Source organism: Megachile rotundata, chromosome 2 (assembly GCF_050947335.1).
Source record: "Megachile rotundata isolate GNS110a chromosome 2, iyMegRotu1, whole genome shotgun sequence".
Taxonomy (NCBI): Eukaryota; Metazoa; Arthropoda; class Insecta; order Hymenoptera; family Megachilidae; genus Megachile; species Megachile rotundata.
This window is the reverse complement of record NC_134984.1, coordinates 20,835,277-20,907,365: the sequence shown is the minus strand read 5'-3', so window position 1 is coordinate 20,907,365 and position 72,089 is coordinate 20,835,277. Positions and strand designations below refer to the sequence as shown.

At 42.6% G+C, this 72,089-nt stretch overlaps 1 protein-coding gene across 4 annotated transcripts; it reads right to left on the bottom strand.

Moving 5' to 3' along the window:
• Positions 1-18,500: 18,500 nt before the first annotated feature.
• Positions 18,501-68,369, bottom strand: LOC100881440 (netrin receptor UNC5C). Of its 4 annotated transcripts, none has more exons than XM_076529135.1 (12): positions 67,944-68,369; positions 51,173-51,379; positions 35,025-35,438; positions 33,086-33,367; positions 32,536-32,703; positions 31,566-31,598; positions 31,048-31,212; positions 29,863-29,904; positions 23,949-24,086; positions 22,541-23,038; positions 21,115-22,072; positions 18,501-20,200 (listed from the first exon to the last, which is right to left on the bottom strand). In XM_076529135.1, exons 2-12 carry the CDS (start codon positions 51,252-51,254, stop codon positions 20,029-20,031), a joined length of 2,952 nt encoding a protein of 983 aa, XP_076385250.1. In that variant the 5' UTR covers positions 51,255-51,379; positions 67,944-68,369; the 3' UTR covers positions 18,501-20,028. The 4 variants fall into 4 exon arrangements, with proteins under 4 accessions (XP_076385250.1, XP_076385252.1, XP_076385251.1 ...); XM_076529137.1 differs by having other exon boundaries at positions 35,025-35,435; XM_076529136.1 differs by lacking the exon at positions 67,944-68,369 and adding an exon at positions 67,773-67,791.
• Positions 68,370-72,089: the final 3,720 nt, after the last annotated feature.

The following is a 72,089-nucleotide window of genomic DNA, read 5'->3' as shown; positions in this document are numbered from 1 at the left end:
TGTAACGGCGTAATCAGCGATCGAGACGAAAGGGAAAAAGGGTGCTAGACTATTAATATCCATTTGGAAGTCAGCTTTCCTCTCTCACAGAGACACACCGCGTCTCTGTCCCCATCTCGTTAGACACCCTGTTCGCGTCTCTGTTACGCTCTGGCACGCGGTTAAATTGAACGAGGGAGGGCGACTCGCGGACAAGCGAGAAGGGCAGAAACAGAGGAAAAGGGTAGCCAACGCGAATCGATCCGAAAATATCAACCGGAAATTGCCGAGCCGACTACTTCCACCGATTTCACTATCGCGAATGCTTTTTTCTGTATTTTCGAGACCGGCGGTCTACACTGTTCCTTTAGAATAGAACCATTAGATCTACGCTTGCTTTATTTGCTCAATGTACCACAATGTTTGAAGAATTAAAATTAACACATTATGATACTTAAGTATGTTAACTTTGTACGTGAAGTACGAGGCGTGTTGCGATGTGAAGCAAGTCTCAATGGTATGAAGTCGCGGAAGTCTGAACATGCTCGAGTGGTCGACTTCCGGTCGAGAATAACTACGTTCGTAACAACACGCGAGCTTGAGAAGACGCATTTAAAATGTACAGATTGTTCTCAAATACTCAGAGTTGATAAATAAATTTTATGCTGTCTCCTAATTTAACTCCTAAATGTTCGAATGATTACGATCTATCATATAATCATCATGAAACGAAGTGTGACCATGTTACAGAGCCACTCGTGTGTAACTGGTGTTGAAAAGCGAATTGATAGTCGAATGAAACTCGTTCGAATCGAAGCTCTAATGAGACACAAGTGCATAGATTGCATCCGGTAAGAGTTTGAGTGGAATTTCGTAAGCGCCTGCCAAGTGGCGGGCTATTGACCCAGACGCAGAGGAGAAATAGTCGGACAGAGTCAAAATTAGAGGATTCCGGTGACGTAACCTGCGTGACACGTCTTATATTTAGAAAATCGTTCAACAGATCAGATCGTTGTTGGACGAACCTGTTCACGTTTGCTCGTCGTTATGTAAAACGACAACCGTGAAGCGTTGACACTCGCTGCACCTTTCTGACAAGAATTATTACCTCGTGCCTCGATCGTCACCTCGTGAATCCGTCAACGCTCCAAAGAATCGTCCTCGAAGCATTTAACCGTGTAACAATCTTTTTTTACGACGATCGCTTGTTTCTGCCTGTTTAATCGCCGCCATTGGTCACAAAAGCTTTTCGGTGTTTTGTTCACGGCCTTCGATGAAGAATGTTCTCGGTTTTCACGCGTTGGAATCCGAGGAATGTCGGGGAAGATGCAAGGGGTGTATTATTATGTCAAGCCATAAACTGCATTCGGTCGTATCATTTCTCAGCTTAATAACCTTTCGGATAAGATTAATTCATTAACAGGTACCCGCTAATAACGTCGCCTTGTAACCACAATTCAAACGATCGAGCAGAGGAGGACGCGAAGCGTAGGCATCTGGTGGATACATCGACACGAATGCTTTATGACGTCGTTCTGGGAACTATAAGAAGCGTTCAATCCACGATTATTCTTGCGTCCACTGGGGTTCGCCAACACTTTGCGAACTGGTCGTATTAGGTCTACCGGAAAGTTCTGCTCGATATCACTGCTCGAGATGAGTCACTCTACAGAAATGGAAGCAACAAATTGTCATCACTTTGCGACAAAGAATATCGTTTTGAAAATGTATTATTTCCTTTTAGTTCAAAAACGGGTGATATGTTAGCCATTACTCATATCTTCATAAAGGAACCATGTTTGAAACAGTAATATAATAATTTCAAGCCTTCTAACTATGATATATACTAACAGATTAAAAGATGAAATCAAAATTTCCTTTTAGTTCAAAAGCAGATATGTTAGCCATTACTCATATCTTCATAAAGGAACCATGTTTGAAATAGTAAATATAATAATTTCAAGCCTTCTAACTATGATATGTTAGATTGAAACAGATGAAATCAAAATTGATATACACTAACAATTTCTTAATACTCCGTGTTATAATCTGATCACAAAAAGTCTCTCACTGCAGGTCAAGTGTTAATGAAATAAAGAGTCGTAATGCATTACTACGGTGTCAGATTAACGACCGCCTATAAACGTGGTTCGAATAGGAGCGTCTAATAGACACCTCGCGAAAAACATGCGAAGTAGAAAAGAGAAAAAGAGCGGCAGAAAAACCGGTTAAATCAGCGCGACAGTATCGAGCTTAACGAGAGGAGATTTCCGCGGGAAGATAGGTAAATTTAGGCGGGGCGAGGGTCCGTCCACCTGAAATTGGCAACTCGGCCCAGCGAGGGTGCTAATTTTCGAGGGTCGGCTCCGCGGTCCTGTAATTAATGGGGTTTGTCATCCGAGTAAAAAAGCCCCGTGGGTGTAGTCCGGAGCGGTAGTAGGTAGCTCGATCGTTGATTGGTATCGGTAATTGGCCTGATTGTCTGCTGGCCCAATTAATTTAATTACCTGTAATTGCGTATCGAGCCGCTGCCGTTTCTCCGCCGTTCGTTTGCTTCTTTTTCTCCGCTGTTGTCTCTTATTCGGAGTGGAACGACGACAATCTAGAAGAGAATCGTAGACAGCCCGCGAGCACGGTTTCCCATTCAATTTCGCCGATCGGTCAATAAAATTCGGCCGAGCGAAAAATACGAGTCTCTGGTTGGTTTGTTTCACGTGGGCAGCCGGGAACGATGAGACCCGACGGTTTTACGGCGTTTGCAGCGGGAAACGAAGACAAAAGCTGATAGGGGAGCGGGAATGGAAGCCACGCAACGGAATCGCGAGTTTATATCGTTGCGGTTAGTTTTGTCGTTCTCGAGGCGAGCCGTTTATGTAAATCGCGAGGACGTAGGCACACGGGAAAACGCCCGTTAAAACGCCACCGTTGCTGCTGAGATACCACACTCCGGTGTCGTGTAATGCCATGCAAATCTCGGCTAGTTTCTGAAACTTCGTTGCCACGAACCGTTCCGAACTTTCCCCGAAAAATTATGCGACTTGTCTGCCACCTTCTGTCGAGAGTGATCGTCTCGCTATATGGCCCTGAAACTCGAGAAAAATAATCGGAGACTTTAACGCCGGGCGATTCGCAACGCGTGAAACACGTGCTTTGACAGACAATCATTTAGGGATATTTTTTATGGCGAATTTAAGCGTGGAATAATGACAGCAAGCTATTATTGACAAGTGAAATTTCTGACTGCTCCGGCAGATATTTCCTGACGCGGAAACAGCCGATCGTTATAATAACACAGAAATCGTTACCCGCCAATTGAGATATCAATCTCGATAATCGTTTAATCGCGAGATATCGATATTACCCGGCAATCACCAGGCCCGATCGTGGAGCACGCAGCCGGCTCGCTGTCGGTCTTGCGAAACAGCCGCGTTACCATATAACGTGCAATTATGAATTTTCACGGATTAACATTAAAGCCTCCGTTCCGTGCTTCTCTCCGCGATTGCTTCGCGAAATGGATTACGCGTAATCGATGCGCGTTTTTCGACGCGTTCACCGGCAGCCATATCGATTAAACTGATCTGAGGTCGATCGAGTGACTTATGGTATCGTTTGCAACGAAGTATGAAATTAAATACTTATTACAAACCATTGCTTACAAGCTTGCACTACCGAACTATATTAATAACAAGATATTTCTTATTTAAAATTATTAACCAAACTGAAAGGCTTTTCGTTTAAATTTGTAGCTCAATTTCTATCGAAGTACCATTCAATTTGACACGAAGCACCTTTCAAATACATTATGTAACATTATCTCCAGTGTCTCTGAATATGATACATAAAACGGATAGAAGAAACGTCAGTGAAACTTGAGATATTCGATTGGAAAGCATCGAGGAGATATCGTGAAGTTAGTAAACACGGAAGGCACTAAAGATCGAAATTGATGAAGTCCGGAGATCGATAAACAGATATCCTGCCGGGACGTAGACGTCTGTCAGGGTGCCGAGTAACCATCCGTACACGAGCCGAGTGGAAATTCAGTGAACTCGCGAAAATTCAAATTACATCGAGATTCCACGGGCTCGAGTGGTCTGATACAGTGTAGTCACTCGGCGAGTCCTCAGACCACTAATGAAACTGGTTGCAATGGTGAAGGGTCGGAAACGTTCTCCAAAAGAACACGATATTAACTACAAGAATCTGGGTCGAGAAATGCTCGAGTACCTCAATCAAATTATCGTTTCGTACGAATTTGATCATGGCATCCAGCTTGAAATTGCTCTGGAGTACCTGGCCGATACATAATGAAATATGCAATTAGGTTAGGACTATACTTCTGACAATAGGTATTTGTTTCAAGAAAAGAAGGGAGAAAATGACCCTGTATTTAGATAACAAAGACCTCCTAAAATTTGGGAATATAAAAATTGTAATTTAAGACGGTACAAAGAGAACAGGGGTGAACCATGGGTCAAAAACATCAAAAGCAGCTTCTTCGTCCTCGAAACCGCAAAAACGTGATCCGTCCACCCTCAACCCAGACCCGAACCGCAAGCAGCTTCTTCTAACCAGCAAATTCCTATCGAATCGATGCGTTTAGAGACATCAAACGATATCGAGGGTCCGAACACGATTTTAAATTCCCGGTAATCTCGTTGGGCGATCGAGGTGCAGCCCGTTATTAGGAGCAACCGTCTCTCATGAAAATCCGCACCCTCGCGAGCGGCTAACAGAAAATTATCGCGACCGCGTATCGTTCCCGGAGGGCCCGAACGTTGCCCCCCCGTTTTCGAAACTCACCCCTGGTCGACGTTGCGGCATTATGTATACGAGAGAGAAGAGCCGGCCAAAGCACACGAGGGGATTCCTCGCGGTATTCGTTACTAATGGGCGTTCTATTTAGCGGCGCCCTCGGCCCTCCAGGGACGTGTCACGCGTCACTGGGTTCCCGTGGCACAATGCTCGACGTTCGCAACGCCGCTGGATGTCAAAGGGCCGACAAAAGTCAGCCTCGCTAGATTTCGACGCTTCATGTATACATACACCGAGATCTAGCGTTTTTCTGCGGGTTCTGTTTCGATACGCTTGTATCTTGACGGTTTGGACAGTTTTGATACTAACATGGGTTGAAGGGGTGCTCGAATGCTTTACGCCTCGATGAATATTTGCGTTTTTTATTGTGAGTTTCAGCTGGTTGTAGACAAAGGAAACAAGGACCTTTGTGGCTCAAAGGAAAACTCTTCTGTAAGCCAGATATTTCGGATTTTTATGTTGTCATACAGATTTTTATAATGTCTGTGTGGATATTTCTCAGTGGCGAAATTACTTTGTTCAGTTTACATTTTTAGGTAAAATTTATTCTTTCAAACGTAATAATAATCTGTGACCTGATTTAAATAAATATCCAAGAGACATTCATTTTTACAATGTGCTTATTACCAGACTGAACATCCACCCCGATCGGAAAGTCTCAATTATAAAAACCTTCATCGTTTGCTAAAAATGTACATCAGTCTATTCATACTTTATATAAAGTTTCCGAAAAATCTTCAAACTTCGATAAAAAATCAATAACCCTAAACATATAAAAAAAACTACTATTCATCCTCCTTACGAAGAATTCATCTAAACAGTGCACTTATCAGTAGACTGAATATCCTAATTTAATTTGTAGGAATAATTACGGAAAAGTTTCGATAGGAATTCGCTCCGAACATTTCGACCGAACTTTCTCCGTTCGCCTAATATTCATTTCGCCTATATCTATTAACAACAGGGTAGTTCGCGCGAGATTCCATGGGGCGACACTTTCCCGGGATGGGGATGCACGGGTCCGATGTGCCCCTCGATCAACGTCAATCAGCCGTTAAACAATGACGCGCCGCGCAAAGAGGATTTTATTGTATTGCGGAGAGAGCAAAGTTCCAGGCACAATGCGTTCATCCCCCGCCCTCTCGGGGCTGCTAAGCCGTCAAGTCACCCTCGAATATTCTCCGGCGAATGTCACAGTTCTGGCCTCGTTTACTTCTCTTTTTCCCGTTTCTGTATCGCGCGTTGCGCTTTTTATTGCGTTTTCGAGCTTTGTGAATACTCGTTTTAACCTCGAAACGAAGACGTTTTCAAACATTTTTTTAAAAATAAAACGCGTGAGAATTGAAGACAGCGTTCAAGAAATTACTCAAAGATTCTTTTATGTTTTAAAACATTTCTTATATATTTTAATAATAAAATAACGATGTATTAGATTAATGGTTTATGTTTTCTATCCTACATAGTAGACTCCGGTGCAAATTAAGGATAATTCCAGACTCGAGAAGCTCACTTATCGTCGAACAGCCGCTATTTATCCCTTGAAAATATATTTTCTAATAAATCTCTTTTCAACGTTAAGCTTTATTAAATTGAAGGTTGTACAAATGGAATTACGTCCCTTTAGCGAGCGCCTCAATTACATTAGAAAACGTGGAATCTACGGTCGGAATTTTTAAAAACATTAAGTCGAATGTAATGGCAAGGGCGAATGAAATATTAGGGGGAGGAGTAGAGTCGAGGGATGCGCACACGCGCGGAGGGGTTAAACGACGTGGCAGTGTTTAAAGGGGTCGAACGCGTTTGTTAGGACGAAATGGATCTTGATACGGCGATGTGTCGATGCGGCTAACAAAAGAGAACCGTTGTAAGGGTATTAAAACGCGTTCGAGCACGACAGGCCCAGTTGTCCTCCTTTAGGCCCACCGATGAATTACTGTCACAATTGGTACAACCAGAAACGAGGATTAGTTGAAGATATATGTGCGTTTAAAAAAGTGGAGCTTCATCTGTTGTTATTAAGGGAGTTCATAAATTTGGGCAGTAGCAGTCAAATGGATCAAATGTACACCCGGTCTGAGGACCCCGGATCCCCGCTCCGAGGATGCAGGGACACAATATTTTATTAACCGAGTTCAACTTTGAGAAATAAAATAAACGAAGTTCAAACGAAGTCCAAATTCTATGGAACTTGTTGCGTAATTCTTTTGCAAGAAATAAACGGCAAAACTCTTCATAAATGCCTTGAAATCTAAGGTCGAAGAATCGTACCAGCGTCTACCAGTCTCAGCGGTATCAATTCCTTTCCCGATCAAAATCACAATTCGCCGTTGTAATCCACTATCTGCTGCGCTTACAGCGTATCCCCCAGAAACATCATCGTAGAGAATCAAAGAACGTATCCACGGAGCGTGTGCCCACGCGATCGAAGTAGTCGAAGGAGATCGATAATAAGGAACGCGAAAGGCGGAAACGACACCGCGATCGCGTTACCCGGCATGAACTAACTCTGATCAGCGTATCCAGTGATTTCGTTGAAATTTCAGCGAGTTTCGTGATCGAACGATCCGTCTCTCAGCCAGGTACCCGCTTATCCATCTTCGTTGCGTCGAGACACGGCTCGCCGCTCGTCGCTTTGCCCTCCCCCATGGACATACATATGTATCCGGTGTTCCGAGCATTGTCAGCCTGAGACCCTGAAGGCAGTAGATAAAGAGCAAGACGGATACTCGTTCTCGAACTTGCCAGCTGCGAGCCCACGCGAATTTGGTGACTCACTTTAGAGCGTGGCTCTCCGCGTGTATACCTACGCGTTCTCCGCGCCGCGCCGAGCGGAGCCGCGTGTCACTCGTGAATGGTTCGCCTGTAAAAGAGGGAAGTGACCGTATATCTGGGAGGATAGAGAGGCGGGTATCATATTGTATGCTTAAAGCTTGCTAACCTGATAAGATCCTGAAAAGCCTTGATAGACGATTCCGACTCTCTCCCCTACTCTTCCGTCTCTCTCTCTTCCGTGTTCTTCTTTCCTCCGTTTTTCTGGCAGTCCCTCATTGTTTGGCCAAGCGTTATTCATATGTATGAGCCGGGTACAAGAGGTAATGGGATGCTGACTGGCTGGTCGCTCGGATTAATAAAAATGTTTGTCGTGGCTTCTTTCAAGCGTGGCCACATCGAGCGGCAATGATCGAGAGCAAGAAATAAACGAGCCCGTTGCGAGCGTGTAGCCGCCGTGATTATCCTGCGGCCGTGCCTCGGAATTTAACGATCGAGTCGTGAACGTCTGGACCTGGAGTCGGTGGACGCGCGTAATGAGCGAGACCGGACCGGGATAGACATTAAGGATCCCGGGATTTTGTTCAGAAAATTTTAGGGTTTAGTTTGTGATTAATGGTCGTAACCCACGAAACTTGATGACCGGCCTGCGAGCTAACGAGGGGAATTAGTAGCTTTTTGAAAAATTTTCTGTCTGCTGCTTTCACGAGAACCACAAGCTTCAAACGTAGATATTTATTCTGTTGGATTAAAATCAGAAGTATATCGAGCTTGATCCCAAAATTGAGATACCCCAACGGTGTTGAATGTTCAGGAAATTCCCATCTTATTGAAATCCTGCGGTTATAGATGCGCCTCCATTCTCAATATTTCTCCCGAAAGGAAAAGTTCGGTACAGTGGACACGTATTCGCACGATCGAAACTGATGGCGAAAACAACGTTAGAAGATTGGCTCGTTAATCATCCCTGAAAACGATCGTTCCTTTCTTCGCCGCTGCTCGCTTACGCCTGCCCACGAAGGATTCGCTCGGCGCGATTAGGAGATTCTTTCCGGGATAGGGCCGTTTATCAAGAAAATGAGCGGAACAAGAAGGCTGACGTTCTGTTTACCCGGGTGTACGTTGTTGCGGCTACCGTGGTCAGTCTCCTTCTCTCTCTCGCTCTGCTCTTTCTCTTGTAATATACGAACGAACGAGAGAAGGAAATTGAAGAAACGCCGCGGGCTTCTCGTACTTACATGCTCCTCCACGACGAGGGAAGAGGGACGGGGCCCGACAGCAACGTCTTTTGTAGGATGACGGTAGCAAGTAGTCTTGGTGAAATCGATTTCATATACAATGGCTGTTCCGTTCGTGATGTAATAAGTCGGCTCTGTAGCGTGCAGCGATATCGTGCCGTTCGATCCAGACGATTGTAAATATGTACGTGCCGATGCTTCCTCTGTTCGGAGCAGGGGATACTAGGCGTATTAGTTCGCTGGCTCGTCAAGACGGTGTCTCTCTAGCCACGCTCTCGGTAATCTTCTCTGTTCCTCGTATTTACACGTATATACTCTTGGGATTCCGAGGATTTACCGAATACGACGTTTCCCGTGTACACCCGTAAGCTCCGAGATCGCGTGAGACGTTTCCACGCTCGCAGTTGGAGAATCTGCTTCGCGATCAAGCGATCCATCAACCGGCTCGCAGAGTTTCGAGTTAAGATGAACCCGGTACTTGGATTTTAAATTGTCAGGTGTTACCGGAAATTGGCGGACATTAGATACGCTGGATTTCGTGCTCTTTGTTGCACGGTTATCTTGATGTGCTAAATGGAACGTGAATACGAAATCTTTGCTTGTACAAGGTAGTAGTAAAACGAGAAATTACTGCACACGATTCTGTTCGAATTTCGACATTAAATAAGGTTACTTAACCATTGAATAACGGTACATAACAGGGCTAAACTCGAGTCAAGAATAATAGCTGACCATTATCGCCGAAATATTCGCAATACGGAGTCGTGTTCGCACGGGAAATAAAAACGTCCAAGAATTTCATCCGCAGTATCAGCATTCCTTGAGGACTTATTCAACATCGACCGGCAATAGTTCCCTTAACGACCGCTCGAGAATCTCTTTCCTCGTTCCAATATATTATATCACACGTGTAATGCAAATTACCTGCGAATACGTTTATTCGCCAAGGTATCTCGTTCGGCCCGGCACATTCTAATCGATCTCTCGGACGTAACGAGCCGTGAGCTCGGCTCGTTTCTTTCTTCGGCGCCGTTTACACGCGTTTCTCGGCCGCGTGCGCGCACACAGCTCGCGGCGACGACGAGCTCGAGGAGGTGTAAAATCGTGGCGACCGCGATGAAAGTGAACGAACATTCCAGCGACGCAGATTCCGCCCGTTCTGTCGTAACGCATGACAAACAGTGTCGATAACCCGTAATCTTCGGGCCGCGTTAACATCCTCCGCAAGGAAGTTCGGGAAAACGGAGGCTGAACGCTTCGAGAACCCTTTGTATTCCGATTCGCCACGCACGACTTTACCGTATCATTTTCTACGGGTTTGCAACCTGATCTGAATTATGGTGACACGTTGTCTGATACCGTTTCACATTCGTTCGAAGAGTAATCTGTATCCTTTCGAAGGTGAAGATAGTTGAAAAGCCAGTTATCGAAGGGGTCAGCTATCGAAGATAGATAGGTCAGCTATACAGATAGTTGAAATTAGGTTGTGAGGTTCGGAATTTGATACTTGAACTTCTGCAACTTTGGGAACTTTGGCATCTTGAGACTTTATTGATTGGGCTCTTGTTACATATCTATTAGATCTATCTAACCAAACTAATAATAAGCATTCTTATCCAGAGTTTTCTTATCAATCATCAGTCAAATGATCGCCTTATCCGATAAAGTAATTGATAGAAACATCGATGATGAATGAAAACTGTAATAAGTCGAATCGGACAATTCGAAGCAGACAGAAATCGTCCGTCATTCGACCAGGCTTTTTCGCGTTACCATGTCACGCGTGTCTACTCCAAAGCCTAGAGACAAGAAAAACCGCGACAAGAACACGGAACGTGACCGGGCAACAAAAATGCGCGACACCGTCGGCGAAAGAAACGGGTTGGACCAGACGTGCCCTTAATGACGATTCGACATGCCAATAAGTCGCTGGGTGTCGCGTGGATGACGCGAAATATGTCGCCCGGGTCCGACATTCGCCTTCACGCCACGTTACGGTAACTGCTGGAACGGCCTGGTCTTAGGGTCCTGAATAATTAGTTCAACTTAAAAATTTATCGTTGAATTTTGCACGTCAGTGATCCTTAATCCCGTACTGTATTGCAGGGTATTTTAACTTCCTCAGGGATTTTGTTGATATCACTATTTATTCGAGGTTTACATGCTGTTGCTACTCCAAACTTATTTATTTTAAGGAATTTTTATGTGTGACTGTGTATTTTTTAGAGGATGTGGTACTTGTGGGTTCTTGTAATTTTATGACATTTATGTTTAGGTTTAGGTGTATAGTTGTATAGATATATTCAGGTTTATTATTCTATATGTGACTGTTTAATTTTGCTGTTTATACCTCAGACATTCGTGCAATAAATTTAATAATAATCTTATAAACATGAGCTCACTTCATAACTGAAAGTAATCACATTGTGTTACAAAACAAAATTCACACAAAAATATATGAAAATAATCAAATTTGTCCTATGTTTATTCAAGTAACTGACCCAAAATGTAGGTGGTCAATACCTAGCAATAAACCTTGATTTTTTAACCACGGTACTCAAACTTGTCCCAAAGAAACTGCGATCGTTCTTATCGCGAACGATAAATCGACCAAGCTGAACCGAATCAGCGATTCAACGCGAGGACGTCATAATGTCGGTATATTCTTTCAAAATGGTCACATAAACTCTCGACGACTGTTCCGTTCGAAACGATCTCACTTTTCGTCGATTTGAAACCAGTCGGTTGATCCGACAGTACATTTTCGCGAATGAAAAATAGGGACTAGTTTGATGCTCGGTGAACGGTTTGGGTCAGAGGAGTCGGAACGGGGAAACTAACATTTTTGTGCGATTCCAGGAGATAGTAGAAAGCGAGACACGATCCAATGGCACGTAATGACAGGTATTTAGAAAATCCCATCGTCTAATGTTGCTGGCGAGGGAATCTTTAAGGATACCTTCTCGATAGAGGTTCCCAATGTATTTGTGAAAATATATCCTAGTTAATTTGGAGAAAATGGACTAATAAGACCATAATGGAGACCATAATAAGACCATAAAGAGATACTTAATAGATACTCATTTTGGAGAGGATTGTAGAATTCTTTGCTAAATTGTTTATGGGACTTCTATGATGGTACTTCAAATGAACCACCTTCTTTATCTATGATTTAGAAATTATCAGAAATATTGAAGAAGTGCTTACATGGAGGAATGATGATGTTATATAACTTGTCATACTATGTGTGAAGATTGACTTATGTATGAAGATCAAATTTCATCCTATGTATGTTATGAAGATTTTTTAATATCAGACGTACAGCACCAGGTCGAATACGATATATCAGATTTATACTTTCATCACAATTGAAGTATTAGCAAAATTCTAATCATCGTCTACAAACTCTGACTACCATTTCAACCTTCCCTGTTTGTTTCAACATTGCAAAAATATCAGCAACGAATAACGCAACTGTCTATATTGCTATAAGCTAGGGGTGTAAAACACAAACACGTCAAAATTAAAAATTCATATCCATTGACCCAATTCCATATTAAATACCACGTTAAATAAATCATACATTGCTATGAAAGATGTTCATCACATTAACAAGACGTCCATGCAGAACAGAACTGGGAACCCCTGCTCGAAAGGGTTGTAATCAAGACACGATCGCCAGTAGACGCATATCAATGAGTATTCGGCATACCGACGTGTCCGTGTCGCGATCATGCGAATAGTAAAAGCGGCATCGGAAGCTGCCAGTGACGGGAGAAGTAACCGTTTCTTTCGAGCTATTTTTATGACACTTAGACTTTCCTTCGGCCAGGCAACATGCTGGAACACTTGAAAAACACTTGTACGCATTCCGTTACGTTTACGCAACGAGACTGTCGGAGAGTGGCTCTTCATGGTGTTCCCTGAACGAAGATCAAGTGGAGACGGTTTTTAATTTTCTAGAAGGTGCGGCATCCACACTTGGATCTCTGTTCTGTCTTCTTTCAAGACCATGCACTTCCTTGGAATCTCTCGACCTGACCGTCTCGTGAGAAAACGAATCACGTTCGCTCCTTTTTCACACTCGTTTCCCGCCTTTTTTTAGTTTTGTTAGACTTGTATTCGTTATTCTTGAGGACGGGGATAGTTAGGGAATTGGTGGTTTGGGACGTGGGAGTAGAGGAATTTTGGGGATTTGGGTTGATGGAAGTTTGGTACTTTGGGTTTTGGGACTTTGGGAGTTTGATATTTTGGTGTTTGGGGTCTTGGGATTTTGGGAACTTGGGAATTCGATATTTGAGGTATTTGGGATCTTGGGAATTCGGTATTTGGGGTATTTGGGATCTTGGGATTTTGGGAACTTGGGAATTCGGTATTTGGGGTATTTGGGATCTTGGGATTTTGGGAGCTTGGAAATTCGGTATTTGGGGTATTTGGGAACTTGGGAATTCGGTATTTGTAGTATTTGGGATCTTGGGATTTTTGGAACTTGGGAATTCGGTATTTAGGGTATTTGGGATCTTGGGATTTTGGGAGCTTGGAAATTTTGTATTTGGGGTATTTGGGATCTTGGGATTTTGGGAGCTTGGAAATTCGGTATTTGGGGTATTTGGGAACTTGGGAATTCGGTATTTGTAGTATTTGGGATCTTGGGATTTTAGGAACTTGGGAATTTGGTATTTAGGGTATTTGGGATCTTGGGATTTTGGGAGCTTGGAAATTCGGTATTTGGGATATTTGGGATCTTGGGATTTTGGGAGCTTGGAAATTCTGTATTTCGGGTATTTGGGATCTTGGGACTTTGCAATGTTGAGACTTCGATATTTGGGGTGTTTGGGATCTTGGGACTTTGCAAGGTTAGGACTTCAGTATTTTGAAGTATGTGGGATCTTGCCACTTTGCAATATTGAGACTTCGATATTTGGGATGTTTGGGATCCTGAGACATCAGTATTTTGTGTGTGTTTGAGATTCTGAGACTTCAGTATGATTGGGATCTCATGACTTTGGCGCCTTGGAAGTTGGAATCTACTTCTCAGTTTTAAAAAATTGTTCCTCATAGGCTCTGCACACTGGTACTTCAAGACTTCATGACTTTAGAATGAGTTCCTAAACATTGAAACTTAGAAATGTTAAAATTTTTAATATTTGTAATTTCAGAATCATAAAATTGTAGAAGTTTATTATTTCAGTATTTTGTAATTTTGGTGTTCTAAAGTCTCTGCACTTTAAGTCTCTCTACCTTAACCCTTTGTACTCGAAGGTAATTTGACTGTTTGCAAACAGCAACTTTAAAACTTAATTAAAAAGTTGAATGAATTTTCTTGAGGTTATTATTTCTTTGCTAATAATTTCCATTATTGTTTCACTATGTTTATACATCACACGTGCCACGTTATAGAATCAGCTTATTTAAAATTATTGTATTAAATAAAATGGTGACTGAGAGTTATCTCTCAAAGGGTTAATTTGATCTTCTTAATTAAGAACAAAAAAACAAAGTCTCGTGTCTCAAATTTTTGTCCACCCATCTCGTCCAAAATTATCCCAACAACGTTGACAAACAAGAGCACCAGATATACGCGAACATCGACCAGCAAAGTGAGAAACTTCTATCTCTTTGGTAGGTCCTCTGTGGAATTTAAATTAAATATCGCGCGCGCGACCAGATACCTCGCTGGCAGAGCGCTTTATGACGCGTTTCGTTGGTTGCTCGACGTCGTTGAAGGCAAAGGTCTCATTCCCTTTGACCGTTTCATTTTCAGCCAATAAAGAGTTTACAGTCGACGCCCGTTTGCGAATCGACCGAACTCGAGTAGCTTAACCTTTTGTGCGACCAAAGCGCTTGTTTGATGGTCAGTCGACTGAGTTACCGGAGAGATACGTTGTTTCCGGCGTTTCAAGATCATTTTCATGAATTTTATTATCTCTCGAAAATAAGCTAAGGGTTATCGCCGGAGTGTCACGATGTTCGAATTCTTAATGAACGAAAAGGGCCCGAGGAGATACAATCGTTTGGATGTCGTAAAAAACGGATGAGGTTCGTGGCAGAGAAATTAGTCTTTTTCAACGGGAGCAACGCATAAACGTTTGGTAGAGTTGTTTGATAACCGAGGTTATCGGGTTTTGTAGGATGTTTGTCAGTGATGGACGTTTTCGAGACCGAGATCTGACTGGTCAGTTGTACTATTGTTCAGTTATAAAAATATTGTAGATGTTACGAAAGTATCATTTAGATGTACACATGTAATTCAAGTGTTAATTACAGCTTCCACTGTAGTAGCAAAAGGTTAATGTAATATATTAATCTAGACAGACTCAATTCTTTTCACAATTCAAGAAACATGTGAAACTACTCATAAGACAGGTCAATAGTATGAGTTTTGAATTTAAGAAGTTAGTATAGTACATCACTGTCTTAGAATTTGGGGAATTTGGAATTTGGGAAATGTGGAATTAGGAAAGCTTGAAATTTGGGAAATTTGGAATTTGGGAAATTTGGAATTTGGGAAATTTGGAATTTGGGAAATTTGGAATTTGGGAAATTTGGAATTTGGGAAATTTGGAATTTGGGAAATTTGGAATTTGGGAAACTTGGAGTTTGGAAAATTTGGAATTTGGGGAATTTGGAATTTGGGAAATTTGGAATTTGGAAAATTTGGAATTTGGGAAACTTGGAATTTGGGAAATTGGGAATTTGGGAAATTTTGAATTTAGGAAATTTGGAATTTGGGAAATGTGGAATTAGGAAAACTTGAAATTTGGGAAATTTGGAATTTGGGAAATTGGGAATTTGGGAAATTGGGAATTTGGGAAATTGGGAATTTGGGAAATTTGGAATTTGGGAAATTTGGAATTTGGGAAATTTGGAATTTGGGAAATTCCACCCCCAAAATTTAAACCACCTGAATTTCCCAAAAGTGCAGTTCATGACTAAGCTTCATTATACACTTCTAAATTTTATTATATAGATTTGAATTTATAGAGCTATGACTTGACAGAACTTCGTCAAAAATTCAACAGCAAAATTATATTTAATAAAATTACTCAAATACCTAAAACTTCCTATAAGAAGGAATAAATAAATTTCACGAACAACTTCTAGTAGATAAAATGAGTCAACGCGAGGAGTTGAAGATGGTAGTCTCAGCAAAAACATATCATCGAAAATAACAGCGCCATTAAAAGCTTAACGACACGTTTCATCCACTATCGATAGGACGTGAAATGACAAAGCGGAAGCAGAGTAAAGCTTGCAGAAGCGTCTCTCGCAGCTCGCCGTGCAAAAGCCATGGTAAGCTAGCGTACGCGTGACTGGTATCGACATTTTGGAATTGCTACGTTCGACGTCCATTGTTGTACGTTTCTCAACGTAGAGCTGCGACGTGTGATTGTACTTTTCGGTGTAATATAATCCTCTCGTGCCTTAGGACAAACGTTGAGTACAGTGTACTTCCATTTTGGAACATTGGAAAGATGCAAGTCTATTAGTTACTTATATATTTATATTTTAAGTTCGTAGCGTTTCGAAATTCCAAATTTCCCAAATTCCAAACTCCCAAAATTTCAAATTTCCCAAATTCCAAATTTCCCAAATTTCAAATTTCCCAAATTCCAAATTCCCCAAATTCCAAATTTCCCAAATTCCAAATTCCCCAAATTCCAAATTTCCCAAATTCCAAATTTCCCAAATTCCAAATTCCCCAAATTCCAAATTCCCCAAATTCCAAATTTCCCAAATTCCAAATTCCCCAAATTCCAAATTTCCCAAATTCCAAATTCCCCAAATTCTAAATTTCCCAAATTCCAAATTTCCCAAATTCCATATTTCCCAAATTCCAAATTTCCCAAATTCCAAGTTTCCCAAATTCCAAATTCCCAAATTCCCAAATTCCCAAATTCCCAAATTCCCAAATTCCGAATTTTCCAAATTCTCAAATTCCCAAATTCCAAATTTCTCAAATTCCAAAATTTCCAAATTCCAACTTTCCCCAATTCCCAAAATTTCCAAATCCCAACATTTCCCAATTCCCAAAATTTCTAAATCTACTAATTTCCAAAATTCCGAAATCCCAAATTCCACCCCCAAAATTCAAACCACCTAAATTTCCCAAGAGTGCAAAGAATAATTCAGAAATATCGAGAAAATCCGTCGAGGTCGAACAGCAGAAAACGATGGTCCATCGAGAGCCATCGGTTCGTCCATAATCGATGATACGTCGATAGTGCACTCGCTATAAGCCATCCGTATCTTTTACATTTTCCTAGCGATAGATCACGAAGAACGCGTTTCTCTCCAACACACGGTTTTTGATTGAAGCGCCTCGCGTGTTCCATGGCGAACGCTCGCGCCACGGAACTGTATTTATTTAGATTTATGTGGCGTGGCTCGCGCTACGCCGTAACAAATCGTGTTCTATGAAGCTATTACAGACGGAAATGCAATTCTCCTTTCTCGTGGCCCCGGTGAAATATAGGGTTTCGCACCTTTGAATGAACCTCGCTGCCTTGACAGACTGCCGGAGGTATTTGAGAATGTTTTATAAAAGAGTGCCGGCTTCTCGAGTCGTTCGTTTCGGGCTCAGCTCTACCTATATACTGGCTGCTTGTTTCTGAGAGGTCTTTATCGGAACTTTTGACAAATGTATCTCGGGATAGAGACTTTAGAAAAGTATTTCACCGCTGACACTCGGGAATTTGTCGAACGACGCGGAAAATTGTGTGTAGGAAGCCTTCCACTAGCAAAGACACCGATTTTATGCAGTGAAAAGACTTCTATAACCTTTATCGACTTCCACGTGCAAAATTTTTTCCGGAAATAATAAAACGCGCGTAAAGTTTTATAACGAGTAATAATTTCAAATTGAAATTCTATAAAAATCTGTTCGACGAACGGGAAGTTAAATATCGAGACAAATTTCGTATAATTGCGAAACGTTCTCTGGATAAAACGGCAGAAAAATTCTCGTTCGTGTTTCCTCGTTTCCGAGACTTTCAACGAGTCGGTTCGCTGTTCCACGAACGATACCATCGAGCTAAAAGGTTTCAAACTAATTCGGAGACGTATTAAGTGCACGCATCGCGCGGCCGGAACAGTTATCCGATATCACGGAATCGAAACTCGGTAATGGAGGAACGTGATGGTCGCCGTGAAACTTCGCGATGATTACCCGCCAGAAATGCGGCATTTCACGATCGATTCGTTGCAGCGAAAGTTTTAACTTTCTTTATTTTGTATCGTTGTATATTTTCAATGAGACGTTCGAAGAAAAAGCCTCATACATATCGATTAAATCTTTTATAATCACCTGCACAGATCCGATATTCAATTTCGAAGAATATTCCACGTATTAACGTTTTATTTTAATTTCAACAGAGTAGTCAAGAATCGTACGTCTTTATTGCAAACTTTCATTCTCTAGATAACGCGCATATTAATTACTGGATTAGTCTCGTTTACGTACCTTGCGGTTATGTTTGTCGATCCAATTCAAACATAATCCTGTTTTTTTAGGCTCAATCCCGGCTACTTCGTGTGTATTTTGATTTAAGATCAGTTTAATCCACACTCGTGCCAGTTTAAGCCCGGCTTACCTTAATCCTATTCATCGAGATTTTTAAAATCTCAAGTATAACTTTCGATCTGAAGAAGCGAAGACGAAAGGGAAAGGAACCATTGTAATGAGTGGACGCTCTCTCGAGGTATACAAGAATATTTTATTCGTCGAAAGTAACAAATATACAATTCTTCCAAATAAAAATCTTGGATCGATTTAAAAATCAGTAGATTTGTCGCGAAATCGGGTTCGTCCCGCGTGACCGAGCCGTGTCCGATCGATTTCGTAGGTTGGTATCGATCTAAACCAGTGATGGTGCTCATCAGGAAAATTGAAGTTTGTGGACTTAGGAATTTTGGGACTTGAGGATTTGGAGATTTGGGAATTTGGGAATTTATGAACTTAGGAAGGGCATTTGAGGATTTGGAGATTTGAGAATTTGGGAAGTTGTGAACTTCAGAACTTAAAAAGGGTGTTTGAGGATTCGGAGATTTGAGAATTCGGGAGATTGCGAACTTCAGAACTTAGAAAGGGTGTTTGAGGATTCGGAGATTAGAGAATTCGGGAGTTTGTGAACTTCAGAACTTAGAAAGCGTCTTTGAGGATTCGGAGATCTGAGAATTTGGGAGATTGTGAACTTCAGAACTTAGAAAGCGTCTTTGAGGATTCGGAGATCTGAGAATTTGGGAGATTGTGAACTTCAGAACTTACAAAGGGTGTTTGAGGATTTGGAGATTTGAGAATTTCGTAATTACTGAATTTGGGAGATTGGGAACTTGAGAACTTAGGAATTTGGGGATTTGAAGATTCTGAAACTTAGGAACTTTAAAAAGCGAGGAATTTGAACATTTAACAATTTGTAGAGATGGAGTTTCAGACATTTGACAATTTGAGAAATTTTAAGGTTCTAAAGTTTGCACCTCAACCCATCACTGTTCTAGCCGGACGCGGAGTATTGTCCATATACGAAAGAAACCTCAAGGGCTCGTTTCAACAAACATCCGAATAGAAACATCAACGTAAGCGTCGTTCGTCTAGTCGAGAAACCGAGAGTGAGAATTTTGGCACGATCATCCTTCCAGGAAACCATTGGCCACTCGCGTGTGCCTCGTGCGTTCATATAACAAATTGATAAAAAACGCGTTTTACCTTCTGTTTTTTCCTCCACTTACATCGCCTCGGAACTTCCGTTCCTCGCTCTATCTATCTATCTAATTATGTATATATATATATATTTATATTTATATAAACATCCATCTAAATGGATAATAATCCATTTGCTCGCCAGCTCGTTACCACGTATGTACACATATATACCCATCTAAATGCACAGTCTCTAATTTACTTCGTTCACGATTAATTAACGTAGATCCAATTCCCGCGGCTTTAAACCGTGCCACTCGAGCAACGTTCGATTCTTACAAAACGGAAGTGTTCTATGTACAAAAAGAAAGAAAGCGTCGCGAGAGAGTCCCGCACGATTAAGGCAGTGTTTCGATGAGATTCGTACGGGGAACACGCGTTATCCCCGTTCGCCAACCAGTTCCAGTTTCACTTTCGACAAAGTTCCACCCGTTGGACGTCCGGTCACCCACTGATTCACTGATCGTTCTTGAGCTTTCACTCACCGAAGGATACGCGTTCGAAGCCTTCGAGTATTTCGATCGTTCAGAGCCAGGGACCCAGCTGTGCCTCCAAAATGGTGGCCGCGTCGGTTCTGCCCATCACGCGAAGATGGTTCAACAGATCCGTCACGGCTGTCGGCTCGTGGTGCTTCGCCTCCCACAGGTCCAGAATGTGTTCCGTTGGACTGGGCTTGGTCGCGAAGTAGTTGATGTACCTGCGAAACGAAAGCGAACCGTGTGTTCCTGTAATCCTAACCGATGAAAAGTTTCTACCGTTTCTAAATTTTGCGCAGCTCACAAACGAAGTACCGAAGAAATATTAAATGCAAGGTGTAGCGAGCTATAATTAGGTTCTGAAGTATTGTTTGACCCTTCTCGGTTATTTCGTACAAGAATATATGCTATAGGAAGTATAGACAGTGTCAATCAATCTGACAAGAAAATAAGGTAAGTGCTCGCTATGGTTTGGTCGTATCTCGAAACGGTTTGTGGAAATCGATAGATAATAGCGAGTAGACTCTCGTGACGATAATGAGCGTATGCAAAATGGTCGATTCTCGTTCGAACGGGAGATGTTATAAATAGTAGCGAAGCGGTGGCGTAATACGGTAAAAATGTAATAAATTGCGAGGAAAAAAACTGCGATGGCTTAAACGGGTCATTACGGGCGCGTCTACCTTGTCACTTTCGTGTCTACCTAACTTCGGAGCAAAATAAAGCGATATCGAAACTCGTTCTACAAGAACGATCCGCTAGAAGTATCCGATTTTTCCCCGTTTAATCCGGCTCAATTTATAAAAGCGTAAACGGGCTACCGTTTCGATCGAGCGATTCCCGCAAAACATTCTAGCAGAATCACCGCTCATCACCGGTTCCGAGGCACAAAATAACCGGCTGTTACCGGGGAAAACGAGCAAACGAAAATCGATAGCTGTCAAGAAGCTCCTAACATTCCCCGCAGCGAAAAGATTAAGATCCACGTCGTAGCGGAACATACGCGGGAAATCCTTTAATAGACCATCGACGATCGTCCAGCGTTTAAAAGGAACTACTACGATATCCCGCGGGGTTTAAACGCTCGGTAGCCAGTAAACAAGCGGTCAAGTAAAACGCGCGTAAGATTGCTAACCTGTCAACTTGAAGCCTCTGCGCCAGCATTCTCCAGTCGTTGCCCAGGGCGTTCGGCGGATCCAGACACTGGCATAGCTGCTTCCTGAGGGACCTGGTAAACCGAAACGGTCTCAGGGTGGTGGAGTCTGTGGTCGCGTTATTAGCATGCCCGCTGCTGACCACGGTCACCTCTCGCAACGGTCTGGTCACGCTTCCGGACGAGATCAATTGTTTCGCGGCGTCGTACACGATCCTGAACACCTGCCTGGTGTCGGAGTTGCCCTGCGACACCTGCAGTTTGTAGCTACGACTGTTGCTCGGCCCGAACGCGGTGTCCAGGCCGAAGGTCACGTGTTTCGTGTTCTCCAGACAGTTCCACACGTCCCTGAACGGTATCTCCTGTCGCTCCGTCGGCGACTTGCTTTGCCACTCGTTGCCGACCTCTTCCAGGCTGACGCACAACGACTCCCCGTTATCTTGGTACAACAGCGTCCGTGGTTTGTCCAGGAGGTAGCCCCTGCTCTGGGATTCCCTGTCGACGATGGCTTTCATCGCCGCCTTCGTGTCCTCCACGGCGTACACCCTCACGCAGCATTGGCCAGCCTGGCTGGCGAACAACGCCAGCCGCAATCTCTTCGTGGCGATCACGTTCTCGCAACTCTGACCGGCTAGGACGTAACCTCTCAGCTGTTCGGTCACGATGAACGCCTCCGCGTGGTCCAACTGCGTGAACAACGGCGTGTTGATGGTCTCGTTGCCCAGCGTCAACACCCTGGTCCACGTGATCGATTGGTGCTCCTTGGAGGACATGATGGCCGTTCCATCTTCTACGCTAAGACCGTCGCACGCCCAGACGCTCAACTCCCACGTGGCGGGATGGAGCATCGCGCAATGCTCGAATTGCAGGATCACAGGCTTGTTGAAGGTCGCCGACGAGGGGCCGCACGTCACCACCGCGGATAGTTGCGTGATACCATCTGTGGGAAACAAGCGGTCCAACTTCCGTGTCATCGATTCGCAATCGGTTAAACGTGTATATGTATAGCATATTTGTTCGATAGAATCGGCATTATGTAAGAAACTCCCAGGAGTAAATCTCCACGAATCGATTGTTTCTCAACAATTCTATAGAATGCTAAGTGAAACCCTAATACAAACGCGGTAGTTCTCGGAAGTTTGACTTCGGCAAACTCCGCTTGACAAGGGTTTAATTTACGACCTCTCTGCATAGTATTATACTCGTAATTCTGTGATCGGATGACAAAAGCTGATATACCGCAGTATGAACGTATCACGTTTTGCCATCTGATCAGATTCAAAACGTCCGTCGAAGACAATCTGGATCCTATCCAAATAGATATTGATCTAATCGGATGAACGTAACAGATCGTTAACCCGTAACTGGCAATTGCAGCGGGTCAATTAATAAGGCGCGCACCACTTACCGGGTAATCGAGGCCTGAAGCGATCCTCGTTCAGCACCGCCAGGTAGAGTTCCTCCTTGAGCGGTTTCGGCACGGCCCCCTCGGGCACCGACATCGAGATCCCGGCGTCCGGGAGCACCAAGAGGGCACCGCGCGTGTTCACCGCGGCGCCAGCCACGTTTCCGGTCTCGAGCTTCTGCAATCGGACGCTCTCCGAGGCGACGTTGTACGTCGAGTCGGAGGAGGGGTACGAGCTAGTGACGCTGTTCTCGCAATCGGAGTGGATCTGCTTGTCGCTGCAGGACTCCTGGGTCGAGGTGCTGGGCGTCGGCGACATTGGCGACGGCTGAGGGGCGATCGACAGGTGGGGGACGTCGTAGTGGTGTTCGGAGAGGGATCTCGACATCGACAGCTTCGGGTCGAAAGGATACTCGTAACAGGCCGGCACGCTCGTCGCCGTGACGTCCGGCTGCAGGCTCAGCTTCTTGTCCTGGTCCGGGAAGAACTCCGGCTGGAATTCTGAAACGCACACCGCCGAGCCACGGCTCGTGGGTATCTCTGCGCGCTGCGGACAGACGCCGCTGTGATACTATTTCGATTTTTATGCTGACACCTCCGGGTTCGCTACCTTCATCGGATCACTTTTCCACACCTGTGGACCTTTCGAGATACTCCATTTAGGAATGTCCCATTATTTTCACTTTTCCTTCTTCACATTTTATGTGTAGCAGAACGCTCTTTAATTTGCCTACATGTTTTGATGCGTACATTTAAATGATAATTGTGATATAATCATATATTGTCAAGTATGACCATATATTATATTAAGTATAATCATATATTGTCATACTTGACAATATACAATACCTAGCAGCCAGATACATTATGGTTATATTATATATTGTCAAGTATGACAATATATACCTAGCAGCCAGGTACATTATGGTTACAAAAGGAATCAGACTTTGTAGCAATCTCTTAACAAAACTAGTCTTAAATCTTCATCTTAATATTCTCATCTCATAAAGTCACTCCACAATTCAATAAACTGAACTATTATAACTGTACATACAATTACGTACAATCCATCAAAAGCATCTGTATAAACGAAATCATTAAAAACGAAATAAAAGACGATAAAAATTGAAGTGAATTTAAATCGTTAAAGTGAACATCCCGTATGAAGATGAAAATTAGTAGCAGTCGATACCGATCAAAGTAGCGAACACGTGGTGCCGATAAAACTTCGAAATAGTACCGCTCTGATCGCGTGCAGCGAACGAAGGACCGAAAGCAAAGCTAACCTCGTGAAAGGGGCAGCTTTAACTCGGAACATAATTACATCCTACGAACGTAACGCGTTTCGCTCCTTCGTTTGCGATGAGTCAACGCGGATGGGGCTTCTTTTTTCCATCTTTGAAATGCTTACCGTTACGAGCCATGGAGTAGAGGGAATGGTCCCGACCTTTGCGCCTCAGAAGCTTCGCTAAGAAAAACGCCAGTCCACCGATTACCACACACGCGACAGTCAAACCGATGTACAGTGCCACGTCCATCTGGCGATTCGCTGTAAACATCAAACGATATTTTCTTTCTAATTTATTCTATCAGCTGTTGCTTTGTAGAAGATGACGTAAATCCTTCTAAGGTGTTACTCGAAGAGATAAAATTTTTAACGACTACGTTGAGCAACGTAGGATTCGTTGGAATTTCGTCTTCCAGATTCGACGGGACCAGAAATTCTCGCTAATTTGAAACTTTGTTAGTCCGTGCTAAGCTATTCGTCGAAAGATTATCGCTCGTTCGGAGATTACGGTAAACGGGTTGGCGTTAATTCCTCGTTTTAAGGGGTCCACCGAGCGATACGATCTCGCAGCAGTTTAAGACGTACCGTGCAAATGGTGTCGGTAATTCACGCGTATCCGCGAAGCGTGCTCCTCGTGGACGACCAACGACCACCGTTCATGAATAATTTACGCGGCAACTTTTATACCTATACGCCATTTTCTTCCCTGTTTTCGTTTTTATGACGAAACGTGTTCACGGACCGGGGTTTCGTTTTTTCCCTCTCTTTCCTTTTACTCGATTTTTTCTCTCAGAGGCTAGGGGACACGAGAGTTTTTAAACGTTTCCCGCGTCGCGCTAAATATTACGAGCATCGCGGTAGGAAAGTTTTTAAGCTCGCTTCCTCTCCATTTAACGCCAAGTGGACACGGCTCGTTTTCTTCATCCGACCGCTTCTTTCTCCTCTTCTGACGCGGTTTTATCGCTTTACAACGGACCTTTATTTCGTGCTTTCGGCGATAAAGATTGGCGTCGTTATTATCGTGGCTGTTAACGGGCCGCAATAAAAACAGCTGTATAACATACCGTTCGAACGGAATAATAATTTTTAAGCGGTCGTCGCGAGACAACACAGCATGCGATTAAAAACGAGAAACAGAGGCATAAGTCCTCGCGTTCGTACCAAATCACGATTGAATTACGTTGTTTGCGTTTCATCGAGATCCGAGCGTTGCATGAATTATATAACAGCGAATTTTATTGCTGGATTAAACGGTCGTCGCGTAAATAAGCGACGATATACGAAACGTCGTAAATCGCTAAATTTCGTATCAATTTATCAATAAGGGTAATGGAGGATTACTCGTGCAACTTTCCTCATTACGCACCGCCGAATTCTCTTTGAGCCCATTATTGCCAACCGTTCGACGACGAGATTCCTCTGAAAGGAAAGACGGATTAATTGCAGTCTGCGCGGCAAATGGAATCGCAGTTGAGATTCTACTTTGAATTTTAATGGCTGGATAGTAGATGGAGATACAGATTTCAAATTTAATTACACGGTTGGAAATTTAGGATATTGAAGTTTGCAAATGTTGAAGGTCTTGAAAATATACAAATTTTGGGGTTAAAAACATTAGAATTTAAAAATGTTGTAATTCGGTGATTTAATGATTTACCTTGGGAATTTAGGTATTTAAAAATATAATCGTAAAAAATGAAGACCTATGACAGTTTAAAAATATGGAAAAGTTAGGGCAGTCATGTCTGTGAGTTTTCCGTAAACTCATTTCCAGTAACAAGTAGACGTCGCCTGATCGAAGTAGCTCGTGACTCGAATTTCGGCGGCACAAAGAAAAATCCTGGGGCTGTGGCTCATTGTCGCGTTGAAGATGTCGGCCGAAGATTTTCAAGAAATACCGAGGGAAACCGGCGGCTGACGTTCCTAAGCTTCTTCCAATTTTAGAATGTCAAAGCCATTCCCGGTTGTAACCCTGGTACGTGACTTTCAAGGGCCACGGCATCTTGTTCGCGGGATCATGTGCGTCTGCTTGGCGCACGCTCGTGCGACCCGTACGGGACACGTGCTTCGAACATCAATATACTAACACGCGGCGACGAAAACGCATACGAATTCGTGACAGGGAGAGCATTCCCTGAAACGCAGATAGTTCCGCGTCGTTAGTCGGGATCCGTTTCCCGTGGAAAAACCGCCCGCGTCTTTCACCCTCCGCGAAGTGCGCGAGGCCCGAGAAAAGGGGGCGCGGAGATTTATTTTCTTAGCGGCAATTGATAACGCTTCATAACCCCCCGGGCTAATGTATCTGAAGCCTATAATTCATCGCCAATCCCCTGTTGGAAATCTTGCGGCACCGATTGCCGTTTTTTTTCTTTCCTCTGCGAGGGTCTTTCAGGAACACTTTGCACCACTTTCCAACGCGAACTTTCCGCGGCTATGAATGAAGCGGAGGAGGGGTTGCTACGACTGCGTTTGACGCGCTATCGATGGAGAAATTTATCGTGTGTAACTTCCAGATTGAGAGAGGAAGACGCAGGTTTTGCTTTTGTTAGCTGGAAATTTTGAGAGTATTCAATCAATGTTTAAACTTATGGGAATATTGTTATGAATATAGAGAAGGAGATGCAATTAGACTTACTCAATTTGAAAATTGGTTAGAGAAATAGGTTAAGACAGTACTCATTTAGGAGTTAGGTTAACATAAAATCATGAGCAAAATTCTGAGAGTATTCAATCAATGTTTAAACTTATGGGAATATTGTTATGAATACAGAAAAGGAGATGCAATTGGATTTAATCAATTTGAAAATTGATTAGACAGATAGGATAAGACGGTACTCGTTTAGAGGTTAGGTTAACATAAAATCATGAGCAAAATTCTGAGAGTATTCAATCAATGTTTAAACTTATGGGAATATTGTTATGAATATAGAGAAGGAGATGCAATTAGACTTAATCAATTTTCAAACTGATTAGACAGATAGGATAAGACAGTACTCGTTTAGAGGTTAGGTTAACATAAAATCATGAGCAAAATTCTGAGAGTATTCAATCAATGTTTAAACTTATGGGAATATTGTTATGAATATAGAGAAGGAGATGCAATTGGACTTGATCAATTTGAAAATTGATTAGACAGATAGGATAAGACGGTACTCGTTTAGAGGTTAGGTTAACATAAAATCATGAGCAAAATTCTGAGAGTATTCAATCAATGTTTAAACTTATGGGAATATTGTTATGAATACAGAAAAGGAGATGCAATTGGATTTAATCAATTTGAAAATTGATTAGACAGATAGGATAAGACGGTACTCGTTTAGAGGTTAGGTTAACATAAAATCATGAGCAAAATTCTGAGAGTATTCAATCAATGTTTAAACTTATGGGAATATTGTTATGAATATAGAGAAGGAGATGCAATTAGACTTAATCAATTTTCAAACTGATTAGACAGATAGGATAAGACAGTACTCGTTTAGAGGTTAGGTTAACATAAAATCATGAGCAAAATTCTGAGAGTATTCAATCAATGTTTAAACTTATGGGAATATTGTTATGAATATAGAGAAGGAGATGCAATTGGACTTGATCAATTTGAAAATTGATTAGACAGATAGGATAAGACGGTACTCGTTTAGAGGTTAGGTTAACATAAAATCATGAGCAAAATTCTGAGAGTATTCAATCAATGTTTAAACTTATGGGAATATTGTTATGAATATAGAGAAGGAGATGCAATTGGACTTGATCAATTTGAAAATTGGTTAGACAGATAGGATAAGTACTCGTTTAGAGGTTAGGTTAACATAAAATCCTAAGTAAAATTGCAATATCACAGGATGTAGTTTGGGGATCACTGAAACAAAGTTTCGTGCACGAAAACGAGCGAGACCGTTTCGTATTCCCTAACTTCATCGAAATTCAACTCGCGCCGCCATTGCGAGTCCATTGGACTTTAACCATTTCGTTGAAAATCGCCCGCAAACCTCGTCACCACGGTTCGCAATCGGTCGCGCGTCTTATCGCGGCTTTCGATGAAAATCGAGCTCGCCTCGTGGCTCGAAAGGGTGGTTTTCTGGCTAAACCCCGTCCTACCCTTCGACCGACCATCCAACGTACACGTTCGAGCCTTCGCCACGGGATAATGGCACTTTATTTGCATGCACGATCAATTTCCCCGGTTGCAAGGCCGCGGGGAGGGCGTAACGGCTACCGATTACATAATTTTCTTCGATATTAAAGCGGCCCACCCCGTCGTCGACGACGGGGGATGGGGAGAACCTATCTCGAACCGTATCGCGTGCAACTTTGATGTAGCTCGGTCGATAGAATCGTTCACCTCGAACAGAGGGTGTTGTCTCGATCTACTGGGTGTCATGTAACTGATTCTACAACCGGAAAGACAAGATGAGAGTCTGTCATTAAAAATTTTACAAAAATGTATAAACAGTGATTTTGAGAGCATCAAGGAAGTCTATGTCTCGATTTTTTATTTGTAAACATTACACAAGCTCGAATGTCTGCAAATGTATTTAATTTTTAAGAATTTCTTTGAGTAAAAAAATTATGTTGTACATACAATTCTACATTTAATACAGATGTAAATAATTTTTATTTCTTATTTCCTATGAACGGTTGTCGACAATATCATTTTTAGACAATTTTTTAAATCAGAGAATGAATATGACACCCTGTATATGTACCAGTGGGCCACCCTTGGCTACCGGTCGATTGTTGCGATTGTTTGAACCGATCGAGGGGGTCGACGATCGTCGCGGCGCCCTTCGCGGAGCGTCAATAATTAACCGGTCGCGTAATTAAAAGTAAATACGAAGAGGGAGTCGCTCGAGGCTCGTCGTTCGCGCGGAAAACATCGTCGGCAAACAAGAATGAAGGGGATCGTCGAGAACAGAAGCTTTTTCCTTTCTTCCTATTGGAATTCTCCAACATTCTGATAATTGATTTGACTCGGCGCTCACAGAAATTGGATTGAGACGTTGTGTAAAGAAGGGAGAAAGCTCACATTCCTGTATCGGAAATTTTACCTTGAAGATTATTGCATTTTAATTGACGCTGTGATTGGAACCGTGTTGGTTAATTAGACAAAACTGGATCGAATTCTATCGACTCGATATTAGACTCTAAGCTCGCTTCAGTACTTAGGCAGCTGTCAATATGAGCACGTTATTCGCGTGTCAGTTGTAAGAAAAATTAATGTCGAGGGGATGAAACGAGTGTGCTATTCGTAGTATTGCCTTTAACTAAAATTTATATCGAACCATCTGATAAATTGGTAGCGGAAGCAAATAAGAATTTATTCGTACTCCAACTTAGCAGACAGTACATTAATAAATTTCAGTGGGCGATATGATCTCCGAACGTCGTCGAAAAGGTTACAAGTTGTATCCGATTGAAATTTTTCTGTCTGAATGAGAACGAGTTAGAGTAAAGATGAAAATCAACCCTGTTGGTCGGTGGAGGAAGAGAGGCGTTCCGGTCCGCTCCATTAAGCGGCTATTTTCTCGTATTTCGTTCGTTCCGCTGCGCGTACGGCTTAAAGTGACTCGTGACGCCTTTCGATGGCGCATTAATATATATTTGAATCGATGAATATCGTTGCAGAGAGCCGTAGCATCGAACGGCGTCGTTCTGTTCTATTTTCATCGAGCTAGACGGTCGATTTGAATGGTATCAGATCGCGAGAGCTCGGCTTCCACCGTGAATATAAACGGCGTTCACCGGCCGTGAAGAATCCATCCAAGAATGTCGCGCGACGAGTTAGGGACATTTTCTTCGCGGCTGGTCGCACCCTGAGCCTCCTACTCGCCTCGTTTTATTTCGATTTTCGCGCGTCGTCGCGAGACCGGAACGAATCGGGGGTTGGTCTGGTCGCATCGCGAATCACGCTTGATTTATTCGAAACCGTCTTCTATTTGTGCCGGGAACAGACGCGTTGAACCGACGGAAAAGATTCCCTCTATTTCCGCGGGAAGATAAGGGAAGATTGAAGCGTGGAAGAAATGCAAGCTGAACTTACCTTCCTCGGTTAGGTGCGCGCCACCCACCTTCGCGTTGCCACCTGGAAAATAAAGAGTGATTGGTTGGCAGAATTTTTGCGAACGACAAATCCGTTCTAATTTTGTCGTGGAAACATTATATTTTACAGAGAAATGGGATTCGTTACGAACGATAAAGTTTCTACGAGTTATTTACGAAACTTAGGTTTGAAACCAGTTTGTATAACAGAGGTACTTTCCGAATGCATAAAATCACTTCTTGCGAAAACTTTACGAATTTCATAAAGTGCATACTTTTATACTGTAATTGATTTCAGTGTATATATAAGCTTCGTGCTTAAACACGATTCAAATTTACAGCATTTTTATAGAAATTTTATATTTGTCTTTATTGTTCTTTTAATTTTATGCAAGCTAGAGTTATCTCAGATGACTGCAGAGTGTTTCTTATTTATTTCGAGCGTTCTCATTCAACTTCTGGTACACGTATACCTTTTCCCTTATCTAATCTAGCAAACTCCAAAACAGTAGTAAACCTACCATCTCTTCTCCGAATCTCACAACTCACCCCTAGGAAGGGGTTGAACTTTCGAGTTAACGCGCGTTTTCCTCGCGAACACGCGTTCACCCCATTGGCGTAACTAGTATTTTTATCTGGAGTGAACTTGGTATCCTATCTCTACTGTCAGCGCACTGCGGTAGGAATGATGAAATGGATTCTGGAAAATTGGAAGAATTCGGGATTTTGTGATCTCAAAGGTGGAAATTCAAGGATTAGGAATTTGGGACTTGGAGAGTGGAGATGGTAAAGTAGGGATTTGGACATTGAAAGCGTTTCATTGGATTCACAAATTTGGATTTTGTACTTCTGGACATGAATTTTACTTTCACACTCTCATTGTATAATTTGTACTTAAAAATTAATTCTATTACGTTATGACACCTCAAAAAATATAATAATAATAATTACGAATGATATGATAACCCTAAATACCTTTCGTACAAAGTTCAACTGTGTTTTATGTAACGAAACCAAGTGTCCGGATACTTATGGACGGTAGTGTATGTGACGTGATATGTGAGGTATCCTCTACCGTCCATCCATAATTTGGTCGATTCCACCCAGATCCCTATCTACTTACGCCAATGGTAAAAGGTATATCGAGGCAAGTCGTGACAAGTCTCGCAAAGAACTCGTGACTTACTGTTGCACATGCCGCCGGTGCAATTCGCCACGCTGATGTCCCTACCCGGGCAAGGTCGGCCACCGTGGCTGGGTGGAGGTTCGTCGCACGATCTTCTTCTGGTGTGCGTACAGTCGGTGCCGCACACCGACCACGCTGACCATCTGGACCATCCTCCGTCCACCACTGACAGAACAGAAAAAACAAAGGAAACTGATCGAATGATCGTCTACGGCGGAGTCGTTAAAGGGGATCGACGTAAAACGACGGTAAAAAGCCACGGTGTAACGGGCTAACTCGTAAGTCGTCCGTATCCCCCCGAGTCTTGTTTAAAGGCCATACTCGTCAATTCGGTTGTGCGTCCGCTTCCTTTTCGTTTAATTGACTCGTACGATCGTGGAAAAAAACGAACGGACACACACGTGGTCTATACTTCAATCTCTGGGAAGATTCGTTCGCTCGAGCGTTACTTACAAATGCTTCCTTCCCTCGTTCTTTCGCTTTGGTCATTTGTAACTTCTTTCGTATAGAAGACTTACCTAGGGTGTTCGTGAACTCCTCCAACGTGCCGGCTGTTCCGAAGCAAGCGTTAGACAGAAACAAACGTATTGGTGCGTTAAAAGCGAACTGGTTTGTGAAACACGTGCATACAGATAAAACTGATATTAACCCCTTGTCTTTATATTCCTGAATTTCTTGATGATTGTTTGCAAAGATTGTCAGTAAATGTTAGATTTGATCCGCTCAGAAGAGGTTACTTGGTTAAGAGGAGTACTTTCGTGTTGCAAGATACTTTGAACGTGATATGAGCCTAGAGTCAGGGTATTTTAACGCATTACGGGCCAATCATTTCCATGCTAGCTGCACCCAGAGGCTAAATATTCTTGCCCTTCACATATTACAGTAATGATATCACAAGACCTTGCGTGATTCAGCTCAAACATTACAATCCTACGTATGAGCATTCTCAATTCGTTCTCAATGATGAAGGTGCAACATTATACGCCCAGCTAAGATACGACAATCACTTGAGTCAAATTTAATATTCTTCACAGTGTACCATTGGTTAACAAAATATTCAGAGTTCATCTTATATCCCGTATCAATAAATTTGTGTTTTCCTGAATTTCGAAACGACCATTTATCACCATCAGAAGCACTTAGCCCACTTACGAACGCATTGCTAACCGCGTTAACGGGAGCGAACTATAGCAACTCTATATTCACAAGGGGTTAATATTTCAAGAGTCTCCGCTCGATTCTCCGAGCATGGACATTGCCCTCGCCGTTTCAATACCCTCGTGCAGGTGTCTTCATATTCGAATACAATGTAAGAGCGTCGAGAAGACGGGAACGCGACAGTTAAGGGATCGTGAGACTCGTAAATGAAACGAGAGCATCGGTAATATTAGTCGTTGCAAAACCTGTCGATTACCAACAACGTGGTGCAAGAAATCGTCGACATTAACTTCCGTGAAAATCTCATTTCGATTAACTTTGGTTACTCACCAGGGCAGGCGGCGTTGCAGTCCATCTTCTGTTGCGATGGACCCAGGCAGGGTTGACCCCCGTTCATAGGCGAAGGGTTCGTGCACGTTCGCGTTCGTTTCTGACCCCCTTTCGCGCATCTCGAGTGACACTCGGACCACGCTGACCAGGAGGACCATCCTCCGTTCACTGAAACAGGATCGATAAGATTGCTTTTATTTTATTGAGCTTCCTTTCAGGAGGGTCGGACTGGGGTGATACGTTGGGCTTCGCTTTTGATCTTGAGTGTTTCTACAGATATTAGGTTTATGGAGTACAACTTTGTGTTTTGAACGATCTTCAAGCGCACCTGGGTACGAACTTTAGTACCAACTTTAACTTTAGTACCAACAGAATCCTTACCGAAAGAATCATTATAAGATTCAGAATATAAAATTAAGCTAAACCTCGATTTCGTTGCTAACTCGAGACACTACCGTTGCTTCGTAATTCTATCGTATCCTAAAAGTTTCCGACTTGTTCCCCAAGAAAGGAGGGTCGTATCCGTGAAATATTAAAGCAATAGCCTTACCGTAAACCGTCAGGCTGACGGGCTCGCTCAGTCTTTTCGCAGCGATGTTCTCAGCGACGCAAGTGTAATTCGCTTGATGGCTGAGTTTCGCTTGTCCTACCAAAAGATGTCCCTCGCTCGACACTAAAAGCGTGTCCGACTCCGTGTCGACGGGAACATTGTTTCTCAGCCAGTACACCCTCGGCGGTGGCACTCCCACGGGAGGAAGACACCTGAGTTCCGTACTCTGACCTGCCTCTACCAATACCGAGTACGGCGGAGACTCGAATTGCTTCTTCAAGTCTGGAAAATAATTTCATTTTCTAGGTAAGTTCTTTCGACGTTGTAGCTAAGTTCTTTTAGCAAGAAAAACATGAAATTGGACTCTGGAGTGATTGATTAACTGAGGAAGGTTGGTATTTTTAGTGGATTGTAGGAGAGTCTGTTACAAAGCGTAAATACTTTTCATTTTACAGAGCTGTTTCATAATTTTATAGAAACAATGTCATATTATCAAATTATCAGAGTCTCAAGCTCTTAAGTGTCTAACTCTTCAAATCCAAAAAATTAAAAATTCTAAGAGCCTTAATTAAGAATTACAATAATTCCAAAGTCCCAAAGCTTCAAATTTGTTAAGTCCAAAAATTCCACAAGTTCAAACTTTCTGATTTCCTAAATTCTCAAATCCTCATGTTCTCAAGTCCTCAAGCCTCCAAGTCCCTAAAACTCCAAGATCCAAAACTCCAAAACCCAAAACTCCAAATCCCCAAAACTCCAAAACCCAAAACTCCAAATCCCCAAACTCCAAATCCCCAAAACTCCAAAATCCAAAACTCCCAAACCCAAAACTCCAAATCCCCAAAACTCCAAAACCCAAAACTCCAAATCCCCAAACTCCAAATCCCCAAAACTCCAAAATCCAAAACTCCCAAACCCAAAACTCCAAATCCCCAAAACTCCCAAACCCAAAACTCCAAAATCCAAAACTCCAAATTCCCAAAACTCCAAATCGCCAAAACTCCAAATCCCCAAAACTCCAAAACCCAAAACTCTAAAACTCCCAAACCCTGAAAATCCAAACTTGTCCCCATCTCCAAAAGTGCCACTAACCCAAAACTCCAAATCCCCAAAACCCAAAACCCAAAACTCCAAATCCCCAAAACTCCAAAACCCAAAACTCCCAAACCCTGAAAATCCAACCTTGTCCCCATCTCCAAAAGTGTCACTAACCCGAAACTCCAAGCACCCAAATCTTCGCAAGTTTAACGTTCGAACGTGTTTCCTCCACGAAGGTTTTTGCCATTGTTTAGGATTGAATGACGAAAGAAGCAAGAGCCCGGAGTAGCTTTAACGATTTATCTTGGCCGTTTTCACGGAGCAAGTTTTTGTCCGGTAGGCACGTTACGTAAGGCAACAAACGATCCTTTCCTAAATTGATTCTCTTAGAAACTCCACGGTCGCCGGTCATTGTGTTGCCTCCCATTAAGGGTCGGAATTAAATAATGACCTCGCTTAGGAGAATCAAGATAATTACGAGGGGCGAGGGTGAGGCAGAACGAAAGTCGTGACTGCACCGACAGCAGGGCAAACAACTGTCGAGAACTGAATATTTATTGGCAAACTTCTAGGAAGAATTGAGACGTCTTGGATCATCGTGCGACACTTGGACTGCTTCGAATAATTAACTACGTCCTCGAATAACTTTGTGAATCATGCTATTTAATCTGGAGTGACTTTATGAAATTAGGAGCAATTCACGGAAATTATGTATTATATTTTTAGGAGATTCAGCTGTGCTTGGTGTAGCAAAATTATTTAAAGTAGTAAAGGAATAAACTTTGTCAAATATGCAAATATGTGTTCATTATACATCTTCTTTGAATATAGTTCTCTTTATTTCTAACTTTTTTTAACCCTGTCGATTTTATTTAAATTAAAATACTTAAATAATAATACTTACAAGCAACATCGACAGTAGCCGGCTGACTCTTGATTTGTCCCGATCCAGACCAGGCAACGCACTCGCACTTGAACTTGTCCTTACCAAAGTACTCCTCGATATGATCTCTAGTTACGTTAAGCTCACAGTCGACTATCCTGGTCCCGGTATGGGGATCCACAAAGTCCTGTTGCTGGGACTCGTCCGCCCTCTCATCGTTGCAGCGGAAGAAGATCTGCAACGCGTGAGCAGCCTTGCAGTGTAACGTGGCCGGTTTATTCTTCACCACGAAAGAATCGACTGGTTCAGTGAGGAAGACCGGCAGATGACCGCCTGCTTCGGAGATCAGCTCTGTATCCGTCGCTATCGTTGCCGAAGGCACGTCATCTTCCTCCAGGAGGTAGGAATCTTCATCTTCCGCTGCGTCATCGCCTTCTGAAACAAAGCGTCCACTTTGTAGATTACTTCTACATACATTTTTTCTTGCAAGTCATAACACTTTCAAATCTCTTTTGCAAATTATAAAACTTGTGGATCCTTTTCTTTGCTATTGATAATTTTTCTTTTGTGAATTATAAAACTTGTGGATTTTTTTATTTGCTGTTGATAATTTTTCTTTTGTGAATTATAAAACTTGTGGATTCTTTTCTTTGCTGTTGATAATTTTTCTTTTGTAAATTATAAAACTTGTGGATCCTTTTCTTTGCTATTCATAATTTTTCTTTTGTGAATTATAAAACTTGTGGATTTTTTTATTTGCTGTTGATAATTTTTCTTTTGTGAATTATAAAACTTGTGGATTTTTTCATTTGCTATTGATAATTTTTCTTTTGTGAATTATAAAACTTGTGGATTCTTTTCTTTGCTGTTGATAATTTTACTTTTGTGAATTATAAAACTTGTGGATTCTTTTCTTTGCTGTTGATAATTTTTCTTTTGTGGATTATAAAACTTGTGGATTTTTTTATTTGCTATTGATAATTTTTCTTTTGTGAATTATAAAACTTGTGGATTTCTTTCTTTGCTGTTGATAATTTTTCTTTTGTGAATTATAAAACTTGTGGATTTTTTCATTTGTTATTGATAATTTTACTTTTGTGAATTATAAAACTTGTGGATTCTTTTCTTTGCTGTTAATAATTCTTCTTTTGTGAATTATAAAACTTGTAGATTTTTTTATTTGCTATAAATAATTTCTTTGTGGATTTTCTTCTTTGTTATTGAAATATGTCTATTAAGTTTGATCATGAACAGCACAATTATTATGTCTTTGGATCATGAAAAATTGTATGCATGTTGGTAAAATGTCAGTAAAAGATTCTTTCGAATCTAACGAGCTATGATCTCGATAACACAGAGAAGTTTCATCGAAAGAAATTTGAATTGCAGATTAAATTAAAGCTGAGAGACAACGTTTCCTATACCTCGGGCCATCTGTGGCCGTAATCACAAGATATGTACCGCCAGTGTAGCATAATCGTGAAATTAGGTATACGCCAGGTGTAACCAGCGAACTGCAGACAACCGAGGACTTAACTAACCTCGCGCATGCTATTCTAAACTTCTGCCATTACGCATAACTGCACTTATCGCTGTAATAGCTTACGTACAAGATAAAATGTAACAGAAAGGAACAGAAGATTCTTAGAACATAATTTTGTTGCGGTGTCTTTAACACCTAATTATTTCGTGTTGGATTCTTGTCAGATGTGTGCTCACGAAATTTACGATCATAAACGTAGTAAAACTCATCTATCTTATCGTCTTTAGTTCGATTTTTTTTATTACTTGGTCTTCCAGTCCGTAGCTATAAAAATGAAAATTCCGAAACGCTATAATTTGAGTGACGTCCAGACAGCAATAACGTGTCATGTGTGTCGGTGATTAATCGAAACGAATGACGCTGTTTATTATCGGCTCGTAATAAATTCATAGAATTGGATTATCGTCATTAACGAGGCAAAAGGTGGATCCGGTGAATCAGGCGGGATCACGCGGTACGCATCGTCGGCCTGACCCCGGGTCTGGTCAGTCAGTCATTTGAATTCTAAATACCAGCGGCGGTAATCGTAATTTACGATCGAGTTATTAATTCGCACGGTTATGGGGCTGGTTCCATCGGAATCGTGAAAATTCTATATTTGCTTGTCAACAATGGCCGGCGCGCACCCTCTTGTAAATCCTGACGCCGGCCCATTAATGCCGACGGTATACTCGCGAGTGGAACTCTCCGCGCGTGTCCCGGCTACGAACAATCGCGAGCTGCAGTAATGAATTTTCGGATTTACGCGGCGCACCGGTGCACAAGTCCGATGCATTTCCCGCCAACCAGCGGTTAGACCTTTATCCCCGTGCGACATTTGGCTGGGGGCCACAATTTTCATCGCGATAATCGCCTCGCTCTCTGTATATCGTTTTCGTCTCGCGACACTTTAGATAGAAATCGAGCCGCGGAAATGAAAAAATATATTTTTTTTATGGCCAACTGCGTGCCGTGATTTTGTTCGTGGTTAGGTGCAAACCTCAAAGTACCCCCAGTCGGTGCAGCTTTGTCCCATTGATATTTTTCACGACTGTCCTTCATTTTCTTCGCAGTCTAACTTGTACAGCAAGAAAATTCTGGTCCTGTAACTTGCAGCTGTTTTTTAAATAACTGGACATATTTTACAAAATATGCAAGCGATGTGAATTTATCGATTCTAAAATAAGGACCGCAATATCACATTGACCATTTAAGGTCTATAAGCTAAATTAAATCTCTGCGAACTACCTAGCGAATTAAGAGAAAAACCGCGAACGAGAAAGAGAGGAGGCGAAATAAAATGGCGTGAAAAGAAAACATTTATTTTAATCGAGCAGTTAGAGAGGCGGTGTTTCCCGTTGGCATATGCGTGTGTGGAAAAGGCGGGAAAAATTGCGGAGAGAATTCTAGGCGGTTCAATCAACGATATAGCTGGTCGCGGCGGTCCAAAGTGGCTAACGAGGATTTTCGTACGTACTGATTCGCTCGCGGGGAAAAACTGCCCGCCACGATCTCGCAGCACCCCATCGGATAGCCGATCGAGACCCATTATCGGAAACCGATGAAAATTCTCTTGTAGTCTCGCCTCGCTACGTCGCGTTGCCTAAAAAAAAATTTTTTCCTCTCGCTTCCCGTTCGTCCTCCTTTTTTTTCCGCCATTCGTCCGGCGAACGACGCCTCTCATTTGCCCGTTGCCCGATTCCTATCTCCCCGGGCAGGATATCGAAGGTATCTGGCCCGCCGTCGGGTATAAATTCTGACAATATTTTTTCCGCGCGAGACAGATTTTTGTTCGCTTCTCGTAGACAGCGTGAAAAATAACGAGCAACGACGCCGATAAAAACCAACGAGTCACGGCTGTGACGTCTGTCCATCACGATACGCTCCGCTATGGATGCTGTGAAAAACATCGTTGTTTTCGAAGGAAGTGGATACGTATCACGGATCGTGATGTTATATGCGCGGTGTTGGTTTGATAAGTCAACAGTGTAACGCGTATACGGATATCATTTTACGTAGCGTATTTGCAACAAAGAATACCCTTGAAACACTTCTGAAAAATAGAAGTACTATTTTTTTAGCTATAACGGTGCTCTGGAATTTTACTCGAATAACAAGTCTCGAAGTACAATCGAACTTCCGTGAAAAAAATTGAATACACGACGCAGTAAGCTCCGGAAATAATAGAAACGGAAAACCGTATTGGAAAATGCAACAGATTATTTTAACGTCCGCCTGAATCCGAATGAGATTAAAAACCTTTCAACTTTAATCGCGTATCATCGAGGCTGCCGACTGCTCTCCAAAAGAATCGATTAAAGCAAATGACTCGTGCTTTACCCTCCAATTACGATGTTCTTTTCCGCGGTTTCGCTCTCTTCCGGTTGGAAACCGCGCTCTGTGTACACGGCCAGGCTGGCAAACACACTCGCGTGGAATCGAGCGGGTAACGAGAAGAGAAGACGAGGGCTCGATCGAGCGAGCGGAGTCGAGGCGAAAGAGGATTTCCATCGATTTCCGATAATCGTGTGCCGATCGGTTCGCCGACAAAGTTTCGCGGAATCGTTTCCCGTCTAATTCCCGTGGACGAGCCTCGTACCGTTGCGCCCGGTCCCTATAAATTCCCGACGGCCATTTCGTTCTCTCGCTCTCCCTGTATCTTTGATTACTCGTAACGCGGCGTTCGTGTGGCACGCTAATTCGCACGGCCAGCCACTTTTTCCTCGATTTCGTGCACGCTAAACCAGCCGGGGAAAATACGGTAACGAGATGACCGCTTAATCGAGCAAGATAGAACGTTTTGGTCGCGAAAAAAGAGGACCTTCTTGGTCCACCGCGTTACGGAGAAACGCAGACCGGTTATTTCGACCCTTGCTAGCATTTCGAGCTCTTCTTTTTCTGAGTTTCTAGCTATATGCTAGCTTTTCAGTAGCAATCTCTTCTGCTTTTGGGTTTTCGTGTGGGGTTATGATACACAGATGTTCCCTCAAATATACTCTGACTGGACATGTTACAGAACTTCGAATAATTAGTACACTTTTAGATCGTATTCAGATTTAATGATTTATAGTTATGTTGTATTTGTAGATCATTTATAGTTGAGAAATTTAATTGAATTTCAACATGGATGAACAAGATTTAAAAATTGTTAAGATCGAAGGAGAAATCAGTTGAGAAACTGAACCACTTCAGAAGGGACAAAATCCTAATTTCCGCACATCCATCACCTCAGATACGAAATTTAGCACGACTGTCCCAATTACCGTGGCACCCTAGGCTAATCTTCGATCTATCACCGAATCAGCTACACCCACCCCAGTCGAAGCCTTTGTCCATCGAACCCTTTCTTTTCCATCGCGCCACGGTAATTGCTCGCAAGCGTAGCACGCGCACGACGCTTCTGGGTCCCGTTGGAAAAAAAGAATTTCCGTCCAAGGGTTGAACTTAATTGTGCGACGTCACGCGACACGCGAGCCCTGCTCCAGGAAAAAAGGGGCTTTTTTCATCGGTTTCCGATAATTTGGAACGTCGTATCCGAATCGAATCTACAAATACGAGATCTCTGCAACGCTCTGTTCGTTCGTTAACCGCCGCGTGTGTGTAGTCGGATAATTAGCCGGGTCTCGGTCGAATGCACGTGTGCCTATGTACAATCCTATCCATAAGTAATCGGACACCGTATATTTTTAGGGATCGTGAATTATGTTGCGGATTTAGCTTGCTTCGTGTGTGGTATTGGTAATATTGCGGTGCGACTGAGTTCTGTGGCGATCTTTTACTGTTACGTTGTTAGTATTGTTAACGTTGTATAGTCAGATGTTTGTATTACGCATTGTGAGTAGAGTTGCAGTGTTATATTACTACACGTTATATTTTCACATATTACTATTACCATGTGTTGTATTACCACGCGTCGTGTCTCCATGTATTAGTGTCACGCGCTACTATTTTCACGCGTTACTATTACCACTCGTTAGTATTAGCATGCGTGGTATTACCACTTGTAGTATCTCCATGCGTTGTTATCTCAATGCGTTACTAATACCACGCGTTAATATCTCAACGCGTTACTAATCCCACGCGTAATTATCTCCACACATTATTACCATTACGCCTTGTATCGACACACGGTACCATCTCCACGCGCTACTATTTTCACGCGTTACTATTACCACTCACTAGTATCACCATGCGTGGTATTACCACTTGTAGTATCTCCATGCGTTATTATCTCAATGCGTTACTAATACCACGCGTTAATATCTCAACGCGTTACTAATCCCACGCGTAATTATCTCCACAAATTATTACCATTACGCCTTGTATCGACACACGGTACCATCTCCACGCGCTACTATTTTCACGCGTTACTATTACCACTCATTAGTATCACCATGCGTGCTATTACCACTTGTAGTATCTCCATGCGTTATTATCTCAATGCGTTACTAATACCACGCGTTAATATCTCAACGCGTTACTAATCCCACGCGTAATTATCTCCACACATTATTACCATTACGCCTTGTATCGACACACGGTACCATCTCCACGCGCTACTATTTTCACGCGTTACTATTACCACTCACTAGTATCACCATGCGTGGTATTACCACTTGTAGTATCTCCATGCGTTATTATCTCAATGCGTTACTAATTCCACGCGTTAATATCTCAACGCGTTACTAATCCTACGCGTAATTATCTCCACACATTATTACCATTGCGCCTTGTATCGACACACGGTACCCTCCACGCATTACTATTCCCATGCGTCGTATCGTCACGCTCAGTATCGTCAAGCTCAGTATCATCACGCTCAGTACCGTCACGCTCAGTATCATCACGCTCAATACGGTCACGCTCAGTATCGTCGCGCATTACCCCTACACTATCCCCACATTACTATTACACGTATCATCACGTATAATATCTCACCGTATTACCACCGCAAAGCGCTGTATCAGCAAATAACTTCCCTGCACTCCATCTCTATGACAGAACTGCGCATGCAATCCCTAGAAAACCATCTATCCGAGTAAGGATTTAATTTAAACATAAAGCCGAGGGTACACGGTAAGTGTTCCATGACTTATGGACGTGAATGTACATATGTGTGTGTACGAAGCATCGCGTGGCTACCATGTGGGTTGACCACGTATTAAGCCGGCAAGGGACACGAGCGTAAGCGTGTACTGTTTCAGCGTGTAGCTACGGGCAGGAGACCACACATGACGCCTCTTAATTAACAAAGGTACCTGCAGCGCACCGGCGCGGCGCTCATGCCTGCTTGCGAGCTACGAGCTCGGAGAGGACGAGAGATGCAGATTAGAGAAGCGAGGGCGTACAGGTCCGAGAGATGGAAGAGATTCAGAGAAGGAAAGATTGATAGAGGGAAAGAAACGGGTCGGATCGTGAGATAGGAACAGCGGGAAATTTGAAGGAGTAACAGAGGCTACCAAGAGATGGAACTTTTGTTTCGCGATCTTATCAGGGAGTTCGAGTGTGAAGAGGAATGAAGTGAAAGCCGAATGTGCGAGGGTGGTCGGTTATTCGGTCGGCTATTTTTAAATTCTATGATTTTGTTTCACTCGCGCAATTGAACTTGCTTGAGATGCTACAGACAATACGAAGATCGATTTTTACTATTCACGTCTAGAAATATCGTTATAATCCTCAGTCAAACAATAGTATTTATACTTCAGTGATAAAGTTGTATACGAAGTTAGAATTTGATCTTAGGACCCGATACTAATCTTTTGTAACACAGCAGCTTCCTTTCTAATAGTTTAAACACGAGTCAAAAATGACTTGATATTACTTTAACAAGTACTAAACTGTACTTGAGAAAAGTCTAAAAACGTGTTACAGAATTAAACCACTTTGTCGACAGATTTAACCGAAAACAAAGCTGCTGTGATCACGGAAACGTGATGATGGAAAACAAAATACAGGAAGCGAAAGAATGTGGAAAGCGAGAGGAAAGTAAATGGAAGGAAGACAAACAGGAAGGAGGAGAGAAAAGAAGATCACGAGGTACATAAAGAAGAAACAAGAGCTTCCTTGTTTTCTCGCGTCACGTGCCTTGTTATTTTAGCAAGCCGAACACCGCAGCGGGCGAAGTAACGCTTCGTGCTCCCAGCTTCATTGACCCCACCGCTTGACTCCTCTTCCGCAGCCACGCGTACTCGCGAACCACTCGCGAGTTCTCGCACTTAACGAGCTTCGAAATCAAGGTGTACACTCGTGACCCTCGTTGACGCTTTGACACCGGACCACGGTTGAAGGGTGTTAATTTACCGGGGTACTTGCGGGAGGAGGGAATTGAATTTCCACGAACGGTGATCCCGCAAAATGTTCATCTCGCGTGATGAGCGAAGATACATTCTTCGTCGTTAATTTATACCTTCGAGATATCAAGCGAGTAAAAAATAATACTCGCGTGAAGCTTCGTGCAAGGGTTGGTACAAGTTCAGGGAATTTTATTTTCAAGCTTACATAATTTTTGTTAGACTCTCAAATTTTTAAATTAGTGCATTTGCAAACTCTAAATTTCTCAAATTTTCAATTTTCAATTTTCTAAGTCTCTAAGTTGATAAATTTCCAAGCTTCTACTTCTATAAATTTTTCTATATCCTCAAAATCCCAATCGGGCGAATGACCATAGTAGTCGACGCCCACAACAGTAATCAATCAATCAAAATCCCAAATTCTCAAACTCGCAAATTTCTAAATTTCCGTGTCCTCAAATTTCCAAACTCTCCCTAAATTTTCAAAAGTGGAGTAAGTGTACTGAAAAAATCTCAGCTACGCCAATGATATATCCTTTCAATGCACCGTTGAAGGGGGATGCTCTCGAGACACTTTTGACCCCGGATTATCCGGAACGACAGTTGTTGCATTCTCAAGAAGTCAACGCCAGGTGTTAGAAAAATATTTTGAACCACTTCGACGAAAGGTGGCGGCTTTCACGGGTGTCGTTCGAGATTAACGTCTTCTATGAATCGATCCTGTGAGGTGAAGAGGCTACTTCCGGTGTCGAGGGTGTTTCCGAGCTAGGCTACAATGAGACGGCGCCCGAATCGCCATTGTATTCGGGGTCTTTCAAATCATGGGGATAGGGTCCGCATCGACAGTCAAGTCTCGTTCTTGCTCTCGGGAAAAGTATGGAGCACTGTTCGCTTTTGTAGGAAAACTGACTGTGAGAAAATTTCCAAATTTGTATATTTGGGTGTTTGAAAAGAGAAGGATTTTAAAATTTGAGAAATGTAAGATTCTGCAAATATGAGAAGTTGGAAAGTTACAAAATTAACAATCTGGACTTCTAAAAATTTAGAAGTTGTAGAAGTCTGAGAATTAAAAAATTTGAGAGTCATAGAACTTTTGAGATTATAAAATTAGAAAATGTATATATGTAACAATTTATAAATTTTAAAGTTCAAAAATTTATAAACTTGATAATTTATAAAATTCAGAAACAATAATTCCTAACCTAAAAATATGAGAACTTGAAAATATGTGACTATCTACCTCACTAGCGTCCTCTCCGTCCTAACCTCTCCGTAGCGGTTTCTCTAAGAAAAGAGTAGCATGTCTCTGCTTATAGCAGAATTTTTCCGTAGGGTAAATGTATCGTGCTCTCGAGTACACCGTCAGTTTGGTTAACGAGAGATACGCCTGGAGTGCGGCTGTCGTATTTTTTCGTCGATCTCTATCGTAGCGAGCAGGCTCGAAAGTAGATTCAAGCAACCGTGAGAGGGAGCGGATCGAAGGTTGGAATCGATGGAGAGGCTTGATCGGTCGAGAACGATCGACGTTCGAGATGAAATCAGGTTGAACCTCACCGATTCGTTCCGTTTGGACAGCGGCGCATTATCTTCGAACGGTGCGCGACAACAGCCCCGCATTGTATTCGGAATCGTGGTCAGAGGTTAAAGTTTAAAGGGCGGTCAGTGTACTCTGGAATAGACTTCTCAGGTGGTGGAATAGTTCGAGGAATGAAGTTTTCGAGCCTCGAGAATTATTCTCACAAAGGAACCTTTGTCACTTCTTGTATCGAAATTATTGCGCGAAAGTTACATTAACACAGTCATTTCACAATAGCGATTATTCGAAGCTTAAATACAAATTGATTTTATATTAAATTAGATAACCTTGCACACTGTATAACTTGCTATAACTTTCAACTTTCCATAAGTTTAACTTTCTTATAATTTATATAAAAAAAAATTGTAAGAAGTTAATGTAGTTTCAGCAAAAATCAAGTTACTGTACCACTTCACAGACCTATATTTGACTTCTTTTATTAACAGCTCTACCTCTCGAAAGCATCCCAACTGTACAGAAAAATCAATGGAACGTTGCAGCAATTAATTGCAAAGCCGAATTCATTTCCAAACCTTAACACCCGCCTGGCAGCCGAAATCAAACAATGAAGGACGGTGGAGCACTTAACGCAATTCGTTATCGAATTTCATCCATCACGCGGATCGATTGTTTTCGAGTGGTCGATGAAATTTTTGAAGGACGGAGGCCACGCGCGAAAGAGAGAATTAAACGAATGAAACGGTTCGAAAAACGCTTGCGAGCGAAAGGGTGAATATTAAAAGCGATCCGGAAGAGTCACAAAGCGGAAAGCGGAGGGTGATGATGCGTATTACACGATCCGATTGCGGCACGGCAGCGAGATCCACGTTAAGGCGTGTAATTAACCGAGTAACAGAATCAGATACGACTAGCTTGGTTGCGTGTTCGCCACCCGCGGTGTCTTCTTTCTGCCCGCTATCGATAACGACTCCGTTCGAATCGACGTCACGCCGATTCGCCGTTGCTCATTGTACCCCGGGCTGACCCGTCGAACTGGAACAAAATTTCGCGTGGCTGCTTTTGCGGATTCATCGTTCCATTTGCGAGGCACAATGGGGCCCGTGTGTACCGATTTGCATTGAAATTGCGAGCCACGCAGATTCGAATCTTCGGCTGCGATCAAAAGCGGGAAAACTCCGGGCGACGACTCGGCCACCGTGACTATCGTTTAATTGCGACGCTACTCTCTTCGCTACGAGAAGGGAACAATGAACCGAAGAATGTTGATGAGTTTTCAATGGTCCGTTGAGAAATCGTAGCCGACGGCGTCGATCTGATTGATACGTTCGAACACCTGTCGATAGCCTGTTTCCCGTTTAATTGAGGTGAACTACCATTTAGTCGCATTTTGAGCAATTAATAATGCGCTGTTTTAACCAGTTAACTGTGGAATTTAGTTTTAAAAGATCAGCACAGGGTGCGGAATTAAAAACAAGCAACGACGTGTATACACGTCGAACGCAGGAAAAATGGTACTATTATACACTTTACGAAAAACGAGAAAGGATTACATTTATATTCGTTAAAAAAACTAACAATTCGTTTCTGAATACTTTATTCAAACGCGCCGCAGTAGAAATTTGGTTCGACGTGTATACACGTCGAACGCACTTAACTGGTTAAAATAGAACATTGGAATAGATTTGAAGTTTTTATCTGAAGCTAATATTTTGAGACAATTTTAAAATTACTTTTCAGTAAAAGTGAAAGTAAAATTCACAATTATAGAATAGTAGTAGCTGACTATACTTGTTACTCTCATAAGTAAGCTAAAGATGAATTTATAAGAAAAGAGCAGTGTCAATAACCGGATCAGTGACAGCTATAGGGTCTTTCACCCTAAATGCTGTAAGAAGTCGATCCTTCGGATCCTCGGTATTTACGTAATAATTCTAAGCCCCCATTTCACCAATTCGGGACCATGAAGGGCCTGCCACTCGAGGAATTCTCGCGAAACGCGAGAGTTTAATTAATCTACTGACAAATATCGTGGGCCTCTCTTAAAGTCGAAAACGAACGTACGAAAAAAAGGATAGCAAAGCGATAAATGAAGTACAGGATTAAGTGTCGAAGCGACAGGGCCGGAATATCGAGGGACGTCGTAACGAGCGAGCCGACGAGACCGGGCCGTTTGTAGCGCGCAAACAGCTCCGTAACCGGGGTACACGAAAATATCATCGTGTTGTAATCCGATCGGTCGATATTTCACGATCTCTGGCCAGCGTTTTACCGCTTGGCCACTCTTTCCCGTCGTTCTCCGCGATTTCAACAATAATCGCGCTTGCACAACCGACGGGGCCTCCTCTCGGCGCACCACTCTCCCGTTTGATTTACGATAATTAAAGCTGACCCGACCTTTCGTCGCTGCGAGTAAAAGAATGGCAGAAACGGAGAGAGGCAAGAAAGAGCGAGAGAAGCTATTCGCTCGAGTACCGTGCCGATGAGAGAACGCGAGAGATTAAAAAGTTTTTCTCCCTTCTCCGTTACTGATTCTTTTTTTATTTTTTTTTTTCGCGTTCGTACTCGACAACTCTCTCTTTCTCTCGCTCGTAGCCGGGCCCCATTCCGCAACCTGGAACCAACCGGGTAATTGCTCGCTCGAGCGAGTCCGCCAACCAGCGTTCGCGCTTGCTTTTGCATTTTTGCCCGGGGCGATTTCGCGAGATCTCGACCTCCCACCATCCTCGAGAGCCTGTGTGCCCGTTCGACCAGGGGATCGAAGGTCATATCACGGTCCGTGATCGCGATTTACTTATGATACTTATCGTCGGAACAACCAACCGCTCGGCTGCACGCGGATGAGTAATAGGTTCTCACGGAGAGACGCTGATTCCGGGCTCCTTTAGATAACGAGACGAACAGGAACATAGAACGGAATCCGAAATCAGGAACGTGACCTTTACGAGCTAGAGAAGGCTACAAACATCGACGCACGGCGAATTTATTAGCCGTAAATTTCGAGATCGCCGACGCGTCTTCCGCTTTCGCTTCGGACCCGGAATAAACATTTTCTACGCCCTCTCGCGCACGTACTTTCTTTGCTCGTAATTCTTACGCGCTACCGGATACCGGAGCTTAAAGACGGGAAATACCACGAGTGCTCCACGATATTCACTTTAAAATTTTTATAAACTCGAAGATTTTCATTTATAATTTCTTCTAAATCTTGTAATTTATAAAATTTCTAAAATCTTGCAATTTATAAAAATCCTAAAATCTTGCAATTTATAAAATTCCTAAAATCTTGCAATTTATAAAATTCCTAAAACTTTGCAATTTATAAAATTCCTAAAATCCTGCAATTTATAAAATTTATAATAATCTAAATTTCTAGATCCTAAATTCCTACATGTCCAAATGCTTATCACCCTAAGTTTCATCTAAAAATCTTCAAATCCTATTATGACATTCCCAAATCCCCTAATCCCCAAATCTCCACCCTTTCACAAATCGGTAAATTTCAAATTCCAAAATACCCAACGTGGAAAATCCTTTCGGTAAATAGTTATGATCACGAAAAGCATTTGTTGCGTTTATGTACTGCACCGAGTCGTAAACTGGTGACGAGAAACACGGTTGATTTTTAGTTTATCGGCTATAACGCAGAGTATATTTGCTATAAGCTAAGGGAAATTGGTTCCCAGGTTTAGGGGTATTGTATGAAAGATATTGAGTCACGATAATAAATTGTTGAGCCGTTTCGAAAGTGGTGATCCTGAAACTGCTTTCATGGCTCGGATGATTAATGGTTCGGTATACTTTTTAGAGGTTGTGTATTGAATCATTATTTCTCGAGATTATGTTCTATTCGTTTAACCGAGAAGAGTCAATTGGTTGTAATTTAAAGCCATTAATATTTACCTTGTCTTTCGCTCGTCCGTCTGTGATTTCATCTCCCCGACAGGTTCTGTCTTTTAAAATGCACTTAAAGTCACAGCTTCTACGATCCAATCAGAAATTTTACCGACTAAATAAATCAGCCAAAAGTTTCACTATTTCATCACGCGAGTTCTATCAATCACGTTAATTTGTAGCGGCATAGTTGCGTCAACACGGTTGAATTCTCGTTTAATTTAACGCGGTCCTATCGCAACAAACGTAACATGAATCATCAGGGAACAACGGGGTTCGCGAGAAATCTAGAGCACGAAATTCGCCTACTCGGAAAAAAAGGCGACGAGGAAAGGAAACTCTCTCTCTCCTCCGTTAATTATTTAACGCGGCTAATATTTTTCACGGAGCGACGCGGCGCGCCGGGACGGCGTCCAGCCGGAATTATGACGCGATATCGCGTCGCGATAAATCGCCGGGGTAATTATTCACACGCGCTCACCTGCTCGACCACGACGACGACTCGCTTAGGCGCCGCCGACGATACTCTCGAGACGTTCTTGGGAAAGTGGCGTCGTGTACGCGGAATCGTTAAATGTCGACGCGTGTAATTTGCATCGCGACGAACTGCGGCAAAAATACGCGGCCGAGCTATCGAGAACTGTAATTACGAAGCATTAGAAAACTCGCGACGTGTGATTATCCGTTGATAAGTCACCGTCGGATTAAGTGTTTACTGCTTGGGACTGAATTTCTGACGACCGGTGACACTAGGAAACGCGACAAACACATTCGTCTCACCGTTTTTTCCATTCTTACGCCATTTTGCTCGGGGTTCTGTGCTTAATAAATTCAATAGGCGGTTCTTTGTAGAACTTTCACTTTGAATTGCAGACTCGTGTTTATATGCAAATTACATGTTCCCATGAAATATTTACTGTTTTCTGGTACATTAGAAATATCATTCGCGTGTTCTGATACGTTTATGTCCTTTAGTAATGCACAACACCCTGGTATGCATTTATTGTAAGAGCATACAACTCCTTTTGGACACATTTGTAATTCATTATAGCACTCCCAACTACTTTAAACATTTATTTAATGGGACAATATTTAAATATTTTATTGAATCTTTTAAAACACGTCTTTTACAATTCAAAGATAGCAAAGGACTGGTAACAAATCAATTAAACATTAACGGCATTTCCAACGATCATTCGTCCCCACTTGCAGCACCTTCATTCACTCCATTCACACTTCAAGAAATTATAATAAACATATAACGAGTCTTACAAATAATATTAAACCAATAAATGCCTACGTCATATTAGTTTTTTTATTGGTTAGATATTCGATATGACATTTGTCAAATCTACACATTACTCCAGTTATGCCAATACTAAACGATTCTCATTGCATCGAATTTGGTTCGAAACGTTCATACATTACCGTCTATCAGCATCGCTCGTATCATTGTAACTCAGCGTTAATTACTCGATTCATCCGCAAAATTAACTACGCTCCTCGACGAGCTCTTCAGGAAGATTTAGAGTACACGATAATTCACCGGCTTGATCTGGCCGCTTCGAGCTACGTTCCAACCTCTACCGCGAACTTTCTATCGTTATATGTAACAATGTTTTTTTTCTTTCTCTCATCCATCGCCATTCATCATCGCTCGTCGTAGCGCGATGACGAGGCCCGTTGGATGTTGAGGACGCTAATTAGTCGGCCACGTGGTACCGCGAGAGAGTTAGAGCCGACGAAGAAAGCGGAGAAGGCAACCTCCCTTTCGCATAAGGTCGCTTTAAAACTAGCTCCAGGGGAGCGTAATCCATCATCGAAAACGGCCGGTGTAACGTAACCGGTCGGTTATGCCCACCACTAATCAACGTTGCTGACTTGCCGTATAATTAGATCTGCTCTGACCCCCCGCGCTACTCTTTTCCCATCGTCAAACGTGTTGCTCGTGACTAGTCCCGTGAACTTAGGATACGGCCATTTTTTTCTTCTAAGGGGAATCGTAGAAAGCAACTCCCCTCCTCGACGGGTTTCTTTGGATAGGGGAGAAACTTCGTGTACTTCGACTTCAAGGAACTAGATAAGACGAGCAAATCTACAAACTTCAGAAACTTTGACAATGTTTCGAAGTCTCGTGAATTTTCAATAGTAGTCCCAAATTCTCTAATCATCTAACTTGAAGTTTCCTAATACTCTCAAATCTTGAAACTCTCAAATTATTGACTTTTCAAGTTTGGAAATTTCTGAACATCTGTTACGATTCAATTTAATCTTAAACACGTAAGAAAATTTTACTTGTATAGAATGTGCTGTGTTTACAGCGTCAAAAACAATTTTATCTTCCACATTAACCCAATCGCTGCCAAGCCTAAATTATATTGCCATTTATATTTATATTTTGAGTGTTATTAAACAATAATTTATTAATAATAAATAAAAATAATAATAATTTATTAATAATTTATTGTTTTCTCGAATTCGCTAATTCAAAAGCCTGCATGTTATAACATATTTAAAGTAGGGCGAGTATACTCGTCTTGGCAATGCATGACATCCTGCAAAAGACGAGTATACTCGTCCTTGGCAGCGAATGGGTTAAAATGCTACATATTTCTGTCGCATCTTCTGGGAATAACTCTGCCATTAAGCTTCGAGCGAGTTTTAATTCGTAATCATCGAGTTAATGCAACTGTCCCGATTGAAAAGAGCTTTCTTGGAACAAGTCAAGGCTTATCGAACAATCTGCGTTATTCGAACTCGGTCGGCTTCGTTTGACACGAAACATGAAAAGGTCTTCGATCTATGAAGAGTGGCGCCACGTTGGTAGCCACGCTGTTAACTCGACGATTAATGGCTCCACGCGATCATCCTATTTTCTCCCCCTTCCGATTCGATTGTCCCTGGAGGACCGAGGTTAAACCTTACTCACCTTCGCCGGATGTGAAGGGTCGCACCAGGCCCGGCAGCAACACGCAGAACAACAGGAACAGGGAACACGATTTCGGCCTCATCGTGTACGTGTCGCGGTCATTCGTTCATTTTATGTCGAAAGGAACGCGTGAATTAGGGTTAAACGTTTCTCGCACTGGTCACTGCACTTTCACCCCTGGAACCTTGTGGGGATGGTGGATTACACCTGTCAAACAGAACAAAATTATTTTTATAGGGACGAAATAGGGCGTTTTAAAACTAAAATCTAAACGAATGAAGTCGACGGTAATTTTCTGAATATAGGGACGGAATTTTGTAAGAAAGGCTTTTGAATTCTGCATATTTATTCTGTGCGAGCTTTGTTCCCAAATAAACATCATACGCTGTGTACGTTCATTACGAAATATTTTAAAACGTCATTGTTCGTGGGGATGAATTAACGTTGCACGAGGGTGGTGCCCGACGTTGGTGATTAATTAAGGTAAATGAAGCAGCAACTTTTCTACGCGCGTCGAATGTACAGAAAAGTTGACTCGTCTAGAAGCCTAGTCAGCACATTGTCAAATTCACGATTGAAAAAGCACATTTTCATATTTCCATTCGTCCGCGTATGAATTGAACTTCCAGATCGCTCAATGAACCTCTTCGAGCAATCTCCGTCGAGTTCTGCAAGTACAACTTCTTTCAACACGAACCCCCTCGCCGAGTATCAAAATACGCGATTCGTTTCCGAAAAAAAAAGTGAAAGGAAGTTACAGCGGTCGATTCGAAGAAGCCAAAGTTCGGCTTCCCTCGTCGAGGGGTGCGTTTTCACCGAAAATACCGGCTGCTCTTTTCTCGAAAAACGAAAAGAAAAGAGGGAAAGATGGAAAGTTGACGGTGGCACGCGATGAGGGTAAAACCGCGTCGAAGCAGGGACTCCCGCGGATTTAGCGTCTGCCCTCTGTTGTTTCCACCGGAAAACGTAAAAGACGGTTAGGAGAGGCAAGAGTGCCACTTAGGTACCGGCTGGCAACCCTTGCCGCTTAAATATTCCGCCGGTGCCGCGCACTTTCTCGCACGCGAAATTTCATCGTCGCGACTTCGAAACCATCCACGATACGCTGCCTTGTAATTCAACCCCTTGCAACCCCCTTTCTGCCGTTTTGCGGTGCCTTCATTGGCGTAGTTGCCTTTTTTATTTTGGATGAGCCACTGATGTTATTAACGGAATGCTGGAATTTTGGAAATTGGGGAGTTGGTGATTCAGAAATTTGAGTATTTGGGAATTTAGAGATGTGAGAGTTGGGAAGTTTGGAAATGAGGAGTGGAGAATTTGGAAATTGGGGATTTTAGGTGTTTGGGCATTTGGAAATTGGGGTAGATTTGGCGGTGTAGGAATTTTGGGAATATAAAAATTTGGAAATATAGGTGATATAGAGATTCGGACATGTAGAACTTTGAGTACACAGGACTTTAGGGATACAGTGATTAAGAGATGTAGAAATTCAGAGATGGTTAATTTCTGGATCTCAGAATGCGAAGATCCGTAAATTTAGAAATGTGTAAAGAAACCTAAGAATCTGCACCCTTAGAAAATTCGAAAATCCTAAACCTACGTTTTCCAACCCCGTTTCACAGATATGAAAGAAAGAGGGTGACCGCCATATTGAATACACTATTTATAATATTCAGCAGCATTTTATAGAATTGAATAGGAAGTAGCAATTAGCGTTAATTAGAGAGAGTACACTGTATCAGTTTGGAGAGATAACATCAGCTGCCATGTTTGCAAAACGACGAGTAACTAGTTGATACGATGACAGAGATTAAACTGCGGTTTATGCTTCCTCAGGGGTGCGATATAGTGATACTGTGCGGTATCGCGTTACTGCTTTAATGAAGTTGGCTGCGGAGGTAATACTCTTCGAATGTAATTAATTATTCTGGTCAATCAACGCGTTCGCTACCGCAGTGAAAATTGCGCGTAGAAATTAAAATATTCAAATATTTTAATATGGCACTCGTTATATTAAAACTTTCAACGCTACTATTTCATTCGAAACTTTGTAACCTTCTGTTTATGTTTCAACGAATTACACACTGGAGAATCTCCCGTATATATTTTAAGATTGATGGATTTTGGTGAGAGCATAATGAAACAATTATGAAACGGCAAATTGTAAAATCAAATTATATGCCATTCGCAGCAAACGCGGATATATTCATTATCAAAGCGAGCGTTCTGGTCAAGGCAAGCTAGCTATTAGAATTCCGACATACAAACGATGCTAATGATCCTAACAATGTTTCTAATGAGGTTAACACTGCGATCAACTACGAAAACAATTTTGTCGCTAAAACATATGTAACATTATTTCTGTATGAACAATTTGTTCAAATTACAGCCTTGACAATATCACAGTTGCAATAAAATTCTGCCCAGCCTCCTAAAATCTGACCAACCTCTGCAAAACTGATCAACCGTTATAATCTCGCAGTCATCCCCAAAACAGGAATTCCACAAAGACTATTATCGGCTTGCACGAAAATTCCACATCGAAACAAAGATTGTCCCTAATTGAAACGTAAGTCGAACGGACAGTCAGCACGCGTGGTCGCGTCTGATCGAGGGTGAGCCGTCGAATCGATGATAGCCGGCCGTTATCTGTAGGACGCAGAAAGTCGATGAAACCGCAGGAGAAGCAGGATGAACACGAGGGAAGGTAGACAAGGGGGGTTCACGTTCTCGGGAGATTCATGACGCGGAATAATCCACGGCGAGGAGCCGTGGAACGCGCATTATGCGAGCGTATCGGCGTCCCTACACAGATTTCCCATCGGCGAGCGTCACAGAGAAGGCCAGGCTCTAATCCTCCAGGACGAGGACTCAATTTATAAACGTGCCCGGTATTACCACTTAAAGGCTTAAAACACTCGACACCGTGCGCCAACGAACACATGGCATTTCACACTGCAATTGCCACGAATGCCCTTGCCCTCACCTAAGGGATAAGCCCGAGTGTCGAGTTCGCTCGGCTGCCTCCCGGAAAAGCTCCTCTTTCTTTTCACCGAATCTGCCGACAGCGGAATCGCCTTCTTCGCCACTTTACAAGCCGCCCTTGTCGCGAACCTCCTGCTGCGACCATTTTCCGTTGACTCTCCATGGCCAATCTCGGTATATGGCTCCGTTCAAGCGGAGATTGTACAATAAGGCTACGTAAATACTACTTATTATATATAACTCGGTTGCAGCAACTTATTTTATATAACTCGGTTGCTACTCTTTTAAACTTTTTCACAAAAATTTGATCATTCAGTCTTTATAAATGCAACTTATTTTATACAACGCTCAAGTGCTACCCTTTTAAACTTTCTCACAAAAATTTGATCATTCACAGCATTTATAAATGCGATATTATATACTATGCTCAGTTGCTACTCCTTTGAACTTCCTGACAAGAGTTTGACAATTTACAGCCTGAATAAATGCAACTTATTTTATATAACGCTCAAGTGATACTCTTTTAAAGTTTCTGACAAAAATTTGATCATTCACAGCCTTTATAAATGCAATATTATATACAATGCTCAGTTGCTACTCCTTTGAACTTCCTGACAAAAATTTGATCATTCACAGCCTAAATAAATGCAACTTATTTTAAACAACGCTCAAGTGCTACTCTTTTAAACTTTCTGACAAAAGTTTGACAATTCACAGCCTGAATAAATGTAACATTATATACAAGGGTTGATTGCTACTCCTTTGAACTTCCTGACAAAAATTTGATAATTCATAGCCTATATAAATGTAACATAATATAGAACTCTTGGTTGCTACTCCTTTCTACTTCCTAACAAGAATTCACTACATCTACTTCCTAACAATTCACAGCCTATATGAATGTAACATTATATAAAACTCTTAGTTGCTACTCCTTTAAATTTTCCCGACAAAAATAACTTCATCTGAGAAAATTAGATATGTCAAGAAGCGTAAATTCGTCAAACCGGAGAATTCGTGAATTAACGTCCAAATCCCTCAGCAACTATAATGAAGTAACTCTGAGTATGCATGGAATTTCCTACAAAGTTTATCAGGCCATATAGCAAGATTGCTCTATATACAACTGCAAACGCTTGAAAATTCAGGATACCGCGTGACAACAGGTAGGGAGAAACGAGCTGCATTCTCCAGAGTATTCTTGGGCCACCAGTTTACGAACATGTTTTCCCTCGAATGTTTCTATCCCGTGGTCAGGAACCATGGCGCATAATACACGCGTGTGGCGGGTGCGATACAACGGAAAGTCTTATCGATCGCACCCTAGGTCTCGCGAGAGGTTCCACGTGAAATTTCAGCGATCCGAGGGGAATGGATTTTATTAAGTTTGCCGGCTCGATGGGGATGAAAACAGACGGGAAATGCGGTTTTCTTGTACGACTCGGTATCGCGGTTCCTGCACGCTGAATATTGAAATTTATCGATCACTTATTCTACCTTTTTGGGATTATTCTGATTCGAAGTTTTGGTATGCTGGTATGGTTAGACTAAACATATGTAGAGGTTTAGAAAGATATTGTAAATAGCTGCATGGATTTAATATTTGCAATTGGATAAAATAGTTGAACGTTTAATTTTAATCAAAACAAAGTACACAATTATGCAAGATAAAAAGTGGAAAGTTCAAGTCTGAAATACAAAGTATTCTGAATAATTATGATCTACCTTCACAATAAAATACCAAACATGTCCACATCTATTGTGACAATCAATTCAACGTACCACCGTATCAAAATTGACCTAGTCTCAACTGACAATTTTACTTCAGATAAAAATCGAACCACCCAGCAAATTGAACCGAATTTACATAATATCTCGATCATAGGAAGTTTCTGAAAATGTCCACCCATTACAGAGATTCCACAGGCTTCTTAACATTCCGAAAGAAAATCGCAAAAGTTGAGAAAGTCCCAGTGGAAGTTTCTATAGTTTCTTCTGGATGTTATATGAACATCTTGCGTCTCGATCCGGTTCGACCCCAAGTTTCGGAGCAGATCGATGGAGGCCCTCGAAAGAAAGCAACCCCTCGAAGATCGCGGGATTCTAGAGACAGCGGCCAATTACCTCGGCCATAGAAACCGCCGTCGTATTATTTAGGAAGTTCGCCGTGGATGTTCTACGGCCAGTGCTGTTATCTAGCAGTTATAAAGCACGCCGCAACGTTTCTAATGCCCCGGGATATCACGTGTTTCGCTTTGCACTTTATGCGAATTGCAAAGTATACGGGAGTCCCTGAATTCGCGATAAATTTGCACGCATTTGCGTAATGGCATTACGAATTTCCCGTTTGTAGTTGAATTCGAAAACGGCACGTTAAGTCGTAATTTAAGTTTATTTCTTCGAGGCAGCGAACGTTGCCTGGCTGAACGTAGTCGCGAAGATTAGTGGACGGAACTAAATGGCTTAATCTAAATTTCCTTGTTACAAATAGACATTTCACGGAGTACTTCTATCCGTAAACTTCCGACAGTTGTAACAAAACTTTCACAATTTCCACCCCTCAAAGTGCCGCTCAACGGCTTCGGATAAACCTCGTCCACTTTACTAAATAAGGTATTGCCAAGGACATTCGGGAGAGTTCCGAAGAAAGGTTCTTTTGATCCCTCTGACGAAGATTCCCGTTTCTCCCTCAAATTCAGTCCGCGCCGCGTAATTTCAGACTCGAAGTCGCAGTTTGCGGCTCGGACCGCAACCGCCCTTGAAATCTCTGCCCTTCCCACGGATCTCGGCTTTGCAATTTTAGAAGAGCCGGAGTCAGAGTTCACGGTTTAAAGGATGTCCTCTCGAGGCCACTTTAACGTACAGCGGTTCAACTTGCAGCGTATTCGAACGAGGAGGACAAACACCGCAAGGGTGGAAGGTCCGTCGTTCGACGTCGCGGAAAATCGATGGATCGACCACGGTAGGTAATGGAGACAGACTTACGCTACGGACAATGCTCCAGAAACCCATAAATCGACGCCAGCCTTCGTTCCCGGCGAATTGAATCCTCGTCCTGGCGCAGGTAGCTACAAATTTGTACGCTCGCTTGTCACCCACCCCCTACGTCGGGCGCTCATCCTTCGTGGTGGCGAAAGGTGTCTCCCGTGTGGAGAGGAGGATGCTTACAGGATCGTATAAAACTCGTGTAGAGGCCATATCTGTCCGGGATCAGCCGGTTCAGATGGAGAAGATAGGGCACGCGGTCGATCGCGCGTGAACTTTTGTGCGCCGCACACACCCGATTGTGGCTTAACTAACGGCCAAACCAGACCCGTATCTTGAAGGATCTTCATCCGAAGGACTTACCTACGTGGAAGGTGAGCAGACACGCGGGTCGGAGGAGAGGCATATTCTACGCGCGGTCTATAAAGACGCTCCGCAAACCCATATCCCCCACCCCCTCTGCGGGGGGGTTGACATGTTTATTTCGCTCCGTAATCTTCTCGGATTACGGTTTGGCCGGAGAGCAAGAAGAACGAGAGAGGGGTTGAAAAGAAACCAAATCGAAGGAGCGAAAGATAGCCAGGGGCGGAGACCGCCACCGAAACACGTTTTTACGGGGTCCGCAGCCAGGAATTTCGAGTCGAGTAACTTCGATCGGCTCGCGTATCCTCCAGTCCTGTTTCGAATAATTTCCTCGCTCCCGCGGGAGAATAGTACGGATTCATTTGCAGCCGGCTGGAGAGTAATGGTGGAAATGCGCGTGCATGTTTGGAGAGGAAAGAAGGTGTTCCGCGGGAAATTTATGGTCCCCTTGCTCGAGCTCTCGCGTGTACGAGATGATTCTCCAAAGTGGAACGGGACGTGTGCGGACGGAGTGAATTGCTGCGGAGAAAATTGAATATTTTAGAGAGAATTGTCTTTCTAAGTCCTGCGAAACCAGAAACGACCTGCTTAGTCCTTAGCTATGAAAGGTTTATAAAAAACGATGCTAATGAATGTGTATTCAATTAACACTAAACCTACCGGCATACAATGCGTACTTAATTTGAAATTAAAAATGAAGTTAAAAATTAAATAAATAAACGATGAAACATAAATTAGTGCACACATTTATTCTTTATCTTGATGAAAATCAATTCTGATTTCAAGAAATGTACTTCAACAAAATGTATACCTTTTAATAAGAAACTTGCGGAGCGGCTTGGTAGTTTTAGTGTTAAATTTACAAATACTCTTTAGTATCCTTTTACTATATCGTTCTAAACAAAATACATCTTGCTACTCCGATAGTGTATACATTTTTACACATATGATCACATGTGAATCTAGCATGTCCACACATAAATTTGTTTAGTGTCTCGATAAAATTTGATACAGCAGTTGCTCCCTCAAAATTCTAATAAGTACCTAGCAATCTTTATAAATGATAGACCGTGTTGGCATCGAGACGCGAATAAAGGCGAGTGGACGTGGCCGAAAATACACGCGTCGACCACGTGTGGCCGCGAAACGAACGATGCCAGCGTGCACAGAGGATCAAACGTATCCTCCCACGCACGATTTTCGTCGTGCTAACAATTATTTGACACATTTGCGCGAGTATGAAATACAATACGAGCGTCGGAAAGCGCACGTCCACCTTCGAAGAAGATATCTGTCGCGCGATCTTGACAAGACGGACCACGCCAGAAGAAACTCGTTGACTCGATACATTTTCCCCGTAATCTTTCGTGTCGATCGGCTATTGCTATGCATACCAAGTCAGCCCTTTTGCGACCCTGCTGACGAATGTCTTGTCGAGCCTGCTTTCCATTTTGTTAACATGATCTGCGGATCTATTTGTCTCTAACATTTCAAGCTTGATGATTTAACGGTTAGTCATGAAGGGGCAAATAATTTATATAAAACTTGTATTTTTTATCGATAAATCGTCCGTATTTTTAAGGGATTGAAACAGATATTGAACTTAGAGTGTTTCATTGAAAACCTCGGAAATTACCAGATGCACATAAAATATCGAAAAATTTGCATTCGGTTAAATATGTAGATAGGTAATTGCATAAGGAAATCAGACATTTCAATTTTAATGGAATATCGATGAAATTCACTCTTATGCCCGGGAGGTTCATTTATTATTCTTCTAAATGACATACGCCGTGTCTAATTAAAAGGTCGTGAAGTATATGAAAAACCAGATTTTACAAATTTAGAATTATCTTCGTGAAATTTTGTCAGTTCTGATTCTAAATTAGTTTTATCGCGAAGAGCAAAGAGTTAAATCCAATTGCCATCAAATGGACAATTTAATCTAAGGTCTCAAAATTTCTCCCCCGAATCTCGATTCTCCCCGAGGACGAAGCAAATCGAAGCCACGGAAATCCTCGGCGAAACAGGATCGATCCTTCGGCCACCGTTCTCCTCAACACCTTCACGATAATCCGCCTCCCTTTCTTATCTCCAAATCCTCGCGTTAACTTCTCGAACCGTCGGATTTACGCGTTATTTACCACAAATTCCCCAGCTACCTAGCTGCCACGACAGCCTCCCTTTATCTAAAACCCGGTATCTCTGCTCGTGGACCGATGGATCTTCATTCGATTCGATTTGTATCCATTATACTCGACGTCCCATGGTCCCGGAAGACCGAGACCTCGATCGATCGGTCGAAAGACCGATCAGGGGTAGCTGTCTGAAGGTTCGTCGATGCGTGAACACCATTGGCGTAGTCAAAATTTTTGTCTGGGGGACGTTATATCATAATTGTATGATTCGATAGCTATTTAATGGATGAGTTAGGCCGCCGAATGTTTAATAGTTAGGTCGTGAATGAATATCTATTTTAGGAAATCAAGTGTTGGATTAGGTCACCAATTGAATGACTACGCGTGAGATGACCACGTGTTAGATTACCATGTGATGGATGATTACGCGTTAGATCGCTACTCATTAAATTGCTACGCGTTAGAATAATCCACGTTAGAATTTTCACGTGTTGGATAGCTACGCGTTAGATCCTCAAGCGTCGAATATCCACACGTTAGATCTCCACGCGTTGGATGTCTACGCGTTGGATATCTAAGCGTTAGGTCTCCACGCGTTGGATGTCTACGCATTAGATCTCCACGCGTTGGATATCTAAGCGTTAGGTCTCCACGCGTTGGATGTCTACGCGTTAGATCTCCACGCGTTGGATGTCTACGCGTTAGATCTCCACGCGTTGGATGTCTACGCATTAGATCTCCACGCGTTGGATGTCTAAGCGTTAGGTCTCCACGCGTTGGATGTCTACGCGTTAGATCTCCACGCGTTGGAAGTCTAAGCGTTAGGTTTCCACGCGTTGGATATCTACGCATTAGATCTCCACGCGTTGGAAGTCTAAGCGTTAAGTTTCCACGCGTTGGATGTCTACGCATTAGATCTCCACGCGTTGGATGTCTAAGCGTTAGGTCTCCACGCGTTGGACGTCTAAGCATTAGATCTCCACGCGTTTAATGTCTACGCGTTAGATCTCCACGCGTTGGATATCTAAGCGTAAGGTCTCCACGCGTTGGATGTCTACGCATTAGATCTCCACGCGTTGGATGTCTAAGCGTTAGGTCTCCACGCGTTACATCGGCACGTATTAAATGACCACGCGTTAAATCGTCAAGCATCGAATATCCACACATTAGCTCTCCACGCATTAGATCGGCACGTATTAAATGACCACACGTTAAATCGTCGCCAGCATCCAGCATTAGACGGCGTCGGATAGCTAAACCGGGACTCCTATCTGGTTACGCCAATGTCGTAAACACGCATCTTTGCACGCGTGTGTTCTTTCGGCTTTTTCGTGTTAGCAGGTAGAAGGAAAGGAGCCATGCCGTGAGAACGCAGATGGTGGGGTACGCGTGCCAGGTGGGCACTGGTGGTTCAGCCTCCTCGAGGGCGCAACGTTGTTTCCTGCGAGCCGATCGAGGCCGCGATACTAAAATCGATCCACAGGTCGAGATAACGCAGCAGCGCATCGGCGAGTTTTTAATGGGTTTCGCCATGGAAAAGCGGGCTAGGGAACGAAACGTACTCCTCGACCAACTTACGCACTCCCATCACGTACCTCGTGTTTCCTGCCTCCGCTCTTCGACTGGCTAACCCAACGATATCCCCGGGTGACGTCAATTTTTTTCTGCCTTTTTGCTTTTGTTCCAGAGGTTTTGTGCAACGATATGGCTCGAGATATGGACGGGGGTAATGGCGGTTTAGAAAATGTTTGATGCTCGCCTTGCCGAGCGTAATTGAAACTAATATGAATTTGATTTATACGCGGGAAATGGAGGAAGCGTTGATGCTTCTGAAAAGGTTTGAAATAGCATTAGAATTGGCATTGCTAGAAGTTTCATTTGACTGGTAGGCTGAAAATTATACTTAATAATGGCTCAGAGTGCTATCACGACGACGTTTATAATTTAAAGTAACAGATTGAGCGTTAAATTAAAAATTTCATTATCTTCTTAATAACAATAATTATCGTCACGAGAGAGCGGACCGAAAGCACAACCAAGTTCGCGAATTCTATGCAGGTTTTTTGGAACCTCCGGATCATTAATCTTCCCGATCGGAGGTTCATTCGATTTTCTTGCAGCTTTTTGCGTAGCCATTATGAGCTTACGTGTACTCATTCTGTACATTCTATCAGTACCCTGTAATTATCGAGCGTTGCCGCCTCTACGTAGATACCGATCAAGATTTCCGCGACCATTTTTATACTTCTTCAAAGCTTCTCGGCTGAACTTCCATACGTTATAACAGGACACCTCGCAAGATTATTATCGATAAAAACAAACTGTAGATTTAAAGAAGTTAAAAACCAAATATTTTTGTTAACGTAAAATCAATATCTAAGAGACGAGAATAGAGTGACTCGACTATTTGCTACATAATTCTTTCAAAATTTTTTATACACCTGTCCAATTAATTTCGCAGACTGCTAGTTCGAGATGTGCCTGTTCAACATTCAAACGAATTGTATTTTTCGCAGTATCTTTCTTGTACGACCAGATACTTGAGAAGCATTTTCATTGGATGAAAAGAAGTGGACGCGCTTAGCAACGAAGTCGTAGAATGTTCCGTGGAGACGTCACGCGACTTCCTTCTTGCGGAGCGCAAGAAAAATCGAGCGCTTCGAGAACGATTACGCGGAACGAGATCTCAGCGCTGACTAAACATTTCAAGCGGCATGACTTGATGGGAAGGGGCCCGTTATTTGACTTTGACAGACATTATTAACGACTAACCGACCTACGCGCACTCGTACCGCGTAATGATCTCTGCGAACCGGCGCTCGATAGAGAGACTCTCTTTCCTCTCTCTCCCTGTCTGTCCGTCTGTTCGTTTGTCTGTCTGGAAAATAAAGAAGTCGAGCGAGTCGTGCCAATGGATCCTCTTATTTCTGCCCGCGGCGTGTTCGTCGTTTCGCCGCCGCGAACGCGGCGAGTGCGACACGCGCCCCTTTGAATGTCCCCGTCAACGCTGCTCCGCTTTTCAGCTTCGCGTTCTCTTCGTGGTCGCTTTGCCACGGACCCCGCGACTTCCGCCGCTTCTTTCATCGCCGACGTGTCGCGACGCATCGTTCATGGAATTCGCTTCGAACAGCGAACGATGTCGCGCGATTTCGAACGCTTTCCATGCCTGACGCGTCGACATTTCGTGAGTGCGGAGCAAAATGCCGAACTTTTCGACCTTAATTATTCGCTACGGTTCTCCTACTCGTATTTGTTAGCCAATTTCGCTCGAGAGTACGATCGAACTCTCCTTTTATTTTATTCAACGATTGCAACTTCATTGAATCGTGCAGCAAATAGAGGAACGTATCGGCAGATGAATGGCAACCATCAATCAGAAGTCCGATTAATGGCGCTCAAGTATAAACAAGGTACAAACAGGACGTGATTCAAACGTTTTGTAAAATATTCCACTACTTCGTAATTTCACATACGTAGCTTGACATTCGTGGTGCAACAGAAGGGTGTAAAATTTTGAGTCAGACGAGAGTTTATTATTTGTCACACCGTAATAAATGTATGTAACGTTGCACGAGGTCACCAGGGAAAATTCTTGCATAGAATAAACAAAATTTATCTCGGGGTATCAGAAATTTCTCGGTACTAGCACCATAAACCGGCAAGATCCGTGAGCTATCGAAAGAGCCCCATCGTACTCGAGCAACGATCAATAATTCACGATTGCAGGGCGAATCTCGAGCCGTGCGATTCGCGAATGGATGCCGGATCGGTCCCGATAGAGGGGAATCGAACGATAGCAATCGTGCCATCGCGTTTTCCGTTTAACGAGAGCACCGATTTCCCCCGGACGGATCGATAACGCGCGGAATCGACAGCGGCGTTGTTTGCGACGGCCTGTTAACCTTCGGATCGTGGCGTCGATCATAGACGCCGACGCTAACGAGCCAGCATCTATCGCGGGAGACGCGACTACAATAATCGGCCCTCGATTTCGTGCGTTGCTCGACGCAATTAATTAATAAGCCGCGTATCTCGTCGGCTCGGCTGGCCATTGATAGCGGCCATTAATCGTCGCCGCGATACCGGCTCCCAATAATTACCCCTTTGTCTCCTTTTCACGAGAACGATGCCCGCGAGAACGATCTCTCGAGAGAGCCTCGCGTATCGCGGGTTAAAAAAAAAGCTGCGTCGCATCGGGAGAGACAGGGGGATCCTCGTTGATTCGCGCGAATCGGGGGTGTCGATGCTTTCTCGAAAACACCGTGATGAGGGACTGATGAAAGATCCAATGCTTTTTATGTACTTAACCCTTTGATCGAGAAATGGCTAGACTGCGTTTTTACATTTGCGGTGTATGACGATTCATGATACTCTGTATGCGGATATGTACCAATCAGTTTGCTTGATGAGTAATAAGAGAGTTACGAAGGCAGAAAACGTTTTCGAATGAAAGTTACGAATAATCGAAAAACTTTGATGCGAAAGGTACTTGTATTACGGATGCGAATAGTTCGGGGTGGAAAACGAATGAGTTTGTGAATATTTGTATTTACGAGGTAGATTGCACCCTTCCGTAAATCGGAGGGAACTTATGACCACCATAAGTATCGAACCACGCGGTCCGATACGAGTAATTCTGGTAAGTGGCCTCGGAAATGTGTAAATCTTCGCTGGACGGTCCATATGGACCGCTGTTTTACGATTATGCGAGTTCGATCCGTCGGAAATCGAATGTTCGTTTAAATTTTACTGAATTTCCAATCCAACTTCAACGAGAATTAATACCTCGTACAAGAATTCGATATAGCATTCAAGACATTACATTAGAATGTAATATAATTAAGAGTCAAAAACACAAAATATCCCACACTCACAGACAAAACTTACTTTACATTATTACGAAATAATACAACAGTTTCATGCAAAATTTGCAATTTAATTAGTTAATATCAGTGAGAAGGTTTAAATGACGTCGCTTTGAAGTTGATATTTTATTAACAGAGATATACAGAGAATTATTGAAACGAAAAGAGCAGCTCTTTGTGCGTTTCGAAAGTTTCAAGCTGCTATCGCGAATAATGTAGTAGAGCCGGTAGAATTGTTGAACGAGACACGATTTCAATGGGCACCGATTTTTATCGCGTCTGTCATCGACTGCCAATTGATTGCTGTCGATTAACAGCAACGTTTCCTTTCGAATTTCGCTTTGATTTGCCGATCGAGTGTACACGTCACGAACGAGAGTCCTGTCGACGCCGTTTGCGTCAAAATTATTGCACGTACCCTTCTATCGCTTGCTAACAATAATCAATTATCCTTTTCGTACACCGAAAACCATGAATGCTTTGTAAACGCTGTTACAGTTTAATAAACTTTGATTTATTTGTTAAATGTAAAACTTGATGCGTGACGTTCACAAGTTGCACAACAAAATGCGTATCGATTTATTGTATTTAACTTGCAGCTTTAAGGTTAAATTTTTCTATTGGATTCTTTTTGACTCGTAATATGAAGAATGTTATGAAGTATTAAAAAGAATGTTATACAATGCTATAAAGTATTAATTTTTACTCGGTGAATATATTAGTCAAACATTTCAGAACTTGCAGCTTTAACATTAAATTTTTCTATTGGATTCTTTTTGACTCGTAATATTATGAAGAATGTTATGAAGTATTAAAAAGAATGTTATACAATGTTATAAAGTATTAATTTTTACTCGGTGAATATATTAGTCAAACATTTCAGAACTTGCTGCATTAACATTAAATTTTTCTATTGGAGTCTTTTTGACTCATAATATGAAGAATGTTATGAAGTATTAAAAAGAATGTTATACAATGTTATAAAGTATTAATTTTTGCTCGGTGAATATATTAGTCAAACATTTCAGAACTTGCAGCTTTAACATTAAATTTTTCTATTGGATTCTTTTTGACTCATAATATGAAGAATGTTATGAAGTATTAAAAAGAATGTTATACAAAGTTATAAAGTATTAATTTTTACTCGGTGAATATATTAGTCAAACATTTCAGAACTTGCAACTCTAACGTTAAATTTTTATTGCATTCTTTTCGATGCATATTATAAAATGTGAATATTAAACCATTACAAATAGTTAACTAATATTTTAAATCAGTAATTGAATTAGTAAAATATTTTTAAATAAAAGATTACCGGTTTCTCATAAGTGTTTCAAGAATTCCCAAGAACGTTTGAAGAATGTTTAAGAACCGTGGGTCAGTCTGACCCCAACCGGTGAGCATGCCACGGTTAAATTCGCGTTGACTCTTACAAATGGCGAACCACTCTCAACCCAATATACCTGTCGTCGAATGCTAAGAATAGTAGATACATGTTTCTTCTCCGAATACTTTTCACGTCCCGCCGCTTATCCGACGAGCTTCATCGAAAATACAACGATTCCCCGTTCGTGAATCGATACTAAAACGATTCACGGTTCGTTCGCCATTCACGACACCCGTTCCGATACTTTTCGATCGTTGGAATAAAACGCTTGAATCACGCGTCGAAAATAAACTCCCCATGCCGTGGCTCCATAAAATATTCCAAAACCGTGTCGTTTCGCTACAAGATACCCCGTTTTTTTATATCGGTTTCTTCGAAAAACTCGCATTGCAAATACGCGGATAAATTAAGGAAGAGTCACTTTAGGAAAGTATTCATTCTTAACTAGGCGACGACTATTAATTGATCGAAACTGGGTTGAGTATGTTAGTGTAGGACTTCATAAATTTTTTGACAGATCAAATTAGCAAGTTTCAAAGTTCTAAAATTTGTAAACTGCTGAGACACAAATTTGCAAAAAGTCTTACTTCTGAATTCCAAAACTTTCGCCTACAAATTATCGCCATTGCAATGACACTCGATCTAACATAACCTCGCAACGATCACAATCATGAGATGATCGTCTTATCCAAGAAATTAAAATATTCCGTCGCAAGCAACAAGTATATCACACTTTTCCTCGACAGTAAATCGACTAAGCAGAATAATCTCAGTCATTCGGAGCGTAATTTGAATAGTAATAGCGCGAGGCGGATTCGAGCGCAAGAAACAGTTGGACCGTGTGTAAACCGCGGCTTTTTTAAATAGCTTTCCCAGGGGCCCAGCAGCCCAGCGGGAGTTCGTCTGGCCAGATAACGTCCGCCTCCTAATTTCGTCCGAGTTTTTCGGAAAAAAGGCTCTCTCGTTTGACTAGGTCCGTTCGCTCGACTGTGACAGGATACCACGAGGCCGAAAGAAATCGTGGACAACGCGTAACCGGAGTCGACGGCCGGCGACTCGACACGCCTCTTCAACCGCGAATTTTTCTTTTCCTACGGGAAATTCTCTGTATTCCTCTAACGGAGGCTTGCTCACGAGATGTCCTACGTGTTCGGGGCGCCATGATCTGCCTCGGGGACAAACCTTCGGGCTATAGCCAAGCGGTAACACGAGTTGAGAATACCGCTTCTTTCTTTACTCGTATTTAGCATGATTGTCGAGATTCTAAGAAACTAAATTTACATGGAAATTAATTTTCTCTCTCTGTTTTCTTTAATTATTTTGTTGGAGATTTGATGGACTCGCGAATGTCATGCGAGTTATGTGGGACTGAATGAATTTAGGCGAATCGTGTGCATGCGAAAACTTTGTGTAACTTTATGAAGACATGAAATGAACTTTATATGAACCATGTGCAATTGTATAAAAGCTCCATAGAAGATTTTATGTGAAACTATATAAAAACTTGAAATGAATGTGGCACTGAAAACTTTAGACGAATTATGTGGAAGTTGCCTTAAATTTTATGAACTACATGAAACTACGCGAACTACATGAAACTATAATTGCATGAACTGTACGAACTACACGAAATTATATAAAAACTTCATATAAATTACTTTAAGTGATATGAAAATGCAATTAGGTATTTTATGACATTAACCTCGAAACTTTTTCAATCAGTATTTTCCGGTGAACTCATAAATCAAAAGTCTACATAATTGCCATAGCATCGGTAAATATCTGACTCCGTCAATTGCGACAACGTGTTAAACACGCGCTAGACTAAAAACGCCGCAACGCTATATTCGGTAGCAAACGTGGTATGCGTTTCTTACCGCCGTGCTCCAAAGAGTTGTTAAGAAACGGCGTCGAGCAATGTCACGAGATTTTCTTTCAGATCTCGACATACAGCACGTTGACACTGCTAACATTTCTATATACAATTCCGAATCGAAAAATCGAATTTCGAAGAGTTCGAGCACAAACAAAATGGTGAATAAACTCACTCGATAGCATGGATCCAGGAAAATCCACGATTTCTCCAGGGGAAAAAACGCTTCGATCGGCACGCGTATCCAGTCGATCGACACTTGAACCCACTGCACTGACAAACACTCGGTGACCCGTTGATAGTTCGTCGCACCGTTTTACCACCCCTCGTTAGCGCACTTTCCAGCAAGAAATATGAAATAAAGTTAGCCCGAAGCTATCTGCACGCGGTGACGGACGGGAAGATCAGTTCGATGAGAGAAATGCTTCTCGCGCGGTACGCTCGATCGGCGTACATTTCAAGCGAGCAAGTGGTGCACACGCCACGATCGCGTTTGCGAGAACAGCCCTTAACGAGTATACAAACACCGAGAGCCCCAACGCGCGCGGCTCATGTCGGCCAACTGACTCGGAGCGCAGAAACCTCGGGGCCCTTCGCCTCTTGGGCGCCGCTGCTGGCTTGCCATGGTGGTGCTGGTGGTGGTGGAGACGCCGACGGTGGTGGTGGTTGCGGAAACGTGGTGGTGGCAGTAGCGGCGGAGACGAACCGGTGGAGGCGCTGGACCCGCTCCGAAGCGGAGCGGAACTGAAACCTGGTGGGAGTTCGACGCTGGAGCTCGATTCGACCAGCGGAGTGCTGCTCGAGCTATCGAGACGGACGGACCTTCATGCACTCCGTTTGCAGGTGCATCACCGATTTACCGATGTCTCTTTCCCACATTTTTCTATTTCGAATCCATGAATTATCCAATTTCGAACTTTGTGAATTCCTGAATTATTGTAAAGTGCTTAAATCTCCACATTCCCAAATCTGTAAGTGCCCAAATTTCTAAATACCCAACTCTGTAAGCGTCCGAATCTCTAAATTCCCCAATTTCTAATTCGGTAAATCCCTAAATTTCCAAATTCCTAAATTCCCAAACCTGTAAGTGCTCAAATCTCCAAATCACCAAATCTGTAAGTGCCCAAATCTCCAAATTCTCAAATCTCTAAGTGTTCAAATCTCTAAATTCCCCAATTTCTAATTCGGTAAATCCCTAAATTCCCAAATCTCTAAATTTCCAAATTCCTAAATTCTCAAACCTGTAAGTGCTCAAATCTCCAAGTCACCAAATCTGTAAGTGCCCAAATCTCCAAATACCCAACTCTGAAAGTGTCCAAATCTCTAAATTCCCCAATTTCTAATTCGGTGAATCCCTAAATTCCCAAATTTCTAAATTTCCAAATTCCTAAATTCCCAAACCTGTAAGTGCTCAAATCTCCAAATTCTCAAATCTGTAAGTGCCCAAATCTCCAAATTCTCAAATCTGTAAGTGCCCAAATCTCTAAACTCCCGAACCCCTAAATTTCCAAACCCCAATTCCCTAAAATTCCAAATTCCCAACTGCCCAAATCTCCAAAATCCCAATTTCATTAATTCCTAAACTCCCACCTTAAATTGGAACCTAACCTTACCACCCTAATTCTCAAACCCAAAAATTTCAACCTTGAAAGCAAATAATTTTAGAGTAAAGATGTCACGTTGCACCTGAGTGGACAGTTACGACTATTTGATACGAATTAGTCGGGAGCAGGTTCGGAGGAAGAGATTCATTGCTCGATGTTCTGTAGCAGAGTTTCGGAACATCTTTTTTTATAGTGTTTGCTTTTGTTTGTGTAAGGGTACTTGGAGTTTTGGATGAGTCGGTCGTGTGGGAGGAGGTTGGAGGCTGTATTTTTGGAGCAGCTTGTCTGTTCAGTTTATTTGGTCCTGCTGGATGCAGATAAAATGGTCGGAGAAATTGTTTGCATCCTATGGTATTCGACATAACATTGTCTGGTGCTGAAGAAATTTTTTCTGTGTTTATGAAGCAATTAATATTTAATTGTACACTTCATTCATCGAAAAGTTCTAAAGATGATAGGTATTAAGCACATCTAGAAGCAAATAGTAAAGGTACGAAGTATCCAAAGAAGAAGTTAAAGATCAAATGTCTATCAAGCTTTTTCGAAAGTCTCCACTTTGTCAATTAAGCTATCCCAATTCTACTTTATTACAAACTTCCTATTGAAACCCGAACTTCCTATTGAAGTCCGATGTTCCACAAAAATGACACCAGCATCTGCAGTCTAGTAACATTCGTGATCGATGAGTACCATCAGATCTTGCTCCGAATCAATTTTTAAAGAATTTCCATAATTCAACATCAATCCAGAAACAGAGCAGCTTACGGCGAGGTAAAATGCAGCCCTTGAAAGGTTAACCCACTCGGCAGGTCAGGGCGTCCTGTGCTCTCGCGTACCCCGATAAAAAGCGTACAGGAAATCAGAGACTCTTCCTCGTTGCCAAGTCGCCGCAACGTTCGCGTTTCGGGCCGGTGCATAAATTTGTTTCTTCACCAAATAAATACGCCGACCGGCCATTTATTTACGGCCTTGCCGTTCCCTCTGACCCGCGAATCCACCCTGCTCCTCGCTGTTCTCTGCTCCACACCGTCCAGAACTTGTCGCTTGCGCTAACGTTCGCCCGGATAAATAAATATTGACCGTCGAGGCAGGCACCGCAAACAAATCCATTAATAACAGGAATTTAACCCCGTTGCGGAGGTGAACGGGCGGGCACGCGTTCGTCGCGTATTTAGTCGTAGCCGAGGCTGGGCTTCGATTGTCCCTGGCCAATGTTGAATCGGCGTTGTCGGTGTCAATTTATATCTGCGGGTAGATTCGCCGTTACGCTAGAATACGCTAGAATAATTTAATAACGTCCGACTAACGGCCCTCCCTGTCCGTTGCAACATCCCGCGGGTCGCGTTTGCCATTACTGTTTCAGCTTTTCAAACCAATTTCCATATCACCGAAATTGTCAACTTTTTAGATGTTAATCCGTTATTCTACGTTTAAAGATTCCCAAGTACACGTTCTACCCCCACGCTCCTCAACCCTGAATGCGAGAGAGAGGGGGTCGAGAGGGATGGCGGTGTCGCGCAATTAGCATCTGTAATCAAATATGTGAGAGTAGGGGATAGCTAATATCGATGGGTCCAATTTCGTGACAACATCGTCTCGTTAGCGACAGTGCAAACAATTAGAAACTGTAACCTTTTCTTCCTCGCTCTGATACGCGAGTGCAACCAGACTGTTGAAATGGGCTGATTGATCGCGTGATAATAGAGCTAGATAAACCTGATTCTATTTCGGAACGTAGAATCTCTGACGGTATTTAATGATGCGACGTGAAGCAAGACAGCACTGATTGTTTAGCAATTCGAAACTCGACGTTCGATAGAAATATTGATTGACTGATTGGTATTATGTAGGTTTATATTGCTGATAGAAAAAAATGCATCAAACAAAAATTATTTGTTATCAAGGGCTAACAACCTAACCAAATAATTTTGGTCTAACTTTCTCTTATCAAGAATAGCAGCCATTCAGGTAGTTTTAAGTGCCTCACCCTGTATATCAATCTGAGGATTTCACACAATGACAGAGTCTTTACACGTAAAGAAGTCTAAAAAATCGATAATATTGATCTTCCACTTGCCATTAAACAAACAATTTCCGCGCAAAAATATGACAGTCTCATAATCACGCCATAAATTCGACGTTTCGCATGCTCGAACGTAATAAAAAGACAATGCGTCACCCACCTTCAGCCAGGTCAGCACCCCACGCAACAATGATCCGCACGCGACGCCGCTCGAGGAATTGATCAGCGTACAAATACGCGGCGCAGAATGAACCGTGGAACCTCGTGCACGTACCCAAGACGACGGCACGTCCCTATCACGTATCTATTAGTCGTGACGGAAGACGGTCGGGTCAGACAATAGGGGGTTGGAACCGCCTCGACAAAAATTCTACCCTTCCCAAGGGCCTGTGTGTTCCGAACACGGACACCGAAGAAGATGATCGGCTCGTAATCCTATATAAACACGGTTATTTTTATCCCATTACAGGGCGGTTCCGTAACGGCCTGTACAACACGGGCTCTGCATAATGCCACGTTCGGTGTAGCGGACCGTTTCTAAAGGCGACCGACGAGGAGGGATGACCGCAGGATCCCGAGGGGTGCAGCCTGACACACCCCCTCTCTCGTACCCTCTTATACCCAGGGATATTCGAAACCCCCTCTTACAGGTTCTACAACATCCAGGTATACTTCCAATTTTTTTAATTCTCAA

Coding starts and splice junctions, on each gene's coding strand:
- LOC100881440 (XM_076529135.1), bottom strand. CDS start 51,254: ATGAGGCCGAAATCGTGTTCCCTGTTCCTGTTGTTCTGCGTGTTGCTG. Junction 35,439..51,172: donor ACCCTTCACATCCGGCGAAG/GTGAGTAAGGTT, acceptor GCTTTGTTTCAG/AAGGCGATGACGCAGCGGAA. Junction 31,599..32,535: donor CTGCAACGCCGCCTGCCCTG/GTGAGTAACCAA, acceptor GCTTCGGAACAG/CCGGCACGTTGGAGGAGTTC.